Here is a 70,891-nt window from a genome sequence, read left to right on the forward strand (position 1 = left end):
AAAAATTCTCACAAGCATTCAAAACGTAACATAGTACGGAGTAAAACTCAAATCTTGTGATTCTCCGAATTCTGAAAGAAAACTAACAAAATCGTTATCTATATAATATGAAAAGTCTTCCAAGTTGTAACAACATATATACTCCTAAAGTCCTAAATCCTAATTAAGTTAATGGTGAACGTTGCTTTGTCCTCAAATCGATTGATGATTATAATTGCTTATTAGAACACCTTTTATTTATTTTTTTTGAAACAAGAGCACCTTTTAATTAAGATACATGCATATAGCTGTGAAATCGAGCAATGAATCCTCACTCACCATTGATTTAATTATATGAAATTAAACTAATACTTAATATAATAGTATTCTAATTATTGTTAACTCATCACTATAACGAATAATGATTGCATTGTTGCTTACATTACCATCATACTTTTAAATAAAATAAAGTCATCAATGGAAGATAAACCATGAGTGGATAAAATAGTTTATTTACCTAAAAAAAAAAAGTATGTAAAATTATAGTATCAATCAATCTATTTATCTATATCTATATCTATCTATCTATATATTATACTAAAAGACAAGCGTCTCAATGTGAGGATGATAAATGTCACTCTCTCATTGGCTTATCCTATGTATAAAATATATCTATATAATTATTGTTTACATATTCAAGCATAGTTATTTTTGTTAAACTTCAAACAATAAGAGTAAGTTTCTATACATGCATAAGATTTTCATGATTTCCTAACATAAATATTGATTTAATTTATTTTTTTTATAATAAATATATATTTTCCAATACTACAAATAATCCATAAAATCTTTTCAATCTTTATTTATAGTTAAGTTAAAGAATAATAACTAATTTGAAGCAATATGATTAAAGTGGCATAATTCAGGAAACAAATATTTCGTATTTTGAAAGGCTAATATAGTTTTTTTTTATGAAAATTAAATAAAATCGATAATATTTAGTTTGACGTCAATTATGGAATCAATACAAACATTAAAAAAAAAATCAGATGTACAATAAAATATTGTGCACCTATTATAAAAGTTACCCTGTAATGAATGAAAGTTATTTATACTTTATTGATAAAAGTTACCCAAAATAGTCTACAAATTATCCTAAATTCAATTCAAGTAATCGGATGAATAAAAAAGTTTTTGATAATGATACAAAATAGTGTAAAAATTACTTTTATCGTTTGTTGTACTCTTTGACAAATACTGAATGCCGAGCCGAAATGTTGTCTTGGAAAAAAAATACATAATCTTGAACATAAATTTAATTTTAATCGGCCTTTCATTTTCTATACAATGTCTTTTACAATGACCTTTTGTTTTTCTTGCATAAAAAAAAAAAAAAAAAAAAAAACTGTACCAATAACCAATCTAAACAAGAAGAATAAAAGTTAAATTGAATTAGACCTTTGACGGAAAAGGGATAGATATAAAATGTATTATAACTATTACTCATGTTTTAAATTGTAATATTCGTATTAACAATGCTATTACTTATGAATTTTTTTAGAAAAACTAACATTTTGATTTAAAAATCGTGCATTGCTCATGTACTATACTAGATATACAACAATCATGTTCAATAATTTATGTTGTTTTATACATAATAATACTTTTAACTATAATAGTATGTGTATATAGTATAATATTTTTTATAATATAAAAAAGTATATATATATAATATAATATTTTATAACACGTGTCCTCCATGTTGGTATAGTGGTGATTGAGATTACACTTGGTAGGGAGGACCTGTGTGCTCCCCTGCAACAACAATCGGAAGGGGAGTGGAACCTAATAACCTAGAACTGATCCTCAAATCTGGATTAACCCAAAGGGTGAACCGGATAGAACACCCAAAACTCAATGCATATATGACGGGAATTAACTTATCCTTTATCTATCTTATACAAAACTCCAAAGTCTAATTTTTTTTTTCAAAATATGATAATAACATTTGTAAATTTTTGTTAATATGAAAGATATAAACCTATCAAAATGTATATATAGTTAAATTGTTTAATAACTTATATCGAATGCGTAGTTTTATTAAAATTATTTGCTTGTAATCATTAAATGTGTTGGAGGTTGTGTAGCTATGCAATGTCCTCAAATCTGGATTAGCCCAAAGGGTGAACCGGATAGAACACCCAAAACTCAATGCATATATGACGGGAATTAACTTATCCTTTATCTATCTTATACAAAACTCCAAAGTGTAATTAATTTTTTTTTCAAAATATGTTAATAACATTTGTAAATTTATGTTTATATGAAAGATATAAACCTATCAAAATGTATATATAGTTAAATTGTTTAATAACTTATATCGAATGTGTAGTTTTATTAAAATTATTTGCATGTATTCATTAAATGTGTTGGATGTTGTGTAGCTATGCAATGTCCAAAACTTTAGTTAAGCGACTTTGATTTAGTGATTGTACGGTAAAAAGATATTGACTTCGATCTTGAAACCTAATAGTCTAGTAAATTCTAAATAGAAAAATTAAAACAAAAGGAAATGAAAATAGTAAATGGGTTTAAATATTGAAATAAACATAACCTTTTAAATCAATTTAGCGAATTCAAGAGACAATTTTAAGGCATTTAAAATTAAATGTGGGAAAATATATGTAAAAAGAACAATTTTAGATATATAAATGTCCATGCACTATTATAAGAGTTTTGTTAACCTTTTTATAATTAATGTAGGGATAAATCTTAGTAATATATAATCCGTATATTTTATTTATATAAAATTATCAGTATCCATACCTATATACGAAGTATTTGTGTCGTTACTATATTTAATCAGTTGTTGGTTATATATATGACTATTATATAATATATAGTTTTTGGCACAATGCTTAACTTAGGAAAATATATGTTCTGGTAGGTCAAATATAGGGTTATTATTGTGTCTAAGATTTAATGAGTGCGACGGGTAAATAAAACATGTATATATTAGATTGATTGTAGCTACTGATGCGGATGGTATGATAAGAAAATTTTAGTTTTTTCTCAACGGGAGATATAAATAAATTAGTTCACTTCTTATATAGCTATGTGGAGTATTATTCAATTATTTTTCAATTAATAAAATAACATTATAAAAAATTAAAAGAAATTCAAATAACATAAAATACTATTCAAATAACGTTCCTTTAATTATATTTTTTTATTGACCATTAGTACAAGTCCTTTAATAGTAAATGAATTACCTTTGTTTTTATTTTTATTTTCCTACGGGTTTAATAATTTGATTTATAAACCGTGCATCGCACAGGGACTATGCTAGTTACATAAAATAATCTTAAACATAACAGATTACACACATTGTCTCTGTTATTTGTAATTAAGTTGCAATAACACTTCAAGAGTAATATTAGCGCAATCTTGTCTTAAAGACTATAATTCATTGTCACTTTAGTTATTAGGTTATTTTTTTTAATTTATAATTATGTTAAGACTCGATCAGATTTACATCTTTATCCCTAAACTTGCTTAAGACTTCTCTTACCATAAATTATTATATTTTTTATTTTTATTTTTTACTCTTAATAATAATAAAAATAATATAAACTAGGACCTACACTCAAGTTTTGAGTTAAGTCTTGAGTTTTCAAGACTCAATTTGAGACTTAGTTAAGATTTCTCAAGACAAATTTGATCAAACAAAGAATTTTGTCAAAAGATTTAAGATGATGATGTCATGTAGAGTTTTAAAATTAAGAGTTAATTTTTCTTGTGGATAAGTTTAAATCCTAAAGAAAAGGGTAGAGAAAGTTAGGGATAATTTTATTACAATAACTTGTACATACTTGGTACAAAATTATAAGTGTATGTTATATTGTGGATTTTACATTATTTTGATAAAGTTATTGTTTGTTTTGCCTTCTTTATTTTCTACATTTCATATAAAATTATGTGTCAAGAAATTGTTCCTAAATTTGTAAGACAATTTGATGTTTATTATGATTAGAGCAGACAATTTCACCCGAACCTGTGAATAACTGATTCACCCGACCCGAAAATTAATATGGATAAAAACTCGACCAAAGGCGGATTATAAATGGATGACAGGCGGAGCGGGTGACGGATCGAGTCGGATTCTGGTGGACCTTCATCCAACCCGTCACCCGATCCATCCATCCACATATATATATTATTAGCCATTTAATAAATATAAACAGATATTAAATTAAAATATATATATATATATATATATATATATATATATATATATATATATATATATATATATATTATTTACTACATCTAGAAGCCACCGATAGAATAGAAAATCAAATACAGTCTACCATTTAATTCATGGGTGTTGATATAAGTGGACTAATTTTCCAAATTCGATATTTTTTTAAAAAAAAAAATTAGAATGCAAATAGAACTTGAATTTCACCCATTTATCACCCGATCCACCCGATTCATCCATGGATGATGGATGGATCAGATATGGATGAAGTTTGGATCGGGTGACGGATGGTTCGGGTGATGGATGTGCATAGGCGGATGGATGCGGATGGAGCATAATCCGACCCGTATCCGATCCATTGCCACCCCTAATTATGATCTCATGGGGAAGCTAACTCACCACAAAAGAAAAGTGTCTGTTTGATGACTTGATGATGAGTATACACAGACATTAGAAATGTAAATTACTTACCAAATCATAGTTAAATTTCATTCTCATTACTACTATTATACTCGTAACTATCTAGCAAATGGACTAAAATGTACAATAAAAAATACTCCCTTTGTCCCTATTTTTTTGCCCCATTTGATTGTGCACGATTTTCAAAACGCATTTTAAAACGTCTATATCTATTTCCGTACGCATAAAAATCATAAAAAAGTAATATCAATAAAATATACAATAAGACGAATCTATCAATACTACTCATGACTATATTATATTTTATGGATTAACGGTAATTTAGGGTCAAAGTTTTCAATGTTTGACCCAAGAAATGGCAATGGAGAACAAATAAATGAACGGGGAGTAATGTTTTAAAGTTTGTTTTAGAAGTGAGGTCAAATAACCAAATAAATTTAAAAGAAAAAAAAATAGCCTTAACATTATCCTTAAAAAAAAAAGAAAAAAAAAGGCAAAACAGAGCAAATTTCATTAGAGCAAAGCATGGCTTCCACACACTGCTGAGTAGGATTAAGCAGATCATATTTTAACAGAACTGAGACACAGGGCCTTAGGGCCTGTTCTCATTGACTGAACTCAGCTGAACTGAACTGAACTGAACTGAGCTGAACTGAACTGAATATTTTATAAGAGAAGGAAATTAAGAGAAAGAAATTAGAAGCTGAACTGAATTGAATTGAATTTCAACGTAAGAGAACATGCCCTTAGTACTTCATATTTGTCATTTGTCAACCACCTTAATTTAGAAATTAATTACTAGAAGAGATAACGCTCGTACACCATGCATTTAATAATTTTTGATAAACAAAAAAGACTTTTTTTTTATCGTTTGTATCCATGGAAAATGTGGAATAATTTTGTCCCTCATAGAAAATAAGAAAAAAAAGAAAAGAAAATAAATAATAAAAATTTCGAAAAAAAAAAACACCAACTTCCCCTTTTGTCTTCTCCTAGTGTATAATAAGGTTTGAGTATGGTTTGCTTCTCTTTTACTTAAAACTCAAAACTCAACAAAGCCTCAAGAAGAAGATCATTTGTCATCTCCATTTCTTTGATTTCCTACCAAATTTGGGACACTTTTCCTGTTTTCTCTGGTATGTTTTACTATTCCTTTCCCATTTTAGATCTTCATCTTCATTTTATTATTTCATTTTGTTTTGTTCTTCATTTTTTGGGTCAATTGATGCTCTGTATTCTTCTGGGTATGTACCCAATTCTTGTTTTTCATCTTATTGAGTGAGTATTTTTAATTATGGAAAACCTTGCCATCTTTTGGGTTCATTTAGCTGCTCAAATTAATGGCAGAAAGTTTGATTTTTTTTTCCCCATGAATTATGTTCCATTTGATTTTTTTTTTATAGAATTATTTGAAATTTTTGTAATTATTTTTTGTGTCCTTAATTTTTGATGTGATGAACCATTTAACTTTGATGCTCAAGAAATTAGAGCTGATGGGTTTAAAGTTGTTTAACCCCTTGTAGAAGACTAGCAGTAATTAATTATATATTTAATGTAATTAATTATGTATAGTTTAAAATTATTTATTACTCCGTACTATATTTGACTGGTCTCATCACATTAGATTTTTGGGTGCAATATGCCTTAAAAATTTGGTTTGATTAATTTTGTTTTTTTCATTACATATGAGATTTATGTTAACTAATTGATTATCATTAGAGATTGATGTAAGTTTTACTGTAAACTGATGATACATCATCCTGAAGGTAAATCATACTTAAAATGTATTATCCTTTTTTAAGTTTCTACAAATCTAAAATTTATTTCCCAATTGTGGAACCTTTCATGACAATATGGTCTCATTAGATTTAACATAGGAAATATTTATGTGGTAATATAGTTCCTTTAGTCTAAATTAATGAGCTAAATTCTGTTGCTGAGATGTAATGGAACAGTTCTTGCTGGGAAATAATTTTATTTTGTCCCCCTTCAATGGGAAGAGTGGTTGTTAACTGATATTGACTAATAACTTTGTTTACTTGTTGAGAGTTGGAAGGAGTAAGTTAGGATTAGAACCAACTGATTAGCTATTCCGATTTGATAGATCTTGTGCTGGATTTTTCTGAATAAAAGAATTATTCATGTATTGAGGCTCGAATCATGTAGTTTATCCACCTATCATGAAGCTATTTATACGTAATGGTGTTTGATTATGGTTTAGGATGTAGTATGTTTACTATATGCTATATTTGTGCATCATAATTAAGGGAAAAAAAGTATAGGTAAAAGCGAATACGTTAAAGCTAGTATCTCCTTGGAGACCATAGAAGATTGTTCTGCACTTTCAAGTGGCTTGTTAGATAGTGTATGGCTCCATGCTCCTTCCCCTTTCCCATTTATATTTGTGATTGCTATACAATTCGTCGCAGTCAAGCTTTTGTTGGTCAACTTTGTTGCTTCTGGCATCTTTGAGACTCTTCTCCCATGCATCATTACATCTTCTATTTGTTTGTCCTTTGATCTTCAAGTATAGGCGAGCTAAATATTAAGTACTGATATATCGAGACATGAAGGATCCTTATTGTTGGTGTCAAGTTATATAATCTAGCTTGTGGTGCTCTGTAGTATGAGCTATTATTGTGACTCTTTGAGCATTTGATGCTACATTGCTACTCATGCTTGTATAAATCTTTTAAGTGCATGCATATTAGAAACTTGGTAAATTCAGTGATGTATTCTTATAATGATCCGAATCTTCATTCCATCGCAAGTATGTGTTTGATGTTTGACACATTGATGTGGGTAGGGAGTTTATGAATATTCTAATTTAATTGGACTAAAAAAATATTGATTAAAATTTGAGCAATACAGCCTACTATTTAATTTCTTACAATAGTTTTATGATTACAGTAATGGACAATATTGCTATATGCTGTTTTTCAGGCCTAAGATAGATTGAAGTAGGTTTGTTGATCTCATAATGGGTTCTGGAGATTGGTTCAAGACAAAGATTTTTAGAAAGAAGGTGAAGCTTGACAAAGCAAAACAATCAAAGGTAAGCATGCCATTCTTGTCTTACATCTTTTAAACATGGAAAGATACCTATTTGCATGAGTTATATATGATTACTTGACTAGATGGCATTGTCAAAACAATTTTCCTAAAGTAGTATTAGTGTAACACCTTCCTTTTCTACACATGCAATAAACATTTGTGGATAATATCTCTAAGCTAGCCTCTTGTTGCTCATTCGCTTTAATGTACAAATGAGATAATAAGCGCTTTAATGTACAAATGAGATAACAAACATATGTGTGAACTGTGAAGTTCATTTCTTTGTTTGTTTCTCTTTTACTGTTGTTTTCAATCATCAGCTGTGAGGGTTTAGCCTCCTTATGCAGTTGATGTAACATAGATTCAACAAATTTTTTTACTTAATATTTCAGAGAAAGTATGCTGTTGTAAAAAATTTATTGACTAGTAGCCTGAAATTTCCTACCAAGAAATTAGAAACATGTCAAAATTCTGGGTCGATTGAAGGGTTTTACTCTTTGCTCTGAGCTTACTGATGTTGGGTTTGGTTGATATGTTAAACTAACATATTATATGGTTATACCTGTCTTGTTATTAGATCTCATCATTCTTTACATGAATAATCGTCTTGCTGTCTGACAGGGATCTTCAGCTTCCGACAAGCCAAAAAACAGTGCTAATGGTGGTCGGGTCAGCAATAAAACTAATGGCACTCTTGTGAAACTCAGTGAAAATGATGCAGCAACGAAGATACAGACTGCTTTCAGGGCCTATATGGTATGTTTTCTAACTGAGTTAGAAAACATCTATCTTACACAAGGAATAACAAGTAAGGGTTGTATCATAACATAATTCTGAATGCTTTACTGTATTTTACTGTAGGCAAGGAAGGCATTACGGCGTATGAAAGGGGTAATGCGATTTCAGAAATTGACACAGTTCCAGTCTGTTAAGAAGCAATCGACAAATACATTGAATAATCTTCATTTATGGAGTATGGTACAAACTCAAATTAGAGATCGTCGCCAGTGTATGGTAATTGAAGGCCGTATCAAACAAAAAAAGCTAGAGAACCAAATGAAGCTTGAGGCAAAGTTACATGACTTAGAGGTGTGCTTTCAGTTCTTTATTACTTAGTATAACGTCATGTGTAATGCTTGTCTTCCTAGTTCTGTTCAAATAGCTTCTTGTACATTACTGCGTATTATGTAATGTAAAGGTGTCAAATGTGGATAGCATGCAAAGACAATGTGGGATTGTGATATAAAACTGGAACAGAAGCAAATAATGTGACATGAGTAAATATTTCAATTTAGACACAACTTTAAGCTCACCAAATGTTGAATGAAATTGTCTCTTTACTAGGTGGAATGGAACGGTGGTGCTGAGACCATGGAGGAGATTCTAGCTAGGATTCATTATAGAGAAGAAGCAGCTGTGAAACGGGAGCGAACCTTGGCCTATGCATTCTCTCATCAAGTATGTATACTAACTCAATGTAGCATCATGAAAACATCTTTACATAATACCTTTATCCACGGATTTCCCTTTTCTTTTAGGGGAGAAGGGCTTATTATTTCTTTTTGTGTATATTACAGTGGAGGGCAAACTCTAGTCAAAATCAAGGTCCTGATGCTTCTGAACTAGGTAAAGCTGATTGGGGTTGGAGCTGGAAGGAACGGTGGATTGCTGCTCGTCCATGGGAAAGTAGATTGCCATCTCAGTCCATCAGCCCTAAGAAGGGCCAAAATAAGCTTACAAGCAAGGCTCGGAAAAGCAATAACTCTACTACAGCTACAACTACAACTACAAAAAAATCATTTCCTGCTAAATCTGCAGTACCTAACGGTAAGGCAGCAACTGGAAATGGTCGAAGGGTGTCCTTCCCAGGAGCGGAAAAAGCAGCCAAGAAAGAATCAAACCACAAAGTGCAAGAAAAAAAGCGTGAATCATTGTCTTAGATGTAAAAATATACAGGTCATCAAGCGTTTGTGTAAAATTTTCTATGGTTTTCATTCGAAAATGCTCTATTTTTACTCTTTCCAATCTATATTTAATGTTGCGTATACAGGGGTGGTGTGAAAAATATGTTTTGCCTACTGAGGCTGAATATGTCGTCTGTATTCTTTTTTTCTTTCCTTACAGCGTCCTTTCTATTTGTAAATGTTGAAGAGAATCATACTATTTATAATGTAAATAGACGATATTTTTTTGGAGAGATTACTCGGGATGTAATTGAAGGACGTTTCTTAGATTGCTTGCTTCAGTCTTGTACACCGGGTACTGCCCGTTGTTTTCCTAGCAATGTTACTAATGTTACTAGTTCATGTTCATACCCTCGTGAACTACAATCCAAAAGGTGTGTGTATTTCAGACTAGTTTAACAAAATTAGGTAGCGAACTGCTGTTTACAGCGAGGTTATGTCCAATTTTACCAAAGTTATAGCATCAAAGATTGATGTTAGATTCTATCAAATAAATTTATCTTTCAAGCCATTGAACTTCCTTGATATTAATCATATTATTGTATTGTAACAAGCGTGTCGTTACAACTAGCAAGTGCTTAATGATGAGGTTTAATGTTTCATTGCCAATTATTGGCATGAAAGCACGTTTGATGATTATTTTGAATAGTGGTGTTATTGATTTATTTCATTGTCTTTTCCTATACAAAAGAAATTAAATGAGCGTAACTATTTGGCTTGAAAGTACAATGGGACCCTTGATACACCAAATCTGTGGAATCCAATTTTTATAAAATGTCTCAGACAAGTATGTTTCGGAAACACCTTTAATAACATAGTCTTTGTACTACGATTTTCACGGTGTTATACAATTTCTGGTGAGGTTTTACTACATACGAGCAGTATCCAATCTAAAGATAATCTTACATAGGTAATGAGGAGAGAATTTAAACACATAACAGTTATACACTAACAAATATATATTAATGGTAATTTTTTAAATAATAATAAATTAAAAGTACTACTTAGAGGTTAAAAAGTATTACTAAACATTTTCAATAGTACTGGACACCTGTCAGTAGTACTACTGAATAGTAACAATAGTAATATTGTGAGGTGAAAATTTTGTTATGTAAAATTAGTTGTGCATAACTATTATGCTTTACAACTTACTCGGTAACAAGAATAGATTTAAAGATTCCTTGAAAATGGGAGAGAGGTTCTAACTATCTAAGTTATCCTTCACTCTTGCAACACAACCACAACCCATTTTATAAATTACTTTGTATCAAAGTTAATTTCATCATCCATAAGCTTCTAATTTCAATTATGTTCAAGTTAAGTACAAGTCATTGGTGTTAACTGTTGAGTCATCTAATAAAGGAGATTCATTTTCACGTAGTTAAAGATTACGTAGTACTCTTAAGTAGTTTGCAAGCAATTGGTTTTACAATTTGATGCGTATACATATGTTCATGTTAATTAGGTGTGTGATGCCAATTAGAGATTTAGAGGTGTAAAAGCACACCTGACCTCATCCGAAATATATTCGATTCAGATTTTGACTCGTCGAGTGGACATAATAATTTAGGATGACTCAACTATAAAAATTAACCTAATCTGACCCAACTTCATCAAATCCATTTGATCATCCGAATTGACACCTCTAAATTGCCAATAATCTCAATGATTTGGATCTCCTGCCATTATATGAATACCTTAATAATACTTATGATATAAAGGTGATCAATGGGCAGGACGGGTCGGGCCAAGGAAAAAAAAACATGCCCATTTATCGGGTTGAGCCAAACTTCAGGCCAGAAAATGTGTGTTCAAACCCGCCCAAACTAGGAGGGCCATACAGGCTTTTCGGCTCGAGTAAAAAAAGTCAACTAAAATTGCATAAAATTTATTTCCCAAGCCCGCCCAAAATTTTTAAAAAATCGGGCCTGCCGAGCCCGACTCAATTTCGGGTCGAAAAAGTTGTCCAAAGCCTTGCCCAAAATCGGGTCGGGCCGGGCTCAACTTGATCACTTCTATTATGAATTATGATAGCAACAAATGTATAGTGGTGCAAGAGAAAGACAATTTGGGTATAAGTGCAATGACAGACCTATTAAGCCCACATACGGAGCACCTGCATCTCCATTTTGTGAAAAAAAAAAATCAAGTCCTGAAAGAAATGAAATTCTTTTAATTTCACTAAACCTATTTTACCACTTTCTAATTTTCTCTCTCCAACTCAAAGTCTCAAACACACATACAATTTTTTTAATTTCTCTTTCCACCTCAAAATCTAAAACAAAGAAGTATCAAATATTCAAGTGCACCAACAAGTTTATTTGTTCATCAAATTGGTGATAATTCTTTTTGTGGAAACCGCAAGTGTAGAAATTAGAAAGAGCATTTTATAAGTTACGAAATAATATAGATGATCATTTGCTCAACGATTGTTTGGTTTCTTTCATAGTGACAAATATTGCGCTTCCAAGAATTTAAAATCGACAAGAACAATTGTAATTTATTTTAAATTATGTGTTGCTTTGTTATCCCTTATAAATAATCATGGATCTTTTTCATGAGTACAAACCCTATTATTTGTTTTGTGTTATTCAAAACGATTTATAATTTTTGGTGATACATCTTTGACAATGTATTACTTTGTACTCCGTATTTTGGGATGATTAAGTTGAAAGTTTATTTTAAACCCATTTATAAATTTCTGGATCCGCCACTGTATCAGGGTATGTCTTAAGTTTTGTCCAAACAAAAAATCCACAACTATAACATTGATATCAATTGGTAAAGGAGAAATTCCCCAATGCATCAATCAAATTCTGTTCCAACCCAATTGTCGATCTAGAAGCATTAAAATCACATAAAATTCGTCCAGTTTTGGCATTGGTTGTTTAATATTGTCTTTGAGTTTGTTTCATACATGTTTTCGGTTTGGTTTCACAATTTTGTTCAAGCCTTAATAAAGTTAAATATGCAATGATATTTAAAGAACAAAAGCAATACATGTGAATGATGATTTTGATGTGGCCTAACATAAATACATAATGCAATGCAAATTATATTTGTTCGGTGTTTCTCATAAACTTTGCATGATCATTTGCACCCCAGAAAAAGTTATGAAGTAAGATAAATTTCGATCCCAAATTGAATGTGGCCTAAACGTTATTTAGGATGGGATGAAGTTCTAGCATTTTCAGGTTTATTCCAGAAATTAGGCTTCATCTCTACAAAGGCAGGCGATTGCTGGTACACTATTGATGCAGTGTCTATCAAGATGCCAGCAGTCAAAGCGAAGATAACGTACTTTCTGCCCTCGGCTTCATAATCAAAGTAATGGAGGAGATACTTTGAACCCATCCATTCCCTCTCCACTTGTCTTCGGTTTTCATCCTGTTTATAGCAGATGACATAGTTATCACACCACACCCCATAAGAAATATCGAAAATTTATCAAGAGAGCAGCATTGAAGAATGGGATTGAAATTGAACCTTGAGAAACATTTCTAAGGGAGCATCAAATATTGCTTCAACTTCAGCAACATTAGGGGCGGGATGAAATGCAGTTTTGTCGAAAAGCAGGCCAATTACTGGCACTACTACCATGCCATTCTGTTCATAAGAAGAAGGTTATCTGGTGTTAATCAGGGCGGCAAGTGAGTGTGACACAACACACACCAAAGCAGCCGAACACATGGACTGTGCGCATGCCACACGTTCCCATGTGTATCAGCTTGTTTGTTACAGCATTATACCCTCATTATAAACGATAGACCATTTACACAAACAAATTGATTTCCATGTAATAAAAACTACTATAGCATAACTGGGATCATGTTAAAATGGAGGATACCTTCATAGAGAAAGGTTCAAGAATGGAAACGACTTCAACAAGTGAAGGGTCTAAACCAATCTCCTCATTTGCCTCCCTCAACGCGGTTGCAACTTCATCTCTGTCACCTTCTTCCATCTTTCCACCAGGAAGTGCCACTTCACCTGTACTCAAAATAATATGTATGATCAAAACATACGCCTGCCATTTTGACTGATTGATCGATTGATAAAAAACATACACCTGCCATTTTTGGTACAACACCGAATATATAGGCACATAAAAGTTGTGCTTCACTCAATTGGGATTGTTTTCTACAGAACTGGTAAAAAGTTATAATTCTTTCAAAAACAAAAGAATAACTTTATAAAGAAATAAATGGTGTTTGAAAACTTATAGTTTGATCTGTTGTGGGAAGTTTGAAAGACTAGAGGAGCGACTAATTAACCGGACTTACCTGAATGAGACGAGAGAGTGGAGGAACGCTGAGTGAGAATGACTCGCAGATCACCATTGTCTCCTTCAAATATGCAGATCAGAACTGCAGCTCTTCTATCAGTCTGCAGTCTTGGTGGCCTGTCATAACTAACAATGTTGGCAGCATCAATACCATTTTCAGACGAATAAGGCTGATGCAGGCGGAGCCGTTGAGCCAAGTCTGATAACATCTTCGATCCACCAGCTTTAATTTTAGCATCCATTATCAGATCACTTGTAAAGCTAGCAGGGCAGATTTGGCAACTCACCAACTTTAGGCTCCCACTAACCAATTTTCTTTATTATGTACGGTTGGTGATGAATACACAACATGAGAATCTTGGCCAACATTAAAATCTGTTGCACTTCATTAGAAATTACAATGCTGTCCAATAAAAATACAAATTTATTTTCTTAGCAATTTACAGTCCCATTATTCTTCCACCTTCTCAAGATTTTCTTTTCTAATTTTCTTCATGAAATAGAAAATAATCTATGCCAACTATTTCATAGAAAAATTAGAAAAGAAAATCTTGAGAAAAATTGTTAATTTCTTTCAGAAAATTCAGGAACAGTCAATTTGAGCCTGTGGAAAAATGAATTTTCGGTATATAAATAGAATTCTTAACGTCGCACCTGGTAAACAATCTTTTGTATATAACAGGATTTCTGACTCTTTGGGTAATCAATATTCTTTCAGTTATCATTCTGAATTACGGATTACAAAGTAAAGAGAGTAGAAGCATAAACAACGGAGTTTCAAGGAAATTGATATGAAAAATAATTTCCCAGGAAATCATTTTTACTTCCACTTCAACAGTTTTTTAAATCAGCTGATATTTCTGTTACAAAGCAGGGATATCAGGGTTCAGGATCTCCTCTAACTATGCAGATTGTTACTCCATCAGCTTGAAGGATAACTGCTCCTTTAATAATCGCGCAAAATTGATGTTGCTCTTAGAATGCTTGTGCAAATGAAGCAATCAACTCTATTCAACAAATCAATGCCTATAACAATCCATAAGCTAAAACTAATAATGTCTGGAAATCACAGCTCAGTAGCCATTTGCAGGCATGGGGATCTCCACGATGTAGTGTACGAGATCAACTTTACTTGTACACCATGTTGAGTCCCCAAGTAGCCTGCCACCTTTTTCTACAACGAGCCACAATTCGTCTACATATACTATTAGGATCAATATACCTAATAGTATCACTTGTTTCACAGCTAATTTACATCTCACTTTCACATCCTTTATTCTGGAACTAGAAACAATTATACCAATCAGCAACATTACATAAAAAACACCACAAACTATGTGAAATGTAGATTTAGCAAAAATCATGAACTCGGCAGGGGGAAATAGCTCTGTTTGGTAAAAGATCAATGCTTTCAGAGAATAAAGTGAGGGAAGTAAGTTCCAGTGGAGGCACAACTTACTGTAAATTATTCAATGACATCTAAAGGTAACAAGGAAAATAATCAACTTGAAAAAACCATCCATTTCCCTTACAACACCAAAATACTCTGTACAAACTAACCTCTACTACCTCCGATTTTTATTATTTGCAACTTTGGGGTATTATTTGTGAGGTATAAAATGTTCCAAAGTTGCAAATAATAAAAATCGCAGGTAGTATTTCAATTTTCGTAATCCTTGATATGTCAGTCATGTTAGACTATTACTCACCTTAGAAGTGAATTAGAAACAAGACACTGCTAAATTAGTTCAAGATACTGAAGTCTGATAGATTCAGAGATTGAATTCATACTGACCTGAAAAATTTTCTTGAATGCACGTGTCACAGACGTGCTGACCCCTAAAATCTCGAAAATCCTTTGACAGAATAGTCAGCCAGGTTGGGCATCATTTTCTAGAAGTATATTTTACCAATTGCATTACTAAGAGAAAAAAATGACACATCCAAAACAGACCTACTAGGATTATATTATTGCATTCAGCTATTATAAATTCATCTACATACATATTGCACACTCCCGTGTTCTACTATGGATAGAACTAAGAGATGTAGATGTAGCTGAAATTTATTTCAATCAATTCAACGCATAACAGTGTCTTTATCAGCAGAGCTAGGAACCTTAAATTTGGGATTCTGCTCCAGAAATGGCGGTGGTCTTTGATAAACAACTGATGCAGCTCGAATCAAAATTGCAGCAGTTAGGCCCCATATCACATACTTATTGTTGTCTGTTTTATGATCAAAAAAATGAATCAAATATTTGTATCCCATCCATTCTCTTTCCTCTGCTCTGCGATTATCATCCTGAATCAAGATTCCAACAAGTTATGTCAAAAGAAAGAAAGCACGCAGAAGTATTGTTTGTTGAAGGAAAACCTGAAACTAAAGAGCAGAACCTTGATGAACATTTCCAAGGGAGCATCAAATACTGTTTCTACCTCAGCAGCATTTGGATCTGCCTTGAATGCATCTTTATTGGACAGTATCCCTATAACTGGTACCACCTTCAAGAGATGCTGCAGACATAAACATGAAGGTGGTGTCACAAAGGTCAGATTGCTTCAAATCTTAAGCTGGTTCAGAAATTACACCGTCTTCCTCAGCTCTATGTCAACACTTTAAGCTTCTTTTATAGTTGATGATTTCTTAGTATGTAATTCTTTCCAACTAATTATTAGTATCTTCTGGGATTCTTTCCAACCTAAAAATCTAAGGCATATAATGCATGAGAACTACAAAGCAAAACAATGAAAAACTGGATACTGTCAGGGTACCAGTGGGTACTAGTATTGGGTAAGAAATAAATTTCTGTAACTGTGATTAATTGCAAGAAACTGTCTAGGACATGTAGCATACAAGACACATCAGAAGGTAAAATCGGCTACAAAACTCAAAACACCAACTCCCCAAATGATCCAACTGAAAAGTCCATCACCCAGCAATGATATGATTTTCTAATGCTGAACAGAATAGGCCAATGCCACTGGATTATGCCAAAGGGAAGCAGCAACCACTGGTTTTTTTTTTTTTTTAAAAAAAAATAAAAAAAATAAAAAAAAACACTTTACAAATTTATAACATACAAAAAACTTAGTATAAAATGTTGATATGAATTTCAATTTACCAATAAGTTTTGGTTGAAGTTCAAACAGGAAAGAAAATTGAAAAATCAACATCATTTTAAACCAAAAAGCCTGACCAATGCAAGATAAGTATTACTCCAGGACTCTCCAAAAAGGTAAAATAGAGGGTCTTGAGGCATGCTTGTCAATTAGATAAGATTTTTGGGTGCTGCACATACTCTAATAGAAATGCTTAACTGCTGTCCAAGTGGTTTAATGATGTTTAAGTAGATTTGATAAAATCTGTAATCCTCTGGTAGTCAAGAGTTTAGACAGATACATCCTTGGACACCTCCTAGAAGGCTAGAAGAGCATGGTTTTTCAGTAGGTATTAATCTTGCAATAAGTCTTCATACGTCAATACAATTAGAATAGAAGTAAAATAAAATGGTGATCATTCATGACTTGATTGACTTCTACAATTGGCATGGATTTGGGCTTTAATGGTTCAATGCTTTAGACTGTAATACTGGCCGTACATAAGTTATACTGTTTAAGTTTCTTAATAGGATCCATTTGATAACATCCCAAATCCAACCATGAAGGAACTGAGTTTCATATCAAGATGGTAGTTATCAGCTTCTCGTTGACAATACCCCTCCATGCTATTTGGAAAAGTTCACTCAAAGCAGTTGGATATAGGGCATATTTCTCCCATATACTTTGTTTTTAGTTGACAAGTAGAAAATTGCTTTTACAATGGAATTCTTTATAAGTTGCTATATTTTTTTGTTTATAGGGTAATAAGTTCCAATAAGATCTAATAAGGCCCAATATAATAAGATTATATAAGGATTAAAAAGTTCAAGACTAATAAGATAAGACATGAAATTCAGATGAAGAGAACACCTAAAGCTTCTTTTTAGTACTTTGTTCATTCCACCATTGAAAATCTATCATCTAGTAGGTTGATTAATAGGTTAAGGTTCCATGCAGGATTATAGGGAACAAACTGAGTGCAATTTTTAAAACAACCCTAAAAAGGTATTTCCCCTCTGTCCGAACATGGTAGTGTATTTTGAACCAGCAATATGGCAACTGATTCCGGATAGATAGTAGGACATGTATAAAGCCTAACTACACTCCATAATTCCATATTATAATCTGCATACCTTTATCTGCTGGAACTGATGATAAAGTTCTCGCTAATTTACTACTAAGTTATAAACCAGCAAATGAAATTGTAAATATACCTTAGACAAAAATGGCTCGAGAGTGGTCACAACATTCACCAGCGATGGATCTAAACCAATTTCCTCCTTTGCCTCCCTCGTTGCGGTATCCCTATCATCCTTGTCACCCTCCTCAGCTTTTCCTCCAGGCAATGCCACTTCCCCTGAGATCAAACACCATAAACCCACTTAAAATCTCAACCCCTCATAACCAAAAATAACAATTTTACACATTCAAAAATCTAATTTTAATCACACTCCTTTTTTTCATCAATACATGATTCAAGCCTGAAACCACCACAATAAACAGATACTTAATTTACAAAGTTCAACATACACATACTCAAATTCAATACCCAAAGCTTTAAACTTTTCCCTGAAACAGAAACAACAAACTTGCTACATTGTGCTACATTCAACAGTCCATATTTAAGAACCACTCAATTAAACATCATTATGAACATTAATCAACCTAAAAAATTATTTACCTAGTAATCAAATAAACAAATTTGACACAAATAACAAACATAATTCCAAAACTTCTACCTCTAATACAACCATGGAACATACAAGTAAAAAATAGGCCATTATTAACCTCCTAGTCTCCTACAATAACATAAGATATTTAGGACCCATTTAGCAGTACCACCAAATTATAGTTTCCAGAATTTAATCATAATAATTAACATGATAAACGTTATAAACGAGGTTAAAACTAGTCCTACCAACATAATTTTGAAAACCGACAACAAACAAAAAAAAAAGAAAACCCGAAATTACTAAAATAAATCAACATAATAAAAGTGATCACAAACCAGAGTGAGTAGAAAGGCGAGAAGATCGTTTGGTAAGAATAACACGAAGATCCCCATCAACCCCTTCAAAAAGACAAACAAGAACAGCAGCTCTTTTAGGCTTAAATGGTTGTTGATCATCTTCCTTAAATTCTCTGACCTTCTCCAAATCCTGACCAATTGGGTTGGTAGATTGAGCAAATCCAACTTGTGCAACAACCTTGCCACTCACTTCTTCGATGTCCGCTGCATCATCGTCATCGATTGGTGACGGGGGTTTGTAGAGGCGGAGCTGCTGTGCTAAGGCGGAGAGTCTTAGAGAAGATGAAATGGGGGAGTGGGAATCCATTAAGAGAGAGAAAGTTGATGATGGATTTTGTTTAATGGGTATTGGTATAAATGGTATTGGTATGTGTAGGTTGAATTGTGAGGGTAGTTTACGAAGAATTGATGATAGCATGAGTTGGGTTAAGAGATGAACATGGAGAAATTGATTATGGTTTAATTTTAAGGGTGGTTGATTGATTTGTTTATCTACTCTTTTTTAGCAAGAACAATAAAGCTTGGAACTTTAAATTCAAGGGGTTGAATTTTGCCATTTGTCATTTTTTCTCTGTTTAACTTTCTTGATTTTGTTTAGTCTACTAAGTACAATATTTGTTGATGCTAGTCATGGTACTAGGGGTCTAGGAGAACCTTATGTTAACAATGTATATTATTCACCTGAGTTTTTTTTTTTTTTTTTTTGAATTTAAATGAACTTATAAAAATTTACTAATCTTAGGTTTTGTTTGGTTGAAAGTTAATTTCCTTGATAATAAATTTTTTTTACTTGTAGAGTTGTAGGGATCACTAAAACGAAGTTGTTTTTGGTTGGAGGGAAATAAGGTAAGCATGATTGAAGGAATATGATATGTGACCTTTCATTAGCTTAGCGTACCATATATATACAGAGTACCTAGGAAACGACTATACAATGATATTAAATACATCATCACAGATACATAGGCTAATACACCCCCGCAGTCGTAGCGGGAGGTAATCGAACGCTAAGGCTGGAACGAAAGTGTTCAAACAGTATTTGTGGCAGCCCCTTTGTGAATATGTCAGCAATTTGATAGCGTGAGGGGACGTGGAGAACACGAACTTGACCTCGGCTGACCTTTTCCTTCACGAAATGTATATCCATTTCGATATGTTTTGTTCGTTGATGCTGAATGGAATTGCCCGAGAGGTATACTGCACTTACATTGTCACAATAGACGACCGTAGCTTTGTGAATTGGGTGCCACAACTCAAGAAGTAAATTGCGCAACCAACATGATTAAGCCACCACATTGGCAACACCACGATATTTGGCTTCAACACTTGAACGAGACTAGGTGGGCTGACGTTTGGCAGACCAAGAGATGAGGTTGTTAGTTTGTCACCTAAGAAGACGCAATATCTAGAGGTTGAACGTCGAGTGTCAGGGCAGCTCCACCTCCCCCCCCCCAGCGAGCGTCGGTGTAGTAGATGAGTGCCGAGAGAAAGGAGGGGTATCGTAGAGATGCAATTCAAGCTTTAGGGTGCCCTGCAGATATCGAAGAATGCTACAAAGAGCCTGCATATGTTCTTGGCGAGGGTCATACATAAATAAACAAATTTGTTGGACTGCATATGATATGTCGGGGCGAGTGAAGGTAAGATATTGGAGGGCACCGGCGAGGCTGCGGTACAGAGTAGGGTCGTTAACAGGGGCCCGAGGTGGAACTTAGTTTTGCCTTGGAGTCAACTGGCGTAGATGACGGCTTGCAGGATGACATGTTTGCCCGAGCTATTATTTCCTCGGCATAGGATTTCTGTGAGAGGAACAAACCATTGGGATGGTGAGTGACTGAGATGCCGAGGGAGGAGTTGAGGATGTCGAGGTCTTTCATTGCAAACTCAAATTTGAGTTTTGCCATGATGGAGAGCCGAAGCTTGTGAGAAGAGGCGATGAGGATGATATGATAAATAGCCATTCCAAAGGACATACAAATTCCCACAAACCATGGGAAATTACTCCCCAACTCTTTCCTTGGCGAGTTGAATTTTTCAGGAAATGCAATTTAAACAATTTAGCTTAATTTTTAGGAAAATGATCTAATAAGGAAAAAAAAAATCCCATAAAATGTAAATTCCTATGGGAAGTTACTTCCCCATGTGAACCAAAAAAGGCCTTAGTTTAAATGTAGATTGAATTTGAGTTGCCGTTATCAATTTTTAATTGAACTATCTTCCGTAATCTTACTAACCCTGGCCTTATCTAAACAAATAAGTGAAAATAATGTGAACAAAGCTCTGTTCTCTACACCTTAAAACAATTATGCTTAATATTCAGTAAAAATAAGTTTAAAATGGTAAAAATTAAAAAATTTAATAGCTAACTAATACGTAGTCAATAACCCCTATGGCTCTCATAGCACTAAAAAAATAATGATAATATAATTAAAAATAATAATTTTAATTTAGTAAAAATAACATAAAAAAGGGTCTAACTAATTAAATTTTCTGAACTTATTAGAAATAAGCTTTGGCAAATAAACTAAAATGAGAGTAACAAGTTAAATTATGCAAAAATAAAGTATGGCAAAGAAAATTAGGGCCTGTTCTCTTCCGTTGAAATTCAGTTCAGTTCAGTTCAGTTCAACTCTTAATTTACGTCTAATGATATTGCTAATGATATAAAGCCAAATTTCATTCTTTTAAGCTCTTATTACAACAACAACAACAACAACAACAACAACAACAATAATAATAACAATAATAATAATAATAATAATAATAATAATAATAATAATAATAATAATAATAATAATAATAATAATAATAATAATAATAATAATCAATAAGTAATAAATAATAATAATAATAATCATCAATAAATAATAATAATAATAATAATAATAATAATAATAATAACAATAATAATTGAAATAATAATACTAATAATAATAATCAATAAATAATAATAATAATCATCAATAAATAATAATAATAATAATAACAATAATAATAATACTAATAATAATAATCAATAAATAATAAATAATAATAATAATCATCATCAATAATTAATAATAATAATAATATTTATTAATAATAATAATATTATTAATAATAATATGTACATTTGTATATACACATATGTATAGTAATAAATAATCAATAAATAATCAAATATCACTAATCCGTAGTTAAAAATCACTAATTAATAAGTTCAGTTCAGTTCAGTTTAGTTCAGTCAATCGGAACAGGCCCTTAGTCTAGTAGTTCACCAAAAGTTCAATAAAAACGATTAATTTTAGTACAAGTGTTTTTTTTTATTTTGGCATAAACATACAAAGTTTACCAAATACTCCCTCTGTCCTTTTTTTAGAGTCCTATTTCTAACATTTATTACTCACATAATAAAGAAAAATGAGACTCTAATAAAAGGACGGAGGGAGTATTATGTATTTTTTTAAGATAAGGAGAAGGTCCATCCTAGAAGGGGGATGTGAGAAAAATCCCTCCTAAAATGTGTTTGGTAAGATTCGACCCCTGACCTCAGGCTTGAAAATCGGAGAAATAGCCAACTACTCTAACCTCTTATCTCTACCAAATATTATGCTGAGGAGAACATTGCCAAAGGAAAAAAAAAACATAGTAGTATAAGAGTGCATACCTAAATTTAGAAAAAGCAACCCAAAATCCGTCTAAATTCAGATCGGGCTAACTTTGATTAGCTCTACCTTTAACTTTTACCTACTTTGGACTTGATGGATAAAAAATACTTGTCAGATTATATAATACTATACTAGTCACTTTGTTTATTTTTCTGTGGCATGCAACATCAATTACTGGGCCAAATTAAATATGAGTAGATGCAAGTAGCCAAAATAAGTAACATGTAATATAAAACAATTTGTATATCAAAAGTTACTAACAAAGTATTGGATTAAATGATAAGGAAGTTGTTTTACCTTAATTAGAAATTTAGAATATTGGGTTTAAAATTTGATAACACACTAATTATAGAGTGTGATTTTCCTGAATCTGTATTACTTAGAGTCTGCTATGCTCCGAATTATTAGATATGCTTTTAATTTTGTCACATGGAATTCCCAACAAATTTTCCATATATTGTGTGGAAAGTGTGCATAGCAATGAAGTTTCTGATGGACCTTTAATCACTTTAAAATTACAAGTAAAAAAAGAGGGTATTGACTGATGATGAAGCTTGGAAATTGGTCATCATTATGCATTACAAAGCAAACAAAACTAGAGAAAACAGCAACATTAGTAATTGGACATTGGACGAAGGTAACACGCGGGAGGATCATAACCCCACATAAACGTACAACGTAATCATTCAAGCTAAAATTGTAACTTTGGTCCTCCCTACAATACCACAATTATTGATAACCATGTACGAGACCTTGCTGACCGATGGCTCGAGTGAAGCTCGTTAGCTTGATCGATGCTTCTGGACTCAACCGCGGTCAAGCATAAGCATTGCTGCTACAGCAGCTAATCCAACTACTGCTATCAGTGTATTGTATGCGCTTGACATTAATTAGTAAACCTTGCGAGTTTTGTGATATATATTATGCACACATTTGAAATTGAAACAGGCCTGATAATCTACTACAGTAAATTAAAGTGAGCAACGAAAAATTGTCTGAATAAAAAGAAGGGCATGCACTCATACACAGCAACACCGGCAACACTATTAATTCCTTTCAGTATTGGAAGTACAGCAATATGGTTTTCCAGCTGTAGAAAGTGCATCTTTCTCCTCTATTCATTCCCTGCAACCGACAAGCGTGCTGTACCAAACGCCCTTCGTCCTAAGCCAAGCAACAAAGGACATTCACATGGTGCTATTGTGGATGTCACTCTCATATGTACCTAGGAATCTCCCTTTAATGAACATCAAATTTGCTCCACTGCTTATAACTGAAAGTTAAAGCATAGCAGTGAACTTTTCCTCTTTTTTTTCTTCTTGTTGGTAGTGTTGGTGATGGACCCAACAAAATTGACTCACATTCGATTATCTTATATGAAATACCCTAGCTATACCCGAAATTAACCTGAATAACATTGATTAATTTATCATATTAAAAAAAAAAATTGAAAACTGAAAAATATGACCCGACTCAAACAGACCCCACCTGGCCTAAAACCGAGTGAATGACTCAACACTCAAATATGATAAGAACTGTATTGGCCCAAACCGAGTCTTATTCTGACTACCCATATGCCCATCCCTAGTTGTTGAGGGAATACAAGAGGGAAAAAATTACTAACAGTAAAAATAACAGAATGCAGTAATCACTAATCAGAATTAGAACTGTCATTTCAGTCGACCCAAAAAAGAATTCTGCCAATCAACCTCCACAACATAAAGTTTATATCATCAATAAATTAAAATCTTCAATATGCCAAGCCCATGTCACATGAATCATGCTTCAAATTGAAGATTGCTTAAAAATTGACTACTCCTAGAAGAAGGGTACAAGGTACTAGTTACTGAACTTTGCCTTTTAATACTGTCGACTTAAACTGTTTTCTGTCAGATATTTTAGATGAAACTGTCTTGTCAACTAACCACAAGTTCCCCTTAGTTCAAACATTATGTGCTAAGAGATTTTTTTTTTCAACTCTCTTCGTTTTCTTTTGTTTTCGTTGTTTTATTTTTCTCCGAGAAACATTTTATTTATCCCTACTGATTATATCTTGTCACAGCCTACAAAAGCCAAGATATCTAAAGAATTGTGTTCAAGTTCTTTCCTAGATTTTGTTTTGGTTAAGTTTAACAGGAATGCTGAGTATTTTGTTAAAGCATTCACATGTTGACTCGAGTACTAATTCAGCATGGTAGAAGAGTCTAAGTATCATCTATATTTAAAAGCCTTAAGGGTAGAAGCTAGATTGAGAAAACAGTAAAATAGAAATGATGGAGACTTATGTGAAGTACCAGTAACATTTATGTTAGAGAATCGGGAACATATAAATGTATATATATTGAGATTGAAGCTGATGAGTGATTAGTCATCTTTTCTATGAATAGAAGAGTGCTAAACTGCTAATTATCTACATTGCATTAATGATTCAGCAGGAAAAATTATTGAAATGCAAGATAAACGTACAATGAGAACAACATCAGCAAGAAAGGGTCGCAGCAACAAAATCTACACAGCCAGAGGTCCGAGAGATAGGAGGATTCGGTTGTCAGCAGACATTGCTATTCAATTTTATGATGTTCAAGATCGACTTGGCTATGATCGTGCTACTGAAGCAGTCGATTGGCTCATCAGTAAGGCCAAAGGTTCAATTGATAAGCTATTTGACAACTCTTTCCAACAACAATCTAAGCACCTCACTCACTTAGGTGCTCAAAACAGTTTTTACCAGAGTGAATATTACCTTACAGAAAGTATGTCAGGTAGAGAAGATTCTGGTGCCAAGGTTGATCCTCTACCAGAAAGTATATCAAGCCGAGATGACTATGGAGCGCCTAATCTCCACAACTCGTACGACAACATATCAATGTATAATTGTACAATGGACAGCTCCATGATCTTGCCTTGCATTCAAATGGAAAACAGCTCAGAAAATTTTGCTCATCCAACTATCTCAACCCCTCTAGGCCTACAGCATAGCAGTCTGCCTTCTTTTCAGCAGATGGAGAAAAATGGCCAGAATTCAAGAATGGTAATGTTCAACTCCAAATTTACTTCAAAATATGGTGAGCATCCATTTATATCAAACTCTGAGCCATTATTTTTTCAAGCTCCAAACAACGAATCATCTTCGTCGTTTCACACACCTATAAGTGATCCGGAACTCAATCTTTGCCTTCCTGGCTACTGCACATCAACCTTCAGTGATTCTGAACAGTGGTCTATTTTCTAAGTTCTAATGAAGCTTAACAGTTGTAATAATCAACTAAAACCCATGGATATTACAGCCTGAGTTCTGCATTTAGCCAAAAGCCAATCAAATTAATGAATACTGCTCTTTTTTCTGCTCTGATAAATGCTTTAATAACAGATTTATATTACTAAACATTGCAACACATACTTTTTGTGCAAAAAAAATAATACAAAAAAAGTTTACAAACACAAATAGTCAAAATCATCAGTAATAAAGGGATGATACATGAATTAATGAATCATATTCCGGAACTTAAATCAACTACAACTACAAAGAGAAGTCTTTGATAGCAAAGGGATCGGTAACAGAACTAGAGTACACGTTTTTCAGCAACAATTTTTACAGTGCATAGATGATTTTCGAATTGTTCAACATTTTTCACATTTCAATATCATCAAGATCAGGGAGAGGGAAGCGAAGAATTGCTGCAATACCAGTCAGCTGTGCCAATTGCTCCCCTGAGACATGCATTGACGAGAATATATGAACACTTCCTCCAGAGTCTTTAATTGAATCGACCAAGTTAATGTATTTTTTCCGTGTTGCAATGTCAGCATTCCTGAACTGCTCGTCTGTAATAAGAAGTGTTTGAATTGCCATCCGATCATGAGCAACTTCTACATGCTTAGGACCATAGCAAGCTCGATCCGGATCATTTGATAGCATATTAAAAAAGTCCTCTAGGGCACGGACCTCTTGGACGGCTTTTGTATCCTTAATCATATTCATTATGCTTGGTGCATCCAAAACCTCCTTTAGGCTATGCTTGTATCCTGAAGTCGTGTGCACGAGAACTATGCGTGACTTGTTCTCTATTATAGATCTCATCTGTTTTCTTTCCGCTTCCAGCAACAAATGACGGTAAAACTGGTCTTTAGTGAATCCAGGGCTTGCAATAACAGCACACCGGACAACCTTAAAATCAACATGTTTCAAGAAAGCCTGTAAAACATTCTCAAAAAACATATTCAAGGAAGATTCATATCCTGCAATACCAGGTCCATATTTACGAGGAATCGAGGCCTCTATTCGAGCACACGTAAGGGTTACACTTTTACCAACCAAAAGCACATGTGCCAGTCCCTCCTGCAGTAACACCACAGCCAGATCAGCTTTCGCAGCAGGATCAACTGCTTGGTTAAGCATATCCAACACCAAGGAGTCCCAATCATTCTTCCTCAGGACAAAAGGCCGTTGCAGCTCGAGTTCCATCGTATGGAACGCACCTATCTTTACATACCCGTTTTCCAAAGTGTTTTTGCCTCGAATTCGTAAAGCAGAACCTTCTTTATCATATTCCACAGCCTCAACTTTGATTTCTAACTTGAGTTTCACTCGCTCCGCATCCATCCCTCTAGAAGCCGTCTCTCGCATTACTTTTCTAACAGTAACGCCTACAACATGATCACCTTCAGCAATCAAATTGTATGCAACCCACAGATCTTCTGCTTCTTCCGGAATCATCTTTACGCTGCCAGGGCCGCCAAGAACCATATCCTTATGGACGATCTTCATCGTGATATTTTGAAGGAAAAAAAATTCTTACACTTCTTGACCAATCAGGGTTCCTTTTTTTTTTTTTTTTTTTTTTTTGAAAGAATCAGGGTTCTTTTGAACATGAGTATTTGTAGGCCACAATATCTTGGACCGCAAGGAAAGTAGATAACCCTTACAAATTTTATTTTCCAAAAAAAAAAAAAAAAAAAAAAAAACCTTCCTAATTATAGTTTTTTTTTTTTTTTTGATGACATTCCTAATTATAGTTGATATCTTACATCTTAAATATACATAGAAATTCTAATTATTACGATATTAAATTATGCTTATCTTTTGCCTTCAAAAAAAAAAAAATTGCTTATCTTTTCAAAATTTGACTTCTTCTATGATTTGCAACATTGTTCCAACAAATACACCACTTCAAATAAGGAAGGTAGTTGCTACTTCGTACTCCCTCCGTCCCCGAAAGAACGACCCATTTGGGTTGATTTCGCGGGTATTAAGAAAATTAAATAAAAAAAGTAAAAATATATTGAAAAGATAAATTTACATGGGGTTTGTAAAAAAAAAAGTAGAGAGAGAAAGTAATAAAAGTAAATATAGAAACAAAATTTTATATGGGGATGCTAATTTTGCACAAATATTATTGCAAATTAATGGATATTTAATGCAAACGGGTCATTTTTTGGGACTAAAATTAGGTCAAATAGGTCAATCTTTCGAGGACGGAGGTAGTATTATTTTTGGAAGCATTTGAATTAAATCAATTGTTGACTTTTTTTTTTTTAATCTACTCTGATTTTAAAAACAATGACAAAAGGATAAGGTAACCCGAAAAAAGTTTGATTAATTTACGATTAACATATTAAAAAGACCATCATATTGAGAAAAACAACAGTTTAGTCATACCGTAAATGTATTTGCAACTCACCCAATCGGTTGTTGTTTGAGATGTTTATCAGTTGTCCAAATGTTTCCCCAATTCTGAAAACTACTGCATTAATTCACTAGGTAGACACCATCATCGCTGATTGAGCTTCATCTTTCAATTTTGGAGTGTGATCAGCTTTAATAACAGGAAATCAGAAGTGTAAGAAAAAGGAAGGGTTGGATTATGCGAGGATTCGAGGCCATTGGGATTGATCTTTGCTACTGCGGTCTAAATCTGAATTTTCTTACCAACTTATTTCCAAATTAAATTATTGGCTCATGGAATTATAGAACAGATAAACAAGAGTAAAATCCTTATTATCAAAACCGAAAAACACTGGTTTATACAGCATATGCATCGAAAGAGAAGAAAAAAGGAAATGTTTTAGAGAAGAAAGAAAAATCATTGCTAGAAAGAAAAAGTGAACAGCACCTATAACTAAGGCAGGAGTTCTCTGAATTCCTTGGCATGAGAGTGTATCAATGCACTACGATAGTTTGCACTTTAGGAACAATTCAAGAAGCAAAGATTAAGATATGAGTTATCTTCAAGCAGTATGACAGTATTCATTTACAAGGCAGAACAATAGATTGATCCCTTAGAATCTCATACGAAGTATATTCATAAAGTAACTTTGAATCCTAGATTTCCGAATGTGTTTCAATCAACAATATTACAGTATTGGATATTTCACTCAGGTCAGAAATCGCGTGCACTAGGAAAGAAGCATAGTTTACTAGCCGTAGACAAAATTTAAGGACATAGGGTAATGGCAGAAAGAGGATACGCATTGTTCAGCTAAATACTTCATAGAACTTCTCAATAACAAGTAAACCAGAATCAATAGACTCCAAAGGATCCTTCCTTAACCGATGTCTTAGGCAATTGGGAATAACAGTAGCGATATCCTCAGGAGTCACCTTATCTCTACCCTTAAGAGAAGCCAAAGCCTTTGCTGCTCTATTTGTCACAATGTCACCTCTCAAACCATCAACATTCAATTCAGCACAGACTTTAGAGATTTTTACACGGAGATCATGATCAATTTGAACAGCAGAGAGGTTGCTTCTTGCAGATGTAATCTGGTCTGTTAGCTTATCTTGATCTTCCTTGTAAGACTCTCGGAACTCTTTAGGATTCTTATCGAAGCGGGCCCTCTCCTCAACAATCTTTACCCTAAGCTCAGCATCTCTTACAGTTCCAACTTGAGCATGCATACCAAAACGGTCAAGTAACTGAGGTCTAAGCTCTCCTTCCTCGGGATTTCCTGAACCAATCAAGATAAACCGAGCAGGATGTGAAATGGAAATTCCCTCTCTTTCCACAGTGTTCCACCCTGAAGCAGCAGAATCCAACAGAACATCCACCAAGTGGTCATCCAAAAGATTAACCTCATCAACATACAGTATTCCTCTATTAGCCTTAGCAAGAAGTCCTGGCTCAAACGCTTTAATTCCCTCAGTTAAAGCCTTCTCAATGTCAATGGTCCCACAAACCCTGTCCTCGGTAGCACCTAGAGGTAAATCAACCATATTAATTTTAGTCAACATAACAGCAAGTTCTTCTCCTTTTATGGCCTTTTCTCTTACTTCTACACCCATCAACTCGGGATCTTCAGGGTCAGAATTAAACGGATCTCCAGAAACAACCTTAATTTCTGGGAGCAAATCCACCAATGACCTAACAGTAGTGGATTTACCTGTACCCCTGTCACCCATGATCATCACCCCACCAATCTTAGGGTCTATAACATTTAACAAAAGACAGAGTTTCATCTCATCTTGCCCGACTATAGCCGCAAATGGATAAACTGGCCTTTGGCTTTCTGTTGCAACCCTTGGAGCCTAAATAATGAACAATTTTAGAAATTTGACTGAAAATTTTCTTATCACAACAAACAAGAAATTTCAATTTCTAGCTTATAATTAATCAAACTGCCTATCCCAAATATATTAAACACCACCAACAATCACTAATTCTCTATCAATTAATTCAACAAATACCCATTCAATTCAACATTAAAGGAATATTTATGGTCTATGAACATGATCCAAGCATTCAATCACACTTCCAATAGAAATGTGCAACACTAACATATATTATCACCAAATGACCCGCTATTATTTCATAAATTCCCAACTTAATACGAAGTACCTTAAATACATAACTCATATAGCTTATGAAAAACAATACCCTAATATATTTAGTATAAAATCAATCAATCAAATTCAAATTTAAATTTAGGGGTGGTAATGGGGTCGGATCTCTTAGTCTCAACTACAATTTTGGTTTCCCATAAACCACAAAAATCAAAATTTCAAGCTAATTTACACCCAAAATGATGATTAATTCCTTCAAATTTTCCATAGCACTAAATTAAAGTCACATTCAATAACACCAATAATGAAAATTGAAATCATATGTAATGGCACAACAAAAGAATCAAACCTGTACAGTAGAATTAATTTCAGTGGCAACATTTGAAACTGAAAATTGAAGCTGAGACCTATTCTTTTTCACAGGAATCCCAATTCCACCATAGAATTTTCTCCAATTAAATTTCCCAGAAACAACTGCAAAAACAAAAATTCCAGCATTAACAAAGAAGACCCATTTCAATTCTTACCAAATCAAGCCAATTAATACACAAAAATTCATATTAGGATGAGATAGAAAATACCAGGGGTAGAGGAAATGGTGGAAGAAGAGAGTTTAGGGGAGGAAGAAGAAAGAGGGCGAGAAGCAAAGAGTGCAGTTGAGGAAGATCCAAGCAATCCAGCCATGGCAGTGGGAAGGAAGACTGGAGTGGAGGAGTAGAGTGTGTTGGTGTTGAAGGCTAAACCATGAAAATCATGAAATGAAAATTGAGAAGTGACTGGTTATTGGCTGGGTTTAGCATAGGATAAGGCCAGATAAGGAGATAGCTTTTGGATGATTTTTGCTTTTGGCCTCTTTCTTATTTTCGTCATGTGAGGGGTTAAAAACTAATCATAGGTTATGGGCCGATTTTAATCTGCTCTGCTCTGCTCTGGGTTAATATCAATTAATAATATCAATAAAACAATAATTAATAATACTTAATAATTAAAGTGCATAATAATTAAAGTACATATTTAAAAATTATAATAATTAAAAATTCACAATACAAATTTTTTAATATTTATTAATAATAATGTCTAACAATTTCTAAATACATATTGATCTTAATAATAACACATAATACATGTTTTTTTGGGGGGAATAGTAATACTACATTATTATAATAATAGTGAAAAATAATGATATAAAAAGGAAGATATTTTACTAATTTGTTACCTTTTTTATGTAAAGAAATTAAAAAAGTAAAATGTTTTATTGACTCATGACCCGACTCTAATTGACTGTCAATTAGAGTCGGGTCATGAGTCAATAAAACATTTTACTTTTTTAATTTGTACTAATTTGTTACATTATTATAATAATAGCGTTAGCGCCTGACGCTAATGTCAGCGTCTGGCGCTAACTCTGGTTTTACGCGTCAGAACTCTGTTTTGATTTTTTATCTTTTTGGCTGATTTTCTCTATAAATAGCCTTCTAAAAACTCCGTTTTGATTCACCAACTCACATCAAGAATTCTTGATTACTTTCTTTCTCTCTCTTTTCTAAATTAGGCTTTTCTCAAATACAAAATTCCGCACTCACAAGACTTAGATACACCTAGCCATATTCGAAGTTACCTTCGCCCTAGACGTGAAAGGTTTTAATTTCTGAGGGTTTGGTCCCAAATCTCTATTTTAATTATTTAATTTAATTGTTGTTTATTATTTTACTTGAAGTTACTAACGTGTGTATTTTGTTATTAGAAAGAGATACGAGGCATCCAAGTAAGTGCTTTAATTGATTTAATGATTTTATGATATAGAAATCATGCTTAGGTTGTTATTTTGATTCCTAGTATCATGTCTAGGGTAACTTTAATACCAAGTATGATTAAAAATATGATGCTTCCTATGTTCTTCCTAATTTTTATGATTGATAGTATCATGTTAGGGTTAAAACTTTGATTTTTATTGTTTAGTGACATGCTAGGGTTTGTTATTAATCTTGTTAGTATCATGCCTAGGATCTTGCTATTAATATTATGCTTTAACATGATTATTATAATTATAATTATGATTATGATTATAATTATAATTTATTGTTATTATGTTGCTTGATATTTATTTTTATTGCTTGATCACACCTTTTATGCATGTTTAAAGGGAATTTGTACTTGTAATCACGCTTAATAAGATAATTAATAATCTTGTTTAGGGTTAATTTGATTATAATTCAAGTGACCGCCAATAATAGTTTTATTTGTGCATTTATATTCAACCAACATAGATAAACAGGTTTAGGGTAAACCTATTGATTGCATGTTAGTCAGAAAGCGCACATGAATACGATCAGAATAAAGTAGAGGCCTATTATTAGGGCAGATTTTATCTCTTTTAGGTTGGATTTGTACCTTCATCCCCGAACTACCAGTCATGGTTCCAGACCTATTGGAGTTGACGATCTCCTGAATCGTTAAGGGGTGTAACCTTCACCTTATGAACGGTTTACAAGTTCCTAAAACTTGTTGGCGACTCTTTTGCTCTATCTTCTTTCCCTTTGGATGCCACCGTACTTTAGTGTATGATCATAGTGGGGTTCAAGCTATGGATAATGCTTGAAATATTCCCTACAGGATGGAAATTGCTATACGACGCGCTTCCTTTGGCGTCTATTCTCAATTCTCGAGGTCTCCTTGTTGATCCAGTTTGTGCCTTTTGTCATATGGATGTGGAATCTGTGTCTCATACATTCAGAGATTGTCCTGCTATTTGTACTATTTGGCTATATGGAGCGTTGGACATCCAATGGGATCTTATGCAGTTTCCTCCATTTAGTATTTGGTTATCGAGAACAATTTCTCTCTTTTCGTCTTCGAGAAATTGGAAGGGTATTGCTTCGTTATTTGCTCTCCTTTGGGCGATTTGGATTTCTCGGAATCATTTGAGGTTTAGGAAAGCAGTTTGGTCGCCTGGGTCAATTGTTGGCCTGGCGTCAGATTGAGTTCTTCGTAATATGCATGCTCTAGATTGGAAGCGGCTTGTGAGGTCCTCTTGTTCGATTAGTTTGGAGGCCAAGCAGGATGTCAAGTGGTTATGTTTGCGGGGGTTACCTTATATTTCTCCAACGACATGTTTGATTGTAGACGGGGCCTGGGATTGTTCTACTAATAGGGCGGGTGCAGGCTGGGTAGTCCGTGATCTTGATTCATCTGAGGTCTTAGGAGGTGGTTGTCGGGCTTTTATGGCTAGTTCAGCGTTGCTGTCTGAGCTTCAGGCTTGTATATGGGGTTTGGAGTTTGCGATTCGTAAAGGTTTTTTGAAAATCCGGATTTATACAGATTGTGCTGCCCTCCTTGCTCTTCTTCCTCCTTCTGGTTCAATGGAAATCTCTGCTTGGTGGCTCATTCAGGAGTTGCGGGCTTCGGTTTAGTCTTTTTTAGTTTGCCAGGTTCAAAAAGTTCCTCGTTTGTGGGTCAATCCTGCTCACTGGTTGGCTGGTTGTGCCCGACGTCGTCAGTTGTTGTATTTTCTGTTTTAGTTTTAGTTTTTTTTTTTTTGGGTTGACAATTGTTTTTGGTTGTTGTTCCTTTTATTTGATAGCTCTTTTGTAAAAAAAAAAAAAAACAAAAACAAAAAAAACAAAACAAAACAATTTGTTAGGTTTCAATTCTGACATCTGAGATTGTGAATTGATCATTTGGCTTACAATTTGCCGTAATTATGAAAATGCCACTTTGATTTTTTAAAAATATTGAGATTTTTTTGGCTTACAATTTGTTAGATTCTTCTTGCTTAAAAATATTGAGATTAATTATAAATTTCCCGCCTAGAATGATATCATCATTTTTCTCTCTCTAGAGCTTCACTTTTACGCTGCACCTCTGCCTTCCTCTCTTCCCTCCATTAAAGCTTACTCTGAGTTCTCCATTGAAGCAGCTTCCGAGCTCTCTCTCCACCATTGAAGCAGCTTCTGAAGTAAGATTTTAATTTTTCTTTGATAATCGAAGATCAATTTCACAATCTAGGGTTTAATTTCATCCTAATGCTAATTTAACTGTCATTATTGTCTATTTAGGGTTCTTCTAAGGTGAATTTTTCAGCAATTAGTTGTAATTACTGAAATTACGAAAGCTTATAACGAGAAATTGTTGCTTGAATTTTGCTGTATGTAATTTATGTCAATATTGTTAAGCAAGAAGATTTTTCTGAGATTTTTCATGTCATAGTTGAAGATTCGTGATGATCAAAGATATTATACTATGCAATTTTACGTCTATGATTATCGAATTGAATGCATTAAATCCGCGCATTGAGGAATTTTGTAGGTAGATAGGCATTGTAGAAGATTGTTAGGAGCGTAGATTGTTACTGCTAATCACCAATTCACCATGATAGATGACATCTGGTGAAAGACATTTTGTGCATTACATATCCTTTACTTTCCTTTATGTTATTGGTGCTCGAAGATTGATGACATTCTCTTGATGCTGTTCTTTCATAGCTGTGGCCTTGATAGGAAGATAGTTGTAGAACACGAGTACATAAACGAGAAAATACTTTAGGATCCACTCCGATAATCATAAAATTTTAAACATCATACCTTGCTTGTTTCATGCTTGAAAAACTTAATTGAGGCTATTGAGCTTCAGGATTTGCATTTTGTACTTATTTTGGAAGAGGAGATATAGATGGAGGACGTGTCTGTACGACAGTATGTACGAGTAGATAAAAGCTGCACATACACTTCATTGACAATCTTAATGATAAATGTTTTGAAACACTTCAAATGCTCTTTTGTTATAGTAGATGAGTTTGATTTTGAAGAAACTTGTGCTTGAATGTTGGTAATAATGATGTTTATATTTTTTTTTTTTTTTTTTGCTTTGATAGGTTATAGAGTCTGAATGTATTTCTATTACCTCCTCTAGTCCTTATAATATGTGCTAAGTACCAATGCACTACTTTGTTCCAAAAGAAAAAAGTACCAATGCACTGCTCTGAGTATTTGTCACTTCTGTATCAATCCACGGTTGTACCCAATTGTTATCAGTGCAGTATTATTTTTAGATATCAATGGAATTTATTTATTTATTTATTTATTTTTTTTTTTTTTTTTTTGTAATTTGTGTATAAGAGACACTTATAGAAGACCACAGAGAGAACTATACTGTATAAAGTACTCAGATTTTGGATAACAATTGGATACAAACTTAGATTGAAGGACAGGGGTTGCTGTGGCTGTTTTTTGCCTAGGTTGAAGTCTTTAAACTGCAATGATTTTCAGGTTTTCCAAAAATTGTGAATTGTGACAGGGACACATGGTACTTTGAGTTAAGTTTTAGGTATCTAAGTAATATTATCGTCAAGACAGAATCCTGTTTCGATGCAAGCACCTTTGTTTTAATGTAATGAAATTAAGATGAAACAGTGAATAGCTGACTGTAATCAATCTTCTGAACTACTGATGCCTGGCTTTGTCGGTTTAGTATTACCTTAAAATCTTAAATATGTTTATGCAGGGGAAATCTCAACCAGTGCTATAACAAAGATGGCAGAATCAGAGAAGAAAGATTCTTCAACTGGGAATGCAAAAGAGAAAATGTCACTGCTAGGTAATTTTAAATGCGTGCACTTTATTAGCATTTTGTACGTATTGCTGCAATGACTGCATATATTAGTACCTATTGCATAAGAAAATGCAGTGTAAAATTGTACCATAATAATTATTTACTTTTTATTAATGAATAGTATGATACTATGATGAGTTCTTTAGTAGTTGAAAATGGCTACTTCAAAAGGAATGGGGAAATGATTTCTGTCATGTGAAGAATAGTTTTTTGGTAGGGCTTCTCCATATAACCTCAATAGAAATCCCATGCAAAATGATTAAAGTATGTGTTGCTCTATTTTAGACCAACAATGAATATATTTTTTTTTATGAAATTTTCTCTTCCAGTCAGCTGGAATTAAAGTTTTTTTTTTTTATTTTATTTTATTTTTTATTTTTTTATGTGCAATAGTTACAGCCAATTCCAAAACTCTACCACATTTATTAGTTGCTACATCATTCTCTCCTTATCCCATTCAGCCTAAATTTTGATGATTATGTGTCTGTGGTAGTTCTAGAAAAAGTTAAATTGTCAAAATGATTTCTGTTTATCACTTAGAAGAATCTGTGTAGTTGTTGAGGATACTGCTGCAATTCATGATGAGTTAGATATATTAGTTGAATGAGTGCAAATGGAGTAAGATAGGTGCTGAAACACTTGTTCTTTTTGCACTGGGGCAGTGGAGCAGGGAGAATCTTAGGAAGTATTCAGAGACAATCTCCGCAAAAAAATTCTTGTTTTTGTTTTCATTTGTCATTTTCACTGTTGCAAATATCTCTGCTCTTAGTACTTTTGTTGCACTGACAAAAAAAATCTGGTTATCTGGTATTCTTTCATGCTAACAAACCGTTGGTTTGATCAAACTCAATACAGATGAGGACTTCTCTAAAGATTTTCTTAGTTCATGGAAGTCAGGCACTGATGATATGGACTTCAGCTTTGAGCCAGTCAGCAAAGGCAAGAAAAAGGCATTCGACTTTGGCATGTAAGTTTTGTCGAAATAGTATTGTGTTTAACTGTTTATTATTAATTCTGTCTTGATGACGACAAATGTCCAGGTATATCGTTATGAATCTTATGATGTATCTTCTTGTTACTTGTTATGTTTTTCTTTTGTGTTGCCTCTTGCCAGCCTTAAAATCATTTTGTTAGAAAGATCAATAGGGGATAGTTTTACAGGTCATTTGTATTCTTCATACAGGTTAATGGCCACAATGAACTCCTGAGGCAGATTGACTTTAAATGAATAAATAATAATTTTCTTCTTGAAGTATCAAAGTAATATGTTGGAATAATACTTTTCTGGCTTGTTATTGCATATCTTAATGTCCCGTTGGGAATTTTACTTTTAGAATTGGTATGGAGGTACTATAAATTTGTTGCCATTTTTACTTTTTTTAATAGTCAGTACTCAGGGCCTCTAGTTTACAAGTATTACAACTACAATTAAAATCACAAACGTTCAATTTTCTTGTGATGATACTTTGCTTCAGACAACAATTGTGAATTATTCTTTATTTTTATACAGCATTGATACGTCTTTGCTTATAATATATATCTTACCAGGGATATGGATTTTTCTCTTGATGACGCATTTGGCAAGATGCCATCTTTCAAGATGGATTTGCCAGATATTGATTTTTCTAATTCCCCAAATAAATCCAAAAAGTCAAAGGAAAAGTCAGAAGATGATTCTGCCAAAGGAAAACGTTCAGACAAACATGACAAGTTCAGTTTTTCTTTCGATTTTGACGGGCAAGTATCTTTATAATCTCTTCATAGTATATACTTCAGTTTGGTGTCAGGAAAGAAATCATTATCAATTGCGTTGGACATTTATAGAAGAACTCAAAGGTCCACTAAAATGCCTGATTGACAGAGTAAACATTAATGATGGGGAGAAAGAGCCTGGTGATGGTGGTTGTTTTGGTAGTGCTAAATTCCCTTCAGACACTATAAACACTTCTGCAGCTAGTGTACAAAAAACAAATGATGGTGCTAGGACAGAACTTTCTGTTTCTGAGGATATCCGAGAGGAATCAACACATACAAGTGTTGTAAGGTAATTCATAATTTTGTAGTGAACTCTACTCTTCTGGCTACTTTGGTTTCTTTATAATGTTGCTAAGTTTCTGTTGTAGCAGTCATGGAAGCAGCAAAAATAACGGGAATAAACTAGATGACCATTCTAGTTCATGTACCAAAGAACTGATTAAATCAGATTCAGTTATGGAGAATAGTGAAAAAAATGCTGCCGCTCATACTCCTCCAAGGTGATGCCACTATACTCCGAAATCTAACCTTTGTTTCAAAGCATGACAACTATAGTTTATTATGAACTTGCTTTTGCTTAAATTGTATGCATGAAATTTGAGCAGGGACCATGATGACTCTGTCAATGGAAAAAACAGGAAAGAAGTGAGTGTTAACACAGTGAAGCATAATGGCAACGCAAATGGTGGACTCCCTTCACTGGAATGTGAGAAGATGACCAACAATGTCAAAATTTCTGGGTAAGGCTTATCAACATTCTGTATGCATCACTTGCAATATTGATAGTCAGGGACTCAGGGTAGATTCAGGTCCTCTAGTATACTGTTTTTCTAAGTTATAACTCTTATAAAGTTATAGGCATATATATTTTGTGGAAGTGTGATGATACTTTGCTTCAGACATAATCTCTAGTTCTTTAGTACATTAGTCAATCTGTTTGTGCTTATGATATATATCTTACAGGGATATGGATTTTTCTCTTGATGACGCATTTGGAAAGATGTCATCTTTCAAGATGAATATGCCAGATGTTGATTTTCCTAAATCCCCAAATAAATCCACAAAGATGGTGGAAAATTCAGAAGAGGTTTCTGCCAAGGGTAAACATCAAGACAAGCATGACAAGTTCACCTATACTTCTGATTCTGATGGGTAAGTATCTATGAACTCACTTCATAGTATATACTTCTGTTTTGTGTTGGGAAAGGAGTCATTATTATTTTCTTAGGATATTATTAAAAAAATTGATACTAAACTCTTCACTACAATACATGATTGACAGAATGAATACTAGTGATGGAAAGAATGAGCATGGTCATGGTGGTAGTTTTGGTAGTGCTAAGCTTTCTTCAGATGCTGTTAACACTTCTGACATTAGTGACACAAAGGCAATGTTCTCCATTGCTAGATCCAGTGCCGAAATGCAAAAGCCAGTTTCAAAGGCTTCATCAACAACATATGACAGGTTTAGCCACCTTTTTTTTTTTTGGGGTTCGTTAAATTTATGCTGATCAATGCTTTGACTTTCATGCTGTTAAGATTAAACCCAATATGCTTAGTGAGGATCGAATGCTTTGAGTGTGATTTCTTGGAATATGGTTTGTGCTACTTTCCATGGAGCTGGAGATTTGTGCTCATTGGACTCTTGTTGGATGGAAGGCATGATGCACATCTTATAAATTGGCAGCAAGTTGTAAGCTTTGTGGAAATTATATGACATTGGGTGTTTCTTTTTCCTATTATCCTAATATAACTTGGATAGTTAATTAGGAAAATTTGCTTGGGTACTTTAATCTGTAGATTTATTTTTTAATTACCATAGTTGTGTTAAGTTGTACTCCCTCCGTTCTTTTGTTTTATGTTTTACTCAGTTAATTATTTAATTTAAGAAAAATTAGAAAAAGTGAGTGGGTGTAAAAGAAAGTAGGATAAAGTAAGAGAGATAGAGAGAGTATAGAAAGGTTTGTGGGTGTATGAAAAAGGTGAATAAAGTACAAGAGAGTGTGTGGAATGGTGTAATTACTGTGGTATAAAAAGGTTGTTTGGGGAGGGGGGGGGGGGGGGGGGGGGAGGGGATGGTGTTAGGCCTAGCAAATATGACTTGCCAATGTAACCTCTGAGCGTGGTTTCTAAATAAACAATTTTTGGTATGTGCAATGTTTATCCTTCTCTATCTGGCTATAAAAAGAGAAGGGGGGGGGGTCCAGGGAGGTATGGAGGCTAACATCATCACTACATTATGATATGCTGAATTATATGATGCTTGTGGGACACACCTTGCATCGATGTCTTAAGTGGTAATTACCTTGTCCAGTGGACCAACCTCTGCAAAAACAGTGCTACTGAAGAATAAAGTTCCAGGAGCTATTAACTCAAAGTTTCCGGCTGTACAAGCAACAAATGAGGGTGGCAGGACAGAATTTTCAGCTTCTGAGGGTAACCGAGAAGGCTCAACACATCCTGATGCTGTAAGCAGAAGGTAAACTTTTGTAATGTCAGAACTCAACTTTTGTAGCTACTTCGAAGTCCTAATAATATTGTAGTGTCTCTGTTAGTTGTAGTTATGGAAGCAGCAAACAAAATGTAAAGGATTTAACTGACCGTCCAAGTTCATGTACCAAAGAATTGATTCAATCGGATTCAATTACTAAAAAAAGTGAGAAGGATGCTGCTGCTCATACTCCTTCTAGGTGATGTTACTATACTACAAACTATGACGTTTGACTCTGATCATGTCTCCTTAAGTTTATCATGAAGTTTCTTTCGTTATACTTAAATGATTTGAATTTGATCAGGGACCATGACGACACTGTAAATGGAGAAGAAAAGAATGAGGCGAGTGTTGATACAGAGACACAAAGTGGAAAAGCAGCAAATGGTGGACTCCCTTCGCTGGAATGTGAGAAAATGACCAACACTATCAATTCTTCTGGGTAAGACTTATCATTGTTACATTCCAAAATCACAGCATCACTAGCAATATTACAAATACCTCAGTAAATACTTGCTTACTCTACTAATTTTCAGTCTCAACTTTTTCCAGTGATCTCCTGAAATTTGTGTCACATTAAGGAGGGATTATTAACCTTCATAATATTTTGACAACAACTTCAATGTTTCCTCCATATTTTTTTAATTGGTCCTAACAATTAAGTATTTATTTTTAAAAACTTACGGGGTCTGGCATACAATTTTTTTTCTATCCTTCCTCTCTTTGATTGTATATTGTTATTCAATCACAATAAATTCCTCCAAAACCTGATAATGAGATATCTAGGCCTGTTGCTTATTTTCTTATGTTGAAGGCTGTCAGATTTGTCATCTTTTAACTTAGCATCTTGGATGTAACTATTTCTATGTGACAAACAGATATTAGCAACAGTTTGGCTTCTTTAAAAATGATAAGGAAACTTATGGATTGCTTTTATGTTCTGCTTATGTTGGGGTATCTTGTTGAATGTCCTGCAGCTTTAGAATTCCTTCATCAACTCCACCAGAACAGGGAACTAAATTTGGCAACCAGAGGCAAGGTAATCTTAAAGACAAGATTTCAAGCATTGCATTGACTCAGAAATTAAACATTAGTCAAGGAAATAAACTTTCGTCCCAGAGAATTGACAAGAAAACGTTTGCTCTTCCTAGTTTGAAAATTACAAGGTATGCTGTTAATAGCTGATTTTGCCTGTATCTTCTTTTATGCCTCTGCTTCTGCAGACTTATTATCTGGAAAATTCTTTTTACAGGCGTACCACTACAGACAAACATCCAGCTGCTCCCATTATGCTAAGTAATGTTAAATCTCTGGGAATTGTTGAGAAAAGCACAGGGCCACAACAAGCAATGATTAAGATGGTGTCCCCTACTATTTCAGTGAAACAACTTCCAACTCCCTCTTTGAAGCGCAAATCATCTGAGGTTGTTTCCATAATCATGTTATCTCAAGCTCTCTGACACCCCTACTAAAGCATTCTTAGTAACTCATAGAACAATTGGCAGGCTGCTGATATGGGTCCACCAAAGCTTCATACACCAAAACGCTTCTCACCTAATGAAAGCAGGTGCAGCACACTAAACTATCTTGGTATCATATCAGATTGTTTCCTGTTAGCTAATTGCAATTTGTTTGAATGTACAGAATGTCTCAAGCGTCAGTCAGAGAACCTGAAGATGGGGTAATCTCTTACACATTCTGTTTAAAATGTTTTACTAGTATTTGCTTCTAAAGGGAAAAGCAATTAGTGAAAGTAGATCTATGTGATTAGATATGCTTACAAACATTACCTGGCTGTGTGTATAGGTTAAAACTCAAGTTAACTCTGTGGTAGGAAGCACGAAGAATATTTCGCAAGAGAACAAGACCCCTAAGTTTCAGTTTGATCAAGAGACAAACATGGCTGCCCTCCAATTCAGTTTGATGGTGGAGAACGATGCAAATATTGAAAAAGCTGAGGCATGTGCAAAAGAGCTTGATAATGTAAGTAGTTTTGTTTTCAGTTTATTGGCAGTGAATTTGACCTATAAGAGCAATTCAATAATCTAATAAACCTGGCCTCTAAAGGAGAGAAGGAAAAAGCAGAGATCTGAAAATTGGATAAAGATGATTGCCTATGGTCTCTATCATATCTTTAGCCAAAGCAAGAAGTATATCATTTCTGAGTATATTGTCCTCCAAATCATGAAAGCCTACTTATTGACGATTGGTTGATCATAGAGGAAGGTGGGAGGTGAGTAAAAGAGTGGGGAGGGGACGGGGAAGGGGAAGGGGAATGGGAATGGGAACAGAAGTATCGAGTTATCCTGTATAAATTTTTAAATATTGGAAGAATTTGGTTTGTCAACCAGTGAAGAATTATGGATCCCTTTGGTTTCCTTCCCGTCCATATTCAAACATACTATCATAGTATCACAGATTAAATCTTACTGAATCTAGATGATGGATGTTTCTTCTTTTTGGCCCTTTGCCCTTAGATTATGAAGTTTGACAGGGAAATTAAACTGGAGATTAAACTCATGCATATTTCAGTAAGTTCTCTTAAGGTTTTGTAGTTAATTGAAGTACCTGTACTCCTTTCTGAGTATCCTGACACGTAAACTTTAAATTGAGTGTAGTGTTATATTATATTCTTTCTACCTGTTTGTACTTATGGTCGAGGCACTACTGTTGAACCAATTCCACATATATTCTTTGTACACCCAGGCTCATAATTCTTTCGATTTAGAATGGCACATCTCTAAGGGAACTCTTTTTCCTGATACTGACATTCCTTGTGCACTGTCTTCTTTTCAATGGTTAGACCAATGTATATAATTTTCCAGGGTTGCTTACCACTAAGAACAAGTGAATGAAAATTTATTTTCAGCAACTGTTTTTCATGACTTGTTGATTATCAGTATTTAAATATTTTAGCATGCGGTTAGAGGGCAATTAAAGTTAACTATCTGCATGACATTCATCATACAGTACGGAGTATTTAGGAGTCTTGACTAATCGAAGATACTAGCTTACACCATTCAAGACCTTAATTGATCACAATCGCCTTTCAAAATATCTCTTGTATGAGATACGAAGCATTAACCTGCATCCAAACTCCTTTTTTCCATCTATAATATTTCTATGTGTCTAATGCTATGCATTGAGAAATGAAAATCAAGGTTGTTGGGTTTGCTTTACAGATCTGCAACATGTTGAAAAAGAAGCATGAGGAAGCAAAGGAGTTACTGGTCCGAGCTCTTGTGAACAACAACAATCTTCTGATGCTGAACCATCCCATCTATGAAGAAAAGATATCCTTGCATTTATAGTCGCTGTTATTACAGCACATATAGTTTCTTTTCATACTTAGATATTCAATGGGATGTACATTTCCGGATCCTGGATGATCAGTTGTAACCCTTGACAGTCAAAACATCAGTGCAGTTCAGAGGCTTGCTTCTAAATTGATGTCAAAAGAGCTGGAAGTCAAGGCTTAGAAGAACTATTCAAACTGATAACAGGAAGGTTTTTCTCACTCTATATTTTGTGATCATGCATGCTCATACAAGGTTTTGTATTACAGTATCTCATTTGATTCAATCGATTTTCTGATACTTTTGAATTTCAGGATGATCTAAATGCTAAATCCTGCAGAGGGGGGATAGCATCATTATGGTGTAAATGCTCTCGTTTGCTCCTCTTGATTTGTGTATAGTGTTCGATCATATATGAGTATGCTTATTTTTGCTAAAAGGTAGTGCTTAATTTCGATATACAAATCATGTATGGGTTTTTGGAGTTCTTGGTTGGCAATGTGGCACATTGCTGTTTTGTAAAGCCAAATTTTATGGTCTGTAAAGCTAGTAAGAGAAACAGTATTCTCTGCGTGTTCTATCTTTCAATTTGGGTCTAAATTGTGTAATCAAGCACTAGTTTGATTCACCAATTACTAAGTCATTTTCATCTTGAAGTTTGCAGCCTGAAATTCTGAATGGCCTATTGTTGAGTATATTTCATATTGAAATTAAAGTTATTACCTCTTTAAAAGGCTCATATATAATCTAAATACAAATAAAGGTATTTAATTAAAATTGTGCATTTGACAAGAGGCTTGTAAATATATTACCTACTTACAAGTTATCATTTCAACACTACATCAAATTCCCTTTAATTTGTGTGCTTAGAAAAAATGGAGGTGATATAAAAATTATTGGAGATATTATAAAAGCAATGACTTTCACAAAACACATGTGTTATACAAAGGGTGAGGTAGTGATGTTGAATCTATCTATAATACATTAAAACTCATGGGACAACATGTTAATGACATGAGTAATCCATATGCCATTTGTGCACTACATGCCTACATGTCACCCTATGTGTCACTCCTCTTCTCTCACCATATTGAATTCTATTGATATTTAGTCTATTTTACAAAAACTTTTCATTGGCCTAACTTTAATGCTATATAATAGTATTTAATTTTATTGAAAACTCTTTATATATATAATCTCTTATTATATTTTCATTTAATTATTGTAATACTGTTCAACATTAACTCTTCTAAATTAATTTGATCAAACCTATGAATTTATAATGATCCGGGGCATCGTCTGGGTCAATAACTAGTTGTTCATTTAAAATACATTAAAGGTAATTTATTTTTACCGATGTATATTAGGTGAAAGCATACATAGACGTCTAGACGACATTACATACACTTAGGGCCTATTCATTTCACCTTAATTCAGTTTAGTTCAGTTTAGCTCCAATCAGTCCAGTTCAATTCAGTTTAGCTCATAATTTCCTTCTCTCATAAAATAGTAATATCAGTTGAGTGTAGCTCTAATAGTTTAGTTCAATTCAGCTCTAATCCGTTCAGTTCAGCTTATTTTAGTAAATGTGAACAAACCCTTATTGATTTAAATTTAGTACTAATACTAAATAAAATACTACCTTTTGTGTTCGTAAATTTTTGCTCTATTGCAAAAATTTGGGTCAAACTTCATAATCTTTGACTGTAAAATATTCTTAATTTATAAGAAATAATATAATCATATGGGATCTTGTTGGATTCCTCTCATTATATATTCTATTAATATCTAGTTTTTATACTCCAAGTTTTTACACGTATAAAAATGAAAATAAAAACGTAATAAGATGCATTTTGGAAATCGTAAAAAATCAAATGGGGCAAAAATTTAGGGATAGAGGGAGTATGTAGTAAGTTAATTGTTTAGTAGATGTACTAGTCAAATAGGTCTGACTAATTTGGGACATATGGAGTACAAATGTACAAAGTTCTACAAACCTTGAAATAGAGTTTCAATTCTTCTGTGCTGTTGTTGGATAAAAATGTATATAGGTCTCGTGGGAGAAAAGTCTGGTTAATATGGCATATTAACCAGTCTCGTTTATATGAGGGCGCATCGGTAATTTCCACCTTTTTAGTAAGGGCAAAATTGTAAACATGTGAGGACCGTTAACTTCCCAAATGCCGGCGTTTAAATAGGGGTTGTAATAGTACAATGACAGTGTGTTCATCATCGTCCTTTGTCGTCCAGTTTCAATGGAATTTGAAGCACACAAATATGTTCAGTGGAGGAGGAAGACAAATCCTACCATTTGGGGTTAACCATACCCTTTCTTTCTCCATATTTGTTAGGGTTTTCCGCTTAATACGACGGCGGCGGTGAACGATGACGAAAAAGATGGTGGGGTGTGAGAGGAAGAAGATGGTGTTTCTACAACAGGGTTCAGTTGAGTTGTGAATACGGAATAACAGGTAGATCAAAGAATTAAAAAGAATCGTTAACTTTTGTTGATAACATGAAGTTATCTGCCAACTCAGCAGCAAAATAAATTAGCAATAAAATAATAGTAGCAAACTCTCAAAATTGCAATATTGCCACTATATTAACATATTTCGTTAATACGCAATATTAACTGGGCATTGCTCGTCTTGTGGCTAGAGGACTAAAGCCTCTAGAGGTGTCAATTCAAGTGTCTGGATTGAATTAGGTGAAATTGGGTCGGATTTATTTCAAACTTAAATCATTTTAAACCATTATGTTTATGTGAGTCAAGATCTAATTTGAACCGATCAAGTCGAATTTTAACACTTCAAAAGTTCAAATGATATGTTAGGTCAAAAATTAAAATTATTAGTGGCATAAAATTTAAGAACATGACTTACATGAGTACTAGAGTACTAGAGTTAGTCCAAAATTTTAAGAACATGACTTATATAAGCCCAAGAGTACTAGAGTAGTCCAAAATTTAAAATTCCGAAATGTGTTGTCCTCCCGCCCATGGTTTCCATCAGACATCCTTTCCTACCAAATTCGGATCATATGCCCCGCCTTTCTTTACCTTTCGTTGTTTCAATTTTCAAATAACAAAAAAACATGCTTGTTGATAAGTATTAGGTGACTCGTACTTCGTAGCTTTGTCCGCCCGATCGGGCGGACATTGCCCGGTCTGACCGGGCGGTGGGGGTTGGATACGTTGAAGCATTCGTATGGAGTTTTCTTCTCGCGCCCGATCGGGCAGACCTTGCCCGGTCTGACCGGGCGGAGAAGGAAAAATGCGGAGACGCGGATTTTACGATTTAAAGTTATCTTTTATGTTATCTTTTTGCCCAAGTATCTTTTATTTTAGGGATTAATATAAAACCTCCCTAATATTAGTATAAGGGTTAAGAGAGAGAGAGTGAGAGCCGTTCTTGAGAAATACAAGAATCATCTTTGTAATCTTTGCAGTTTATAGTGAAATCATTCGATCTCGGTGCCCGTGGACGTAGCTATCACATCGATAGTGAACCACGTAAATTCTTGGTGTTGTTCTTATTGTTTGCATTGAATTTCTTTATTGTTTTCTTGTTTGTTTTCGACCTTTGCTTCCGCTGTCGCACAACAATTGGTATCAAGAGCTCAGGTTCAATCCTTGGAGAGTTTCTTGAAGATAACAATGGCAGGAGATTCAACAATAAGAATTGAGAAGTTTACCGGGAAAAATAGTTTCGGGCTATGGCAAATTAAGATGAAGGCTCTGTTAAAACAACAGCAGATATGGCGTCCGTTGGCTCCAAAGAGTACTACTTCGGAGTCAGAAGATGGACCGACTGACCCGCAGTTAGAAGTTATGGAAGAGAAGGCACACTCTACCATATTACTTAGTCTTGATGATCAAATCATCACGGAGGTGGCTGATCAGGAAACGGCGGCTGGATTGTGGCTGAAGCTGGAGTCATTGTATATGACTAAGTCGTTGACCAACAAATTATTACTGAAACAGCGGTTGTTTAGCCTCCGGATGCAGTCAGGTACTTCCTTACGGGAACATCTAGAAAAACTTAACTCTATTTTGCTTGATTTACGTAATTTAGATGTTAAAATTGATGATGAGGATGCTGCGTTGATTTTACTTGTATCTCTACCGTCTAGCTTTGAGAATTTTGTAGAGTCTTTTGTTGTTGGTAAGGATTCTATAACCTTAGAAGAAGTGAAGGCAGCACTTCATACTAGGGAACTCAGAATGAAAGCTACGAGTGATAATGGGGATAATGGTAGTGGGTTGTTTGTTAAGTCCGGAAAGTCTAAAAAGAATAAGGGGTTTAACAAGGGGAACAATGCTGGGTCGGGTGCTGGAAACGGCAAGGATGGATCTAGTAAAACTACTACTAAAACATGTTATTACTGTAAAGAACCGGGTCACTTTAGGAATAATTGTCCGGTGAGGAAAAACAAGTCCCAGGCTGCTGTAGTTGAAGAGAAACCGAATGAGAGCTATAATTCAGAGGAAGATTTAGCATTAGTCAGTTCTGCTAGGTCTGATGATTTATCTGATAACTGGGTTCTAGATTCGGGGTGTTCGTTCCATATGTGTCCACGTCGAGATTGGTTTGATACATATGAACCTCGCAATGGGGGTATGGTTATAGTCGGTAACAATGCTCCATGTAAGGTCACAGGTATTGGTTCCATGAGGTTGAGGACTGTTGATGGGCGGAGGTTAACTTTGACTAATGTACGGCATGTTCCTGCTTTAGGAAAGAATCTGATTTCATTGGGTACCCTGGATGACTTGGGGTACAATGGTGTGTTTTCAGATGGGGAGTTGTGTATTTTCAGAGGTTCTGAGTTGGTACTTAAGGGTATCAAAAGGAACACCCTCTATGTTTTTGAGGGTGTTACACTGCCTAGTTCTGCGGTTTGCGCATCTGTATCTCACCAGGAGATGACTAAGATTTGGCACATGAGGCTTGGTCATATGGGGGAGAAGGGGATGCAGCTATTGTCCAAGAGGGGTCTTCTATCCGGGGTCAAGGTTGCCAACCTTGAATTTTGTGAGCATTGTGTGTTTGGTAAGAAACACAGGTCAAAGTTCAGCAAGGGTGCTCACATTACTGATGCAGTGCTCGATTACATCCATTCAGATTGCTGGGGTCCATCTAGAGTTGAAGGTATGGGAGGTTACCACTATTTTGTGTCATTTGTTGATGACAAGTCCCGATACACATGGCTTAGGTTGCTTAAGTCAAAGGATGAGGCCTTCAAAGTTTTCAAGCAATGGAAAGCTTTGGTGGAAAATCGACAAGGAAGGAAGATCAAGAAGCTACGAACGGACAATGGGCTAGAGTTTTGCAAAGACGAGTTTAATCAGTTCTGTGCAGATGAGGGTATAGGTCGGCATCATACTGTCAGGAAGACACCACAGCAGAACGGTGTAGCAGAACGGGTTAATCAGACACTGCTAGAGAGAGTTCGATGCATGCTCTCTAATGCAGGGCTTGGGAGGAGGTACTGGAGTGAAGCTGTGTTAACAGCTTGTTATGTCATTAATAGGGGTCCTCATTCTGGAATTGATTCCAAAATTCCGTTTGAGATCTGGAGTGGTAAGTTGCCTAATTTTTCGAATTTGAAGATTTTTGGTTGTGTTGCTTATTATCATGTTATTGAGGGTAAGCTGGATCCACGAGCCAAGAAGGGGTGTTTTGTTGGGTACGGGGATGGTGTGAAGGGGTTTAGAATTTTTTCACCTTCGGAGGGTCGGGTCATTCTTAGTAGGGATGTTACTTTCGATGAAAACACCATGTATTCAATTAAAAATGCAGAGATTTCAGATTTGAGAAGGGAAGGAGACAATTTATTACAGACAGATGGGGTACTTGAGGTACATCAGTCTACCATTGCTGATTTACCTCGGGTACAATATATTGATGATGATGCTGATGTTCCAGTGCCGGGTACTCCTGAACCTGAGATTACTCCTACTCATTCTAACTCTGGGGATGAGGTGGAGCAATCTAATCAGGGGTCATCTAGTCAACCTGACACCATTCTTGAGATGCCTAAACGAGTTATCAAGAAGCCTGTTAGATTGATTGAAGAGATGGAGGGAAGAAATTGCTGTGTTGATGCGATGACAGGTTATGCATTGAGTGTAGCTGATGATGTAGAGTCATTTGAACCTGCCACATATAAACAAGCAATTAGTTGTAGTGAGTCTGCGCAATGGCTTGCCGCAATGGGTGAAGAGATGCAGTCTCTTTACAAGAACAGAGTGTGGGAACTGGTAAAGGTACCGGAAGGGAGGAAGCTTGTGGGTTGTAAATGGATTTACAAGAAGAAAGAAGGGTTGTCGGAAACTGAGCAAATACGTTTTAAGGCTAGGCTAGTTGCTAAGGGGTTCAGTCAGGTAGAAGGGGTTGATTTTGTTGAGATATTCTCACCTGTGGTTCGACATACTTCTATCCGTGTGTTATTGTCAATTGTAGCACATTTTGATCTTGAGCTGGAGCAGTTGGATGTTAAAACGGCTTTCCTTCATGGCGATTTGGAGGAGGAGATTCTGATGAAGCAGCCCGAAGGATTCGAAGTTCCTGGAAAGGAACACTATGCCTGCAGATTGCTAAAGTCATTGTATGGACTTAAGCAATCCCCCCGACAGTGGTACAAAAGGTTTGATTCTTTTATGGTTTCACAAGGTTTTGACAGGAATTCATATGATTGCTGTGTGTATCATAGTAAGCTGGATAATGGTTCCATGATTTATCTTTTGTTATATGTTGATGACATGTTGGTTGCCACAAAGAATAAATCTGATATTGCTAGATTAAAGGAGATGCTTAACTCGGAGTTTGACATGAAAGACTTGGGTGCAGCTAGGAAGATTTTGGGTATGGAGATCTACAGGGATCGGGCTAGAGGTAAGCTTTTCTTGACTCAGAAAAGCTACATTGAAAAGATTTTGTCTCGTTTTGGGATGGAAAAATCGAAGCCTATAAGTACGCCAACTACTGTTAGTTGTAAGTTGTCTTTGTCTATGTCACCTCAATCAGAGGAGGAGTTGTCTTATATGTCTAGAGTTCCATATGCAAACGCGGTTGGTTGTTTGATGTATGCTATGGTCTGTACTAGGCCGGATATTGCGCATGCTGTTAGTGTTGTAAGCAGGTTTATGGCTCGACCTGGGAGGGAACACTGGCAAGGGGTGAAAAGGATTTTTCGCTACCTGAGAGGGACAACTGATATTGGTCTTGTGTACGGGAATGGTAGGGAATGCTTGGTCACTGGGTACAGTGATTCTGATTATGCAGCTGATGTGGATACCAGGAGGTCTGTGACTGGTTATGTGTTCACTTTGGGTGGTTCTGTGGTTAGTTGGAAGTCTACATTGCAGTCATCAGTTACGTTGTCAACTACTGAAGCTGAGTATATGGCTTTAACTTCTGCAGCTAAGGAGTCTATTTGGCTCAAAGGCCTAGTAGGTGAACTGGGTATTGCACAGGATTTTGCTACAGTGTATTGTGATAGTCTAAGTGCGATTTGCTTAGCTAAAGATCAAGTACACCATGATCGGACGAAGCACATTGATGTCAGGTATCATTTCTTGCGTACTGACAAGAGGATTAAGGTGAAGAAGATTGGGACTGCTGACAACCCGGCTGATTTCTTCACTAAGCCTGTTCCGTTTAGCAAGTTTAAACATTGCTTAGACTTGCTAAATATTGATTACTACGTGATGTAGTAGGCCCTGAGGGGCGAAGTTGGGGAGCTCCTGGTGTAGGTGTGTTGGCCTTAAGGTGGAGCTTGCCCGGGGCTTGTGATGCAGGTGGAGCATTATGAGTTGTTATACTTGGAGACGAGTATGTGATGGGTCTTGGTTGAAGACTTATCGGGATGTATGGCTTATGCATGAGTCTTGCATCGGGTTTGGCTTGAGATGTTTTTCCACTATGTCTTGATGGGGTCGTTTGCTGACTACGAGTTCTCGTCAAGGTGGAGATTGTTGATAAGTATTAGGTGACTCGTACTTCGTAGCTTTGTCCGCCCGATCGGGCGGACATTGCCCGGTCTGACCGGGCGGTGGGGGTTGGATACGTTGAAGCATTCGTATGGAGTTTTCTTCTCGCGCCCGATCGGGCAGACCTTGCCCGGTCTGACCGGGCGGAGAAGGAAAAATGCGGAGACGCGGATTTTACGATTTAAAGTTATCTTTTATGTTATCTTTTTGCCCAAGTATCTTTTATTTTAGGGATTAATATAAAACCTCCCTAATATTAGTATAAGGGTTAAGAGAGAGAGAGTGAGAGCCGTTCTTGAGAAATACAAGAATCATCTTTGTAATCTTTGCAGTTTATAGTGAAATCATTCGATCTCGGTGCCCGTGGACGTAGCTATCACATCGATAGTGAACCACGTAAATTCTTGGTGTTGTTCTTATTGTTTGCATTGAATTTCTTTATTGTTTTCTTGTTTGTTTTCGACCTTTGCTTCCGCTGTCGCACAACAATGCTCCTCTCTAAAATTTACCCCCTTTATTTCATATTCAAAACTCGAAATCTGACGAATGTGGTAGATATATACCATTATTCCTCTTCACATTCATCCAACCTCCCAAATATCTGCTCAATCATTCCCTCTTACCCAAAAAATATTCTGAAAATGAACACCGATAATGTCTCTTTTAGCTCTATAAAACAAATTACTGTAATCTCGGCAAAACCGTCAAACTCAAACTGCAATAACATATCAAGTAGGGAGCCTCTTGAGGATATCACTAATCTCTTCTACCCACTTTCCTTTTCAACTGAAGCACGAGCCCCACGAAGCGTTTCTCAATCCTATTTCGACAGCACGAACAAGTCTCAGAACAGAAGATTAATCCATAATGTCAGTGATTCTGAATTTAGTAGTTCACATATGGTATCAAGACTATCAACAGTGTGCTGTTTTAGGTAGCTTTTGTAAAATTTTATATCAATTATTTCTTTTGTTTCATTAATGTGTTTTGGAGGGTTAAGTCTTTGCTAGTCTGAGTTTTGCTGAGATATTTGATTACAGAAAAGTATGCCAATTAGAAACAATTGATTAGCAGTGACTAATTGATGTACTTCGTATGTTTTTAAATCGACAATGTCACTATACTTGTGCAAAAACAGGCAGATATTATGGTCCGGTTAAAATCAGATTGTCGGTTTTCATACAATGCTTAACTTAGGGCCTGTTTTGTTCCGTTGAAATTCAGTTCAGTTCAGTTCAGTTCAGCTCAGCTCAGCTCAGTTCAGTTCAGTTCAGTTTAGTTCAGTTCAGCTCAGCTCTTAATTTATGTCTAATGATATTGCTAATGATATAAAGCCAAATTTCATTCTTTTAAGATCTTATTACAACGACAACAACAACAAAAATAATAATAATAAATAGTATATAAAAATAATAATAATAATAATAATAATAATATTAACAATAATAATAATAATAATTGAAATAATAATAATAATACTAACAATAATAATCAATAAATAATAATAATCATCAATAAATAATAATAATAATAATAACAATAATAATAATAATAATAATAATAATAATACTATAATAATACTAATAATAATAATCAATAAATAATAATAATAATTATCAATAATTAATAATAATAATAATAACAATAATAATATTGATACAATTCATTGTTCAAATGGTTCTATTTTTTTGAAACATATTTCTAATGTTAATCTCATTGAGAAAATTAGAGGTTTCAAGTTTTTAATATATTTTCCATACATTTTATAATATATTTTTCATACATTTTATAATTATAATTATATAGTATATTTTTCGTAAATATTTTAATATGTACATTTGTATATACACATATGTATAGTAATAAATATCAATAAATAATCAAAGATCACTAATCCGTAGTTAAAAATCACTAATTAATAAGTTCAGTTCAGTTCAGTTCAGTTCAGTTTAGTTCAGTTCAGTTCAGTTCAGTCAATCGGAACAGGCCCTTAATGCCTGATTAAAACCATTCATTTTCCCCGCCCTAAGAAACATCCACTACTTTTAGTATAAGCAAACAAGTATAAGCCCAGAAACATTAGGCTGGCTGGTTTTCGGATTATGGAAGAACTGTGCAGCAAGCTCTATTCTCATGTATATAGGAACAGTGGCGGATCCAGGATTTTGGGGGATGGGTAGCACAACCAACAACGTACACTATGACACTAAGTTCAAAATGCGCTAAGGCAAATTAGTTAATATAAAAGGGAATTAAAAAAGTACATAATAATGTATGCAATTACATTGCAATACTAATACTTGAAAAAAAAAATTACAAATGTTCACGACGAGTTTGTATATTTTGAAAACGATGTACAATCGCATCAAGACTAACATTTAAGAATAAATCTTTTTCCAAAAAAGTAACTAAAGTGTCATTTAACAGTTCAGTTCATCTCCCATGCTATTTAACAATCCACTTTCTCTTTGTGTTCTTTTTGAAAAAAAGCTTGCAATACTTCTTTCTTGTGTTCTTTTCATGATTCTAAAAATATTGCATATACTTTATTAGAGATTTAGAGCAAGTTTTATTGTAAAAAGTTTACAAGTTTATAAATTACAACAAACAAGTTATAATTCATAAACTAATATAACTTTAATCTAATTAGTCAATGTCAAATTGTCAACAAATTAACAACAATTGCACAACTCAATAGATAAAATAACTTAAATAAGTATAATTGAATCACTGCCCACTTAGGGGGCGTTTGTTTGGTGTATTTTTTGAGTTGGAAACGGATTCGATTAAACCAATACCGTTACCATGTGTTTGGTTTGAAGGCATGGTAACAATTACCATTACCTAAGGGTAATGATTACCCCTTATTTGTTACCTCTCAAAAACTTGGGGTAAAAAATACCCTTACCCTCCTCTTAACAAATACCATTTCTATGGTTAAACCAAACAAATGAAAAGGTAATAGCTAAATGATTCCTTTCCCCCCTCTTTTTGTTTCCTTTTCACTCCGTTTTCACTTTTCAAACCAAACACCCCCTTAAAGGAAACAATAAGCAACAAACTTATAGGCTAACAAGTAACAATTAATACCCATCTAAAGTTCTAAACAATTAGCAATAAACAATCACTACCCATCTAAACTCTAAAACAGTAACAAAGTAACAAATTAAGAAATAAGAAAGGTAAAAATGTAGAATTCGTCAAACATTCATTGATTCATACATTGTACATAACAATAATTTAATAAACAATTAGCAAAAGCAATTAGTAATTAATAAAGATTAATAACAAATTAACAATTACTTAGGATGCTAAGAATATCACTACAAGAAAACAACAAAATTAAGACGGAAAATATTTGTCGGAACTTATCCAAAATCCGTCAGAAAGTAGGTTTCCGACGGAATTCCGTCGGAACCGGTCGTCGAAAAACGCTTTGTAGGAAATTGGGCATTTTACGACGGAAATTCCGTCGTAAACCTTCTTTCCGACGGAATTTACGACGGATATAACTTCGTCGGACTTGAAATTGACCTTAACTGGCGGTCTGTCGCAATTTTCCGACGGGAAAAGATCCGTCGCAAAATACAAATTCCGACGGAAATTTCCGTCGAAAATTATAATTTCCGTCGGAAATTTCCGTCGAAATTTGTATTTTGCGACGGAAAATTCCGTCGGAATTTGTTGCTTGCGAGGAATTTTCTGTCGGAATTTATATTTTTGCGACAGAAAGTTCCGTCGGAATATGTATTTTGCGACGAAATATTCCGTTGAAAGGTTTAGTTTTGTGAGGAACTATTCCGTCGGAATTTTTATTTAGTGAGGAAATATTCGGTTGCAATTTTTTTTTTTTTTGCGATGAAATATTCCGTCGGAAAGACCTTCCAGCCAGCAAGAAAAAAATGCATTTCCAAACTTGAATTTTGTTTATAATAAATCCACAAAAAAAAAATGCATTTCAAAACCTGAAATTGTTGTTTTAAAAAAATTAATTATTGACCTACGAAATTATACTTATTTACATATATATATAATTATTATGTCCTAGTACAAAAGATAGTCCATATTTTGGTATCTATACCAAACAAAAGCTATGTTAGAGTGAATCTATGCTAGACTAAAGCTAAGCTACGGAATCGCCTGGAAACCCTGGCCTGCTCCACCACTACCCGGGTCGTCCCTTGGGTCTCGATGCTGAGGATGAATGGTGGAACATGAGTCGTTGTTGGTGAAACGACTCATCATCTCATCCATACTCTCCTTGTATCTCCTCTCAATTTCAGCCATTCGGGAGTCAATTCGCCTTTGCATCTCGGCTTCCATTTGAGTTTGGAGAGTTTGCACCTTGTGTTCCATCTGGTCTTGCATCTGAGAAATGACAGACGGCGTGTATTGCTGTGAAGAACGGGAAGCTCGACCCATCCGGTTGCCATAGTAGAGCTCTGCACTTTGGCCAAGTCCCTTCACACACGCCCCTTCTTATTGCGCCCACCCACCGTCTCCCAGTACAAATCATTGGGACTCTTCTGAATCCCATGACTCCTTGTTTCTTCGATCTTCTTCTGGTAGGTCTCCTACAAAATATTGAAGATAATAAAAAAAATTTGTTAAAAACACAACCAACAATATTAGGTAAGGTTTCTTATTCTTGATTAGTCAGTTGCATATTTGGCCTATATGGCTGAAATTTGAGGTGCCTAAGGATAGAAATAAAGAAAAATAAGCACATAAGTCAATTTTCAACCCTAACTCATCCAAAATCATCCAAATTTGGCCTATATGGCTAAAACCATGCCTATTTTCTATGTTTTCAATCAAATGGACTCGTTCTTTCTTCTAACATTCCAATATCAAATACTTTTAGGTGCCTTAGGATAGAAATAAATAAAAATAAGCACATAATTCAATTTTCAACCCTAACTCATCCAAAACCATCCAAATTTGGCCTATATGGCTAAAACCATGCCTATTTTCTATGTTTTCAAACCAATGAACTCGTTATTTCTTATAACATTCCAATATCAATTAATTTTAGGTGCTTAAGGATAGAAATTAAGAAAAATAATCACATATGTCAAATATCGACCCTTACTCATCCAAAATCATCCAAATTTGGCCTATATGGCTAAAACCATGCCTATTTTCTATGTTTTCAATCAAATGGACTCGTTCTTTCTTCTAGCATTCCAATATCAATTTCTTTTAGGTGCCTAAGGATATAAATTAAGAGAAATAAGCACATATGTCAATTATAGACCCTTACTAATCCAAAATCATCCAAATTTGGCCTATATGGCTAAAACCATGCCTATTTTCTATGTTTTCAAACCAATGGACTCGTTCTTTCTTCTAACATTCCAATATCAATTGCTTTTAGGTTCCTAAGGATATAAATAAAGAAAAATAATCACATATGTCAATTTTCGACCCTTGCTCAACCAAAATCATCCAAATTCGGCCTATATGGCTAAAACCATGCCTATTTTCTATGTTTTCAATCAAATGGACTCGTTCTTTCTTCTAGAATTCCAAATTCAATAACTTTTAGGTTCCTAAGGATAGAAATTAAGAGAAATAAGCACATATGTCAATTATCGACCCTTACTCATCCAAAATCATCCAAATTTGGCCTATATGGCTAAAACCATGCCTATTTTCTATGTTTTCAAACCAATGGACTCGTTCTTTCTTCTAACATTCCAATATCAATTGCTTTTAGGTGCCTAAGGATAGAAATTAAGAAAAATAAGCACATATGTCAAATATCAACCCTTACTCATCCAAAATCATCCAAATTTGGCCTATATGGCTAAAACCATGCCTATTTTCTATGTTTTCAATCAAATGGACTCGTTCTTTCTTCCAGCATTCCAAATTCAATAACTTTTAGGAACCTATGGATAGAAATAAAGAGAAATAAGCACATATGTTCGAGCATCGACCCTTACTCATCCAAAATCATCTAAATAAGCATATAATGAGTTCTACTTTGCTATTTTGCCATATATCAAGTCATATAATAAGTTTTTACCGCAATCCTTTTTGCTTTGGTGTTGGCAGCCACTTGGCCTTTTCCAGGAACTTCCTTGAAGTGTGTCTTCAAGAAAAGATCATGGGCATTTGGTAATTGGCCTTGGTTTTGTGCAGCCTTTATATATACATGCAGAAAATCAATGAAAACATGCTAGCTCACCAAAATTCATTAATACACAAATGACTTAATTGTTACTGGACATATTTTAGGAACCTTACCATCCTTTTAGCATGTTGTACAGCTGACATTGAACCTTGAAAGTGGGTCGGTTGAACGACATTTTCCATGGATCCGCCTCTTCGGTTCTTCTTATTTTGTTCCGACCGCTTCTTATAATCTGGATTAGTGGCAACAATTCGCATCATGCGTTCGTGGACATCCTTATTAAGCCATTTTGGTCTGCCACCATTCAGCCTGTGTGTGATGTGGTAGAACGTGTCACGTAGGCGATTTGCAAACTTGAATTCGAAGGTGTCCTTCACATGGTCGTTTAACTCAGGTGCCCACTTGAATTTTTTCTGCAAATCAAGAAAATGTCTTTATTACAAAATTCAACTCCATCAATATACTTTATAAAACATGTATTATGTTAGGTTAAAGTTATCATACGCTGAACAAGTTCCAAAAGTGCTCTCTCGAATCTTCATCAACCTCTCCATAATTCCTTCAAGGCTCAACATAGTAGCCGGTTAGCTTGTCGGAGAGCACATTCTTCACCGGCTTATCATCAAACCTATAATAAAGGATAGACATTCATGTAAGTAGATAATTAACAAAAAGTGAACAAAACATGGTAAAAGTAATATAAATTCACTTTATCAGAATAAATACGAATTTAAGGATATTTCATTACAAATACATACGCACCAAAGTGTGGAAGGGTCCAACTCCAGCAAGTTATTAGGTTGCGGGTCCTGTAGCTCCTGTTCCTGTTGCTCCTGTTGCCCCTGTACATGCCTATGAATATGTCTTCGATTGATGATTTCTTGAGAGGCCCCCAAATCATGTGCCTCCTCTTCCTCCTTTGACTCATCCTCGTCATCACGTACAACCTGAGATTTCCCCTTAGTCTTTCTCCTCTTGGACGTTTCTCCTTTATTTCCTCCTCCCATGATGACCACCTGAAAAAGTTGTTAGTACCATGATCGTACATTGTAATTTCATAAATTAGATCCATATGACATTAAAAAAAAAATGAGACCAAAACCATTTCACGATATTCATTTGACTGCCTTCCACGAGTTCCTGAAAACCCTTTCCCATGACACATCCACTCATAGTAATTAGGTAAAAAACCACTGCGATACAAATGAAGTTTAACCGTATCCGGATCCCAAAGACGTTTGTTTTTGCATTTAAAACATGGACACCTAACTTCATTCGGGTTGCTACTCTCGGGATGATCTTTCACATATTTAAGGAATTCATCTACCCCCTTCAAGAACTCAGGATTAATAGAATTCCCAACCTTCCTTTCGTACATCCAGCTACATTCTTTTCGTTTCATGATTATAAGTTCTACACAACTAACACATATGCCATTAATCACATTAGTCAGAAAGCACAATATATATTCATTATAGATCAAAGTGTTATGGAAATGCAAATGAGAAGAGAAATTATTTCCAAGGATCCTTATCACTCCAACCTAACCCATCCTTGGACGTTCAATCTCACTAGTGAATGTATGCCAGGATTTCAATTCTATGGAAAATCTGGCAGCATCTCCCTACAGTTCCCCAAGTACACGATATAGGCGATTAGAAACACCTATATATGTAACTAGAGAACATTGTAGAGAAATGACAAGCAAGGATCTTCCTTAGAATTAAAACAAAGGAATACATTCACCACCTAAGTGAGAATAAACGTACAAGGACAGTCCCAACCGGGGAATATTCAAGACATACTCCTAATGTGTATGTCTTAAACGGGTATCTAGGTATACTATTATGAAAATGATTTATTTAAAAATATATATACTTAACTAACACACATAATATTAAACAAATATATCAAGATTAAACTAAACAAGAGACACTACAAAAAAAATAAAATGAATTGCGACCGCCAGCACCGATCGCAAATTATGAGGAAAACGGTCGCTATTTAAAACTGCGACCGTCACCGGTCTCAAAGGCACGGTCGTTATTTAACTGGTCGCAAAAAAAAAATTGCGGCCACTTGGCGGTCGCAGATCAAATTGCAACCGTTTTTCGTATTTTCAACGACCGTTTTTTTAACTGACGTAATTTGTTATTTACGACATGCAACACGGTCGCAATTGTTGAATTACGACCGCCTATGACGGTCGCAAAACTCTAGGATCTGCGACATGCCCTGACGGTCGCAATTTTCAGTAAATTACGACCGCCTGTGACGGTCGCAAATTCTTGTGATCTGCGACAGGCCCTGACGGTCGCAAGAACATGGGATCTGCGACAGGTCCTGACGGTCGCAATTTTCAGTAAATTACGACTGCGTAAGACGGTCGCAAATTCCTGTGATCTGTGACAGGCCCTAACGGTCGCAAAAACATGGGATCTGCGACAGGGTAGGTAAACGTCGCAATTCCTCAGAGAATTGCAATTTGCATTATCAAATAATTATTATTATAATGCAATTTTCAAATAATTACAATTTGCATTATCGATGCCATCCTAATCTGAACCTATAACCTGTTATCATGTGGATTAATTTCAAAATTAATATAAAATAAAAATAAAATGCATAATTCATATAGAAAATAATATTAATAATTAAAAAGTCCAACTTCGAACAATACATACAATAACAATGTTCAAGTTAATAGTAATAGTAATTAGTTAGTAATAGTTTTATAAGCTTAACTTTAAAACTAATTTAGGTCTTTATGAATAAGTAATAGCCTATGTTCCTTCAAAATATAGATAAGGCCAACATGTGACAATATAATACCAATTTCAGGCCTATATTCCCCCAAAAAATAACGAAATGGCCTATATCCCCCCCAAAAAACCTAAGGCCTATATTCCAAAAAAAAAAACCTAAGGCCTATATTCCCCCAAGAAAATACTAAGGCCTATATCAACAATACTAATGTAAGAGCTTTATGAACAAAAACTACGACACCGGAGTCTGGTGACCAAGCCCACCACCACTCATGTCCGGGTCATCTTCCCTACGAAACTGAAATGGAGGACCACCTGAACAGTTAGAGAACAAGTTCTGCAACATTGTCTCCATCATTCGCTTACTCTCAATTGCTGCCTCCTCCCGCTCTTTCTTCAATGCCTCTTGCAATTGCGTTGCAAACAATGCCTCCATCTGTGCCTGCATTTGCACTTTTGCCTCCTCTATTCGCTCGACAACTTCGGCTTGCACACGTTCCTCTAACTATGAAGCTATAGAAGGATTGTACGATTGCGAGCCTTTCTCGGAAGAGGGGCTGTAAAACAAACTAGCACTTGCACCTAGGTCCTTCACTACACCCTTTTTCCTACCACCAACGACCTCCCAGTATAGTTGGTTAGGATCCGGTTGTGACCCTTCTTGAGTGGAAGACTCGTCAAGCTTCTTTTGGTAGGCTTCCTGAAATCAAACAAAACAAATTATGCATATTAAACATGTTTCTAGGTTCAAATTGCAAAAACATACACATTTTCAATTATGTACAAGGCTATAGGTTTACAGCTTGGCTAAAATGGCTTAAATGACCTTCTAACTTACCCATTTTCTTTGTTTTTGATATATTCTAAGACTTTGTCATTCAAAAAACTCATATTTAGAATACAAAACATGTTTATAGGTTAAAATTGCAAAAACTTACACATTTTCAAGCATATTCAATTCATGGCTACAGGTTCATGACTAGGCTAAAATGGCATAAATGACCTTCTAACTTACCCATTTTCTTTGTTTTTGCTATATTCTAAGATTTTATCAATCAAACAACTCATATTTAGCATACAAAAAATGTTTATAGGCATAAATTGCTAAAGCATACACATTTTCAAGCATACACAAGGCTATAGGTTCATGACTAGGCTAAAATAGCTTAAATCACCTTCTAACTTACCCATTTTCTTTGTTTTTGCTATATTATAAGATTTTAGCAATCAAACAATTCATATTTAGCATACAAAACATGTTTATAGGCATAAATTGCTAAAGCATACACATTTTCAAGCATACACAAGGCTATAGGTTCATGACTAGGCTAAAATGGCTTAAATGACCTTCTAACTTGCCCATTTTCTTTGTTTTTGCTATATTAAAAGATTTTAGCAATAAAAAAACTCATATTTAGCATACAAAACATGTTTATAGGCATAAATTGCTAAAGTATACACATTTTCAAGCATACACAAGGCTATAGGTTCATGACTAGGCTAAAATGGCATAAATGACATTCTAACTTAGCCATATTCTTTGTTTTTGCTATATTTTAAGATTTTATCAATCAAACAACTCAAATTTAGCATACAAAACATGTTTATAGGTTCAAATTGGTTATTCATAGACATTTTCAAGCATTTACAAGGCTATAGGTTCCTCAAATTTCAAATCAAAAGTATAAGTGCCTATGTTTTGCTTGCTTCCTTAAAAAATAATTTCATTAGTTTCCAAAGTTAGATGTTTTACCGAGATTTGTTGTGCCCTCTTGTTAGCCGCAACTTTTCCTTTTCCTAGAACTTCCTTGAAATGTGTCTTTAGGAACACCTCAAGAGCAGTTGGAAGCACTCCACCGGCTTTCTGAGCCTGCACAAATCAAATAACTCCATAAATGCTTAGTGTATGTAACTACTAAAATTTATCAGTATCATTATATACCATTAATTATTACCATTTTTTTGCATGCTTTGATGCAGAGATAGAACCTTGGAAGTGTGACGGCTCAATTGGATTAGACAGGGAGCCGCCCTTCCTGTTCTTCTTTTCTTTTTCTGACCTCTCCAGAAATACCGGGATCCTTTCTTTTCGCCATAATTCGCTCAAACATAGACTCTCCCATCCATCTGGGAACTGACTTGTTTCTGACCAAAACATTGTATGTAATCTCTTTCAGCCTGTTATGTGCCTTCTTTTCATACTCCTTCTTCACGAGGGCATCAAGATCGGCATTCCAAAGGTATTGTTTCTGCAAACAAGAAAAATAAAATTTATAATAATTTATTGTAATAAGTAACCAAAAAACAACAAAGTTAGATGAGTAAACTAAACTTGGGGGTTTTATAATACCGTAAACGAGTTCCACCAGTGGGTCTTAGTAACCTTGTCAACCATTTCATAGTTAAGCCATGGTTCGCGCCAATGTGCTTGAAAAATATTTGTAATGGAGGTGCTCACGGTGTTATCATCGAACCTTTGTACCAATAAGTAAACAAATGAAGTCATTACATACAAATCTAACCAAGATTGTTCAAGTTGGAATGTAAATTAAGATAACCATGAGTAACTTACCATAACACCGTCGGGTGCAAAGTCCTCGCAACGGGGGTAGGAACCTCACCCATGGGAGAGTTACCGTCTTGCGTCTCAGGAACCTGAGTAGATGTCCCAGAACCACCTACACATGGCTCAGGGGATGGGGTAACTTCCTGAGAAGTTTCCGTATTTGCATGGCTTGTCGACGGAAACAATTCTCTCGGGGTGGCATGTCCCAGCTTCCGACGACCACCACAGTCCATGACAACCTACAATAAGAAAAACATTATGAACATCGGTAAAAATAATATAGCCATGTTATATCACGATCTATAAGTTACTGTCACACATAACCTTGGCTTTGCAAAATATAAATAATAACATATTTACACAAGTATATCACATTGAAACTAGGATGGTCTTTTAAAATTAATTGAAATCCATTAAGATTACATAATTAAAAAGTCAAAACAAGGTTACAATCAATCTCCTAAATCTCAGTTGAATCATCCTCCCCATCAGCACTAAGATCATCATCGGTATCGTCATCCCAAAATCTGTCATCCTCATCCTCGTCCTCACTATCAGTAGATTCAAAACTGGACTCTTCTGGAGGGGCATCGGGCAACACTTCATTTTCAGTATTCGAATCTCCAAAACCATCTTCATCACCTTCATAGTCCGGAATGTCATCCGGAGCACAAAGAGTTGGAATGTCAGCACTGGTTTCTTGTAGAAAGTCTTCGTCAACTGGTGCATCAACAACAGACCTCGCCTTTGTCTTGAACACTGCCCACCATTGAGCCTTGTCTCTTTTCAGACTTGGGTAAGGTGCATAGTAGACTTGGTTTGCTTGGTAAGAAAGCACAAATGGATCGTACTTGGGGTATTTTTTTGGTATGATTGACTTCTACAAGCTTGTATTGATCAATGTTCATACCCCTAGTGGAATCCATCCAACTGCACTTGAAAAGAACAGTCGTATAAGTCCGTAGGGCACCAGTGAACTCCAACTCGATGATATCCTCTAGAAAACCAAAGTAATCACCACCATCTTCATTGGATACGCTTACTCCATAATTCATTGTTGACTTATGTTTTCCATGGCCATAAGTTTGGAATTTGTATCCATTCACATAGAATTGGCTCCAAGTACGCACTCGCTTAGATGGGCCCATAGCCAAAGCAAACAATATTTCATCATTTGGCTTTTCTTGAATCACTTGCTCATATGGCATAATTATATAAATAAATTGATATTAGTCGTGAAGTTATAGAAACAAAGTAAGAAAACGTGTTGATGTCAAATGCGTATCATACTCACTTTCAACCTAAACCACTCGAGGAATTCAGCTTCATGTTTAATCCACACATCTTCTTTGCGAATAGTGGGTTGCATTTGAACAATGTGGTCCTCAAACCCCCTTCCATATAACCAAAGAAAGAGTATTAATGAAGGTGGTCGACATTGGATATGATGTAAAATGCAATGAAATCTTAGTGAGTATGATAATTTACAAATTTAATACCTCTCATATGGTTCCAGAATACCGCTATTTCCCAAAACATATAAATGAGAACGTTGTAGTTCTTTTTCATCCAAATAGAAACGAACTCCACCAGTAGAAGCATGTCCATGATCAACCCTAAAAAGTTCTGGAACACTATCATCCAAAGTGCTTTCAACATCATCATGAACATTACGACCTAAGTCCCGTGTTTTGGTATCCACTCCTTGTTGGAAGTAGTTAGAGCAAAAGTACCCTATCTCTTCCGTTAGATAAACATTGCATATTTAACCTTCCACACGAGCCTTATTGCCAATTTTACATTTCAAATGATTAAGGAACCTATTTTTTTTGTGTTTCTTTCCACTATAGAATGGCTTTGCTTTTGTCTCTTTTTCTTTCGATGATGGGAAGAATTCAATCATATGATTGCACGATAACTCCCTAGCGAGGGCCTCCTCTACTCACTCTGGTGCCTTCATCCCCTTACCAGAAAATGAAGTATGAGATCGTTCTTGGTTTGCTCTTCGCCTCTCGCTCTTTTTCGTATTAAATAAGTTATATGTTATGCAAACAACTATAGGTGTATAAACGAAAATGGCAGCTATGAGTTTGTAGGAGCTTAAACCTTTCAAACGGATACATCCAACGATATTGGACAGGACCACATAACCTAGCTTCATAAGGCAAGTGAACTGGTAAGTGTTCCATAGAGTTGAAGAACGCTGGTGGAAATATCTTCTCGAGCTTACAAAGAATTTCTGCAATGTTTTGTTCCAATCTTTCCATATCACTCAATTTGATGGTGGAACAACAAAGATCACGGAAGAAAAGACTAATCTCAGTAATAGCTTTCCAAACATGGACATGACAGTCGTGGCTCTTCAAACCATGAAGCTTACATGATTGTAAATCTACACATCTACTCAAATTAGAAGCATAACCATCGGGAAATTTCAAGTTCCTTACCCACTCGCATAACACTTTCTTTTGAGCCTTGTCGAGTGAGAATGGGGATTTCGGAAAAGTGTCTTTGCCTCTCGCATCCTCCGTCACATGTAGTTGTGGTCGTTTGCAATATTTGGCAATGTCATTTCTAGATGCAACTGTGTCTGAAGTATGTTTTTTCACATCCATCACTGTGTGAATTAGTTGGTCAAATAAATTCTTTTCAATATGCATCACATCGAGGTTGTGGCAGAGGAGAAGAGTCTTTTAGTACAGTAGCTCCCAAAGAACGCTTTGCTTAAACCAACCTAGTTTCTTCTTTTTCAAGCTTGCAAGTGCTTCTGGTCCATCTGTTGCCTTAGCAAAGTGTTGAACTTGTTGCCATAGCTCATCGCCGGACATTATGTGAGGTGGTGTCCCCTTTTCAACCTTTTTCTTACAAAAAGCAATTTTGTTGTTTCGAAAAGGATGTTCGGGAGGAAGAAATTGTCGGTGACAATCAAACCAAGACATTTTACCACCATGTTCAAGCCAAAAAGCTTTGTCCAAGCAATATGGACATGCTTTTTTACCAGCTGTTTCCCATCCAGAAAGCATACCATAGGCTGGGAAATCACTTATAGTCCACAAGATTGCTGCATGCAAATTGAAGTTTTTTTCTTTGCGAGATGTCGTATGTTGTTGCACCAACATCCCACAGTTGTTTCAGTTCTTCAATTAACGGTTGCATATACACATCCAAGTTCCCCTTCGGATTTTTAGGACCAGGAACGAGCAAAGAAAGGAACATAAATGGTTTTTTCATGCACATCGATGGATGCAAGTTATATGGGGTCAGAATGACTGGCCAACATGAATACTGACCCCCAAACTTGCCATTAGGAGCAAACCCATCGGTACACATACCAAGTCTCACATTTCCAGGTTCAGATGCAAAATCGGGGAAGGATCTATCCAAGTGCTTCCAGGCTTCACTATCACTAGGATGCGCTATTGTGCCTTGGACTCTTGGATTTTCGGAATGCCAAGCCATTTCCTCCGCAACGTTCTTTATTGTAAACAACCGTTGTAGCCTTGGAGTGATTGGAAAATAGATGAGTTCTTTTATTGGAACCAATGACCCATTTGAAGTCCTCTTGTATCTATCCCTTTCGCACACTCTACACTTATCCAACTCAACATTAGCTTTTCAAAATAACATACAACCCTTTGGGCATGCATGGATCTTCTTGTGTGGAAGCTCAAGTCCGTTAAGAATCTTCTTTGTATCATAGAATGTTTTCCCCATCTTATTATTGTCGGGAATCGCTTCGTTCAGTAATGAAGCAAACCCATTAGCGCACCTATGGGGCAAATTGTATTCCGACTTCAAAGATACAATTCGAGATGTCATTTCTAGCACAGACATGGAGCTACCTTCGTATAGTGGTTGCTCGACAGCCTTTAAAAGCTCTTGAAATACTTTTGCTTGAGCATTTGGCTGTTCGTCTGAACCACTAGTACTATCGTCACCTGGTGGTTCATGATTACTCCGAAGGGCATCGAGAACCATTTCACGGTAAGTATTTGGTTGCCCTACACTTGATGTAGGGAACCCTTCACCATGAGAAACCCAATCATAGTAATCAGGTATAAACCCCTTTTTGTACAAATGGAGTTTTACTGTGTTGGCATCATGAAGACGTTTATTCTTACATAACAGACAAGGGCATCTTACTTCATCTATGCCCGGGTTCTCAGGATGAGCTTCACAAAACCGTATGAATTGTTCAACACCATCCACAAACTCTGGCCTAAGTCTACGAGCATTACCGCCATCGTATCTATCGTATATCTACCAACACTCTTTCCTTTTCATGGTGACAAATTCTACAACACTATGAAAAACAAATCACATTAATCATTCACACTGAACTTGTATTCATTACAATAATGGCATACGATACAATTAGAATCGAAATGATATCCAAAGGTCCTTATCATGACTTGAACAGGAAAGCTGATTTCACATTATTTATTAAGAGATTTAAACATATGTTATGTCACACGCTTCTAACTTGATAAATAATTATAATTTTTACAACATTTTTTCTAAGATACTTATTATTTATAATTTACAATATTGATTAAATTATTTATACCTTACACTAAAAAATTATATTTATACCATTTCAAAGTAAATTGATGTAACATTAATAAAATAATAGAAGCAATATGATTTGTATACTTAACAAAGATGGGAGTTTGATAACAAAAATCAAAATATAAAAATATTAAAAAAAAAAAACAACCACATGTAACCCTTCATGAAAAACAAAATAATTTACAAAATACTTTATAGAACCATAATACAAATTATTGTTCAAAAGATTATAATAACCCCTTAAACATACATATTTCTAATAAAGCCATTGTAATTCAATAAGAATCATTTTTTTTAAAACGAAAACTAAAATTATCCAACACATGAGTTCACACCATCCAATAGTCCTACATTGGACATAAAGCAAAATAAATTTCTATTCCAACCAAAACACATCCAAGTTCTAGCCTACGCACAATAAAGCGTAAAAAATCCAACAATGAACCAAGCTATCAATCGCAAACTAAAATTATCCAACACATGAGCTCACAACTCGATAAACAACTAACATAAATATGAATCATATTGCATAAGTAAAAGAAGTAGATAAATAAGAAGGGAAGAAAAACACACAGCGGAGGAGTTGACCAGAAAAGCAGAGGCGGCGACGAAGGTGGTCCTGGTATATGGTGGGGTTACACTTTTAGGCAGGGTATTTATAAAAAATTTTAAAATGAAAAAAATAAATAACTACAGCCGACTTACCTAGTGGGGGCAATGGAAAAAGACAGAAAAGGAGGAAGGCCGGCAGAAGAGGAACCTGGCGACGATGGAGCTGCAAAGGGGGTTAATTTGCGACTCACAATTAACTATTTCAGATTAAATAACGAAATTAAAAAAAAACAACCAAAAGGTCAAGACTGAGAACATAGCTTTAATCAAAAGTTCAAGAGTTAAATTTCACCATTTTTGACCAAAAATTAGGCGAAAAGGCTATTTATACTATTTAAAGAAAATATTCAACTATGTAGCTTGATATTAAAGTAATTACAATGAGATAAACCCATGTATTAATACACATTTACGATAAGTTAGCTTATTTGGAATGCACATTTACCATGTCTAATTCTTAACTAGTCATTATGAATCTTGCATATTAGATAAAATCATGTACAAATTCAATAGTAAATGTCAAAGCAAACAAAGTTACATGGCTTATTTAATCGATTCAAGACAAAAATTTCATTACATCCAAACAATTCAATGTGATAGTGGCTCCCTTTCTAATCAAATTGCCACCCCAAATAGTATAATTAAAATCAAACTTGAAATCCACTTCGACATTAGTTCCTTTCTACTCAAATTACACCAAAGCAAATCAATTCAATTTTAACACAATCACATTAATCATCATACTACACCACAATCTATCAACAACAACATCAATGGACTTCAACATTTCATCATCAAAATATAAACAATTATAAATAAAAGAAAAATTAAAATTGGTTACCATTTAACTCAAATTAAACCAAATAAGACTTCAGAATAACTATATTAACCCTAATTCAATCAAAAAATGAATCAAACCCAATTCCATAAATAAATGCTTCATTAATCAATCTACAATAAGGTAATTAGTTCATCTAGGAAAAGAAAGAAAGAGAGAGAGAGAGAAGGCCATTAACAGTAAATAAATTTTTAAAAAATTAAAAAAAAAAAAAACAAAATTGCATGACTTACCAGATTACAGTCGACGGACGACAGAGGAGGCTAAGATAGAAGGAGGAAACCGGCGACTTTTCGCCCTGCAAACATTGATTTGTGACCCAATTTTAGGGTTTTCGCCCAAATTTACAAAAATTCAAAACAAAATTAGGGTTTTCGAACAAATTAACTAAATAATGAAACCCATCGACTTAACTTGATACAATCGTCGGAAAGCAAAGGAGAGACGGCCTGGAGGGGAATCCGATGACGGTGGTCTGCGTGGGGGTTGAATTGAGACCCAAAGTTAGGGTTTTCGAACAAATTAACTAAACTAATAATAAAAAAAAAATAGAACGGCATACCTGTGTCTTGCGTCGCTGGCCGGAGACAGGCGTCATTGGGAACAACGGCGGAGCAACGACCGTCGTAGCTGTTCTCCCTCTTCCCCCTTCTTCTCTGCTTCAACGTTTCTTTTCCCCTTCTCAAAATAATGAAACCCGATTTTGTTTAAATTTCTGATTTAAACTCTTACGACCGGCTCTACGATCGGTTAGACCGGTCGTAATTTAAAAAAATAAATTAATTCTAATAATTTTAACGACCGTTATAACGGCCGCAATTTATTAAAAAACGGTCGCAATTAATTAAAATTACGACACGCTATGAAACGGTCGTAAATAATACTAATTGCGACCGTTTTTTACCCCGTCGCAAGAAAACAGTCGTAATATGACCGAATTTTAGTAGTGAGAAACATATCATAACACCATACTATTAATATAAACCAAATCAAACCAAACCAAAGTAAACTAATATATCATATTAAATTAAACCAAACCAAACTACCGTTTTATATATTAAATTAAACTAACATATTTCTAAAAAAACTAAACTAAATAAAGATAATTTATATTAAAATAAATTAAACTAAAACACATTATATTAACATAAACTTAACTAAACTACATTATGTTAAACTAAACTAAACCAAACTAACATTGTTTTTTTAAAGAGAAAGGAGCAATTAATTAATTATAAGAGATGACCAATGTGACTAAATTAACCAAACTAACCTACATACATACATTATAATTAAAACCCAACACACTGTCTAATAACCAAAGTAACATACACACATACATTATATTAGGGTTTGTAATGTAACTAAACTTTAAATCTGCACTTCTTTTTAACAATTAAACCAACAAAATTGTACAAATCCTACAAAAAATTAAAAAATAAAATAATTAAGGGTTTATAAGTAAACAAAATTAAATTGAAAAAAAAGGGAGCAAAGGACAACTTACTGAATTTTCAGCCAATATCAATGTAGGTGCTTCAGTCACGGCGAGGGGACGGAGGTGCGGTGCAGAGGCTGCGTTGTGGTGGTTAAAGGTTAGCTGGTGGTGGTTTTTTGGCAAAATTAAAAAAAACCAAAACTTAGAGGGCAACACTTACCTAGACGCGGCAGTGGCGTCGCCGGAAACAACCACGACCAGGTGGTTCAGTCACGACTAGGGGACAGAGGTGCGGCGCAGAG

General features: G+C 34.8%; 7 protein-coding genes and 1 long non-coding RNA gene across 13 annotated transcripts; 3 read left to right on the forward strand and 5 right to left on the reverse strand.

Moving 5' to 3' along the window:
* Positions 1–5,505: 5,505 nt before the first annotated feature.
* Positions 5,506–9,959, forward strand: LOC110715072 (protein IQ-DOMAIN 1-like). The gene is made up of 6 exons (XM_021893646.1): positions 5,506–5,796; positions 7,604–7,715; positions 8,336–8,470; positions 8,576–8,803; positions 9,059–9,172; positions 9,292–9,959. Exons 2-6 carry the CDS (start codon positions 7,641–7,643, stop codon positions 9,652–9,654), a joined length of 915 nt encoding a protein of 304 aa, XP_021749338.1. The 5' UTR covers positions 5,506–5,796; positions 7,604–7,640; the 3' UTR covers positions 9,655–9,959.
* Positions 9,960–12,570: 2,611 nt separating this feature from the next.
* On the reverse strand, positions 12,571–14,657 carry LOC110715050 (nudix hydrolase 15, mitochondrial-like). The gene is made up of 4 exons (XM_021893622.1): positions 13,962–14,657; positions 13,526–13,668; positions 13,165–13,284; positions 12,571–13,065 (listed from the first exon to the last, which is right to left on the reverse strand). Exons 1-4 carry the CDS (start codon positions 14,203–14,205, stop codon positions 12,838–12,840), a joined length of 735 nt encoding a protein of 244 aa, XP_021749314.1. The 5' UTR covers positions 14,206–14,657; the 3' UTR covers positions 12,571–12,837.
* Positions 14,658–14,755: 98 nt separating this feature from the next.
* On the reverse strand, positions 14,756–20,109 carry LOC110715049 (nudix hydrolase 15, mitochondrial-like). 3 transcript variants are annotated; one of them, XM_021893620.1, is made up of 6 exons: positions 19,073–20,109; positions 18,279–18,421; positions 16,360–16,479; positions 16,082–16,267; positions 15,759–15,856; positions 14,756–15,247 (listed from the first exon to the last, which is right to left on the reverse strand). In XM_021893620.1, exons 1-5 carry the CDS (start codon positions 19,509–19,511, stop codon positions 15,803–15,805), a joined length of 942 nt encoding a protein of 313 aa, XP_021749312.1. In that variant the 5' UTR covers positions 19,512–20,109; the 3' UTR covers positions 14,756–15,247; positions 15,759–15,802. The 3 variants fall into 3 exon arrangements, with proteins under 3 accessions (XP_021749312.1, XP_021749311.1, XP_021749313.1); XM_021893619.1 differs by having other exon boundaries at positions 14,756–15,856; XM_021893621.1 differs by lacking the exons at positions 14,756–15,247; positions 15,759–15,856 and having other exon boundaries at positions 15,908–16,267; positions 19,073–20,108.
* A 5,098-nt stretch (positions 20,110–25,207) lies between these two features.
* LOC110715118 (transcription factor TCP24-like) lies at positions 25,208–25,972 on the forward strand. Its single transcript, XM_021893693.1, has one exon. The coding sequence runs from the start codon at positions 25,208–25,210 to the stop codon at positions 25,970–25,972; it is 765 nt and encodes a 254-aa protein (XP_021749385.1).
* A 373-nt stretch (positions 25,973–26,345) lies between these two features.
* Positions 26,346–27,693, reverse strand: LOC110715105 (protein PELOTA 1-like). Its single transcript, XM_021893683.1, has one exon. It carries the CDS (start codon positions 27,506–27,508, stop codon positions 26,372–26,374), a length of 1,137 nt encoding a protein of 378 aa, XP_021749375.1. The 5' UTR covers positions 27,509–27,693; the 3' UTR covers positions 26,346–26,371.
* Positions 27,694–28,935: 1,242 nt separating this feature from the next.
* Positions 28,936–31,359, reverse strand: LOC110715026 (magnesium-chelatase subunit ChlI, chloroplastic-like). Its single transcript, XM_021893594.1, has 3 exons — positions 31,102–31,359; positions 30,870–30,994; positions 28,936–30,265 (listed from the first exon to the last, which is right to left on the reverse strand). The coding sequence occupies exons 1-3, from the start codon at positions 31,202–31,204 to the stop codon at positions 29,216–29,218; spliced, it is 1,278 nt and encodes a 425-aa protein (XP_021749286.1). The 5' UTR covers positions 31,205–31,359; the 3' UTR covers positions 28,936–29,215.
* A 2,226-nt stretch (positions 31,360–33,585) lies between these two features.
* LOC110715082 (uncharacterized protein At4g18490-like) lies at positions 33,586–44,346 on the forward strand. Of its 4 annotated transcripts, XM_021893659.1 has the most exons (20): positions 33,586–34,475; positions 36,020–36,112; positions 36,983–37,094; positions 37,676–37,864; positions 37,989–38,171; positions 38,254–38,382; positions 38,488–38,622; positions 38,846–39,034; positions 39,165–39,347; positions 40,197–40,361; positions 40,426–40,572; positions 40,678–40,815; positions 41,351–41,539; positions 41,626–41,797; positions 41,879–41,940; positions 42,018–42,054; positions 42,180–42,356; positions 43,556–43,666; positions 43,790–43,880; positions 43,984–44,346. In XM_021893659.1, exons 2-19 carry the CDS (start codon positions 36,049–36,051, stop codon positions 43,850–43,852), a joined length of 2,445 nt encoding a protein of 814 aa, XP_021749351.1. In that variant the 5' UTR covers positions 33,586–34,475; positions 36,020–36,048; the 3' UTR covers positions 43,853–43,880; positions 43,984–44,346. The 4 variants fall into 4 exon arrangements, with proteins under 4 accessions (XP_021749351.1, XP_021749350.1, XP_021749353.1 ...); XM_021893658.1 differs by having other exon boundaries at positions 43,790–44,346; XM_021893661.1 differs by having other exon boundaries at positions 40,444–40,572; positions 43,790–44,346.
* A 23,055-nt stretch (positions 44,347–67,401) lies between these two features.
* On the reverse strand, positions 67,402–68,417 carry LOC110715067. The gene is made up of 3 exons (XR_002510205.1): positions 68,407–68,417; positions 68,275–68,320; positions 67,402–67,435 (listed from the first exon to the last, which is right to left on the reverse strand). It is a non-coding gene; the product is annotated as an uncharacterized LOC110715067 (long non-coding RNA).
* Positions 68,418–70,891: the final 2,474 nt, after the last annotated feature.

The sequence above is a fragment of the Chenopodium quinoa genome, unplaced genomic scaffold (assembly GCF_001683475.1).
Source record: "Chenopodium quinoa cultivar QQ74 unplaced genomic scaffold, ASM168347v1, whole genome shotgun sequence".
Taxonomy (NCBI): domain Eukaryota; kingdom Viridiplantae; phylum Streptophyta; class Magnoliopsida; order Caryophyllales; family Amaranthaceae; genus Chenopodium; species Chenopodium quinoa.

Bases quoted from the DNA above. Each gene is read 5' to 3' on its own strand.
- LOC110715105 (XM_021893683.1), bottom strand. From the start codon at position 27,508: ATGAAGATCGTCCATAAGGATATGGTTCTTGGCGGCCCTGGCAGCGTA.
- LOC110715118 (XM_021893693.1), top strand. From the start codon at position 25,208: ATGAGAACAACATCAGCAAGAAAGGGTCGCAGCAACAAAATCTACACA.
- LOC110715049 (XM_021893620.1), bottom strand. From the start codon at position 19,511: ATGCTATCATCAATTCTTCGTAAACTACCCTCACAATTCAACCTACAC. The intron at 16,480-18,278 runs GTATATTTACAA...TTATGTCTGCAG, and splicing joins TCGAGCCATTTTTGTCTAAG to CATCTCTTGAAGGTGGTACC. The intron at 15,857-16,081 runs GTTCCTAGCTCT...ATATACTTCTAG, and splicing joins AGCAGAATCCCAAATTTAAG to AAAATGATGCCCAACCTGGC.
- LOC110715072 (XM_021893646.1), top strand. From the start codon at position 7,641: ATGGGTTCTGGAGATTGGTTCAAGACAAAGATTTTTAGAAAGAAGGTG. The intron at 8,471-8,575 runs GTATGTTTTCTA...ATTTTACTGTAG, and splicing joins CTGCTTTCAGGGCCTATATG to GCAAGGAAGGCATTACGGCG. The intron at 9,173-9,291 runs GTATGTATACTA...TGTATATTACAG, and splicing joins CCTATGCATTCTCTCATCAA to TGGAGGGCAAACTCTAGTCA.
- LOC110715082 (XM_021893658.1), top strand. From the start codon at position 36,049: ATGGCAGAATCAGAGAAGAAAGATTCTTCAACTGGGAATGCAAAAGAG. The intron at 41,941-42,017 runs GTGCAGCACACT...TTGAATGTACAG, and splicing joins TTCTCACCTAATGAAAGCAG to AATGTCTCAAGCGTCAGTCA. The intron at 42,357-43,555 runs GTAAGTAGTTTT...TTTGCTTTACAG, and splicing joins GTGCAAAAGAGCTTGATAAT to ATCTGCAACATGTTGAAAAA.
- LOC110715050 (XM_021893622.1), bottom strand. From the start codon at position 14,205: ATGGATGCTAAAATTAAAGCTGGTGGATCGAAGATGTTATCAGACTTG. The intron at 13,669-13,961 runs GTAAGTCCGGTT...TTTTGAGTACAG, and splicing joins CACTCTCTCGTCTCATTCAG to GTGAAGTGGCACTTCCTGGT. The intron at 13,285-13,525 runs GTATCCTCCATT...TCTTATGAACAG, and splicing joins TTGAACCTTTCTCTATGAAG to AATGGCATGGTAGTAGTGCC.
- LOC110715026 (XM_021893594.1), bottom strand. From the start codon at position 31,204: ATGGCTGGATTGCTTGGATCTTCCTCAACTGCACTCTTTGCTTCTCGC. The intron at 30,995-31,101 runs GTATTTTCTATC...TTGTTTTTGCAG, and splicing joins CACCATTTCCTCTACCCCTG to TTGTTTCTGGGAAATTTAAT. The intron at 30,266-30,869 runs GTTTGATTCTTT...TTCATTATTTAG, and splicing joins AAATTAATTCTACTGTACAG to GCTCCAAGGGTTGCAACAGA.